General features: G+C 40.3%; 1 protein-coding gene across 1 annotated transcript; it reads left to right on the forward strand.

Moving 5' to 3' along the window:
- Nucleotides 1–890: 890 nt before the first annotated feature.
- On the forward strand, nucleotides 891–46951 carry snx19b (sorting nexin 19b). Its single transcript, XM_075474110.1, has 14 exons — nucleotides 891–953; nucleotides 2114–2392; nucleotides 2532–2726; nucleotides 4155–5363; nucleotides 6914–7112; nucleotides 7263–7363; nucleotides 7987–8106; nucleotides 8499–8623; nucleotides 10919–11012; nucleotides 11179–11338; nucleotides 15558–15693; nucleotides 41685–41869; nucleotides 42063–42150; nucleotides 42514–46951. Exons 2-14 carry the CDS (start codon nucleotides 2189–2191, stop codon nucleotides 42650–42652), a joined length of 2955 nt encoding a protein of 984 aa, XP_075330225.1. The 5' UTR covers nucleotides 891–953; nucleotides 2114–2188; the 3' UTR covers nucleotides 42653–46951.
- Nucleotides 46952–72089: the final 25138 nt, after the last annotated feature.

Here is a 72089-nt window from a genome sequence, read left to right on the forward strand (position 1 = left end):
GTTGTTTTTCATTGTTCAGTATTCTTCAGTGTTCTTTAAAGTTAAATGTTTAGGTCTTCTGCCTGAAATGGACCTATTTCTATAAAGTGTACTGAAGTACCAATATTTGAAAATGTGTTATACGTTTTATAATGAAAATGTTTAAAAGCCATATGTAAATGTTTATACATTTAGAGATAGTACAAGTTGTTGTATTATTTGCAGTATTATAATTTGGAAATGGTTCAAATATATTAAAGTATGTTTTTTCACCTGGAAGTGAAACGCAAATAAAACAGTGCATGTTATATTATTATATTTCTAACTTTCATATGGTAATTATCACAAGACATTATCAAAGTTCACATGACAAACAAATTTTCGCTCTCCAAAGCCACGAAGAGGTGTCTCCATAGACATAAAGAGACATTTTAGATATATAGATATATATAGATATTCATGGATATTATTGTTTCTTCATCTTATTAAAATAGCTGAGTTGTACACAATCTGCTTCTGCTTCTCCATCATATATTCGTGTTTTTAAATATATATATATACATACATATATCGTGTGTCTTTTGCAAAATAGCCTATTAATCATACTCGCATATCAGAATATTCTATTAAGCCTCCTATGAATATCAAAATACGCTGAATCATGTGTCCGGTATTTTGTATAACGTTTGCAGAAAATAAACCCCGTGAAAATCAGTTTTGTGTTCAGCGAGTTATGATTGATTAAATGTGCTGACACTTCATGGCGCCAGCTAGATAGATTACACTGAGTGGAGCAGGTGACCGGTCCAAGATGGCGGCCCCAAGGCTCGTTAGCAGGCAGTAGCGGTCAATGCAGCGTCTATTCTTTATATGTCTATGGGCGTCTCCATTAAAGCCTACGTCATAATTCAGGAAGTAAACTCAGGCGAAAACATTAACGTCAAGAGCGTACGAGTTCTGGTTACATCGCACAGGTTATATATATTTTCTCTTTTAATTAGGTTGCTAGGTAGAATGTAACTACGAAAAACGCTTCTTCACCTCTGAGGATGCAACTGAATTTCTAGCATATGAGCTCGAAAATGTTGGTTCTTAACGTAATGCCACGCAACTCTAGCCAATGTACCGTATTTTAGCTGTTAATAGATGTGATTTGACATAGGATCACATCATGCAGACAAATGAATATGATCTTGCCTTCATTTTGGCATGTTTGTAATACATCAAGAAACAATAATGTATTTACTTATATTTCCCCTTGGATTACCCCGCTCTCACATCAAATCATCTTCCAGTTATTAATGTTTGTGGAGGATGAAGGACTAACCCTTACTTACAGAATACATATTACGTGTAAATATAGTGTTCCCGGTCAAATCATTTACATGCCGAATGAAAAATTGTTGCTTAGCTCTAAAATCGTTGTTTGGTGGAGGTATAATCGTCATACAGCTAGTAAACTCATACAACTAAAACCCTTTTATGAGCGGTGTCTGAATTGGGGTGTTCATATTAGAATGGCTAACGGTGCTCCCTTATGTTAAAACTACAATTCTAGCTGTTGAATGGTATTAGAATGAATAAATGCAGAAAAAAAAAACAATTAACACTGAGATAAACACTACTTAAATAGGTTGTATGTTAACAGTCATCTGTTGCCGAAACTCCATGCAAGCAGCTAGCATAACTGTGCTTTGAAATGGACAAATCAAATTCAAACCCATCTATGCTAGCTGCATTTCACGAGCTAGCAGCTTATTTAAATTTGGGCTGCAGTCACAAAATAATTAATGAATACAACAATCCTGATGAAAATAAACAAACAAACAAAAACGCTTTTAATGTCTTATTAACTTGGTAGATATGTGTAGATATGTTGCATAACACACGAGCTGTGTAAGTCTTGTGTAACTGAGCTGCCATGTCTATATATGTAACTTGATTTTGCATAAAAGGGATCAGTAGAAGCCTTATAGATCCCATTTTGCACACAGATCACTTCTAAAACTAATTTGGCCACTAAATATTATCGTAACATAGTTTTGATAAAGTGTTGACACCACAAGGTCACTCAGTCTGTTCTGAATATTACTAAACTTGTTATCTTTAATGATTGTTTTTTTTTTCTCTTAAGGTGTGATGTTATCCTGAAAAGCCTGATCCCCTGTTCTCTCTTTGAGGGTGTTAAGATAGTGATCCCTGCAGGGCCATGGCTGAGGTGTTGGGACAGCGGAGCTTGTTGGGCTTTGGTGTGGTGTTGGTGTGGCTGGTTTTGTTCCACCTGCTGGTCAACATCTGGCTTTTGTGCATGTTCACCAGCCTGCTGGTTGTGCTTGGCGGCTGGCTTGGCTCACAGGCCATCTTGGAGTCCAACAGCGTGGTTCACTTGGAAAGGTTTATCACCCTGGAACAGGTAAGTGTACAATTAACTGTCATTAGTGTCATTAATTCCATGAATTAGTTTTTTACTGGAAAGAATAATCTCAGCTGTAAGATGCATGGGCGCATATCTCTTTTGATATCAACTCATTTCCCTGCAACTTCAATTTCAGGTTCCCCCATCTGAAGAGGATGAGCATCACTTGGACCAGGAGATCCACAACACAGTGAAGAAAATCATCAGGGACTTTGTCACCTTCTGGTACTCAACTGTGTCCTCTGAGAGTGATTTTGAAATGGATGTTCAAGAGGCTATGATATCTATGGCCATGGAGCTGAAACTACGTGCAAAACATGTTGACAGGAAGGTAAGAGGTTTTAAAAAACATCACAGAAGAGTGTGTGTGTACACATGAACTTTGTGTAACTGTGTTATGTTTTGATCTATGCAAAAATTAGATTTTGAAAATGTACATGTAAAGTGTTTTTCTTTATGTTCATTAACTTGTGCAGCATTGCTCTTTTACAGTCAGGTCCCAGCACAGAGCCAGCCTTCTTTATCAGTTTGTTCTGTTTCTTTGAGTTACTGGTTCTGTTGTTGTTGCCCAAACAGATGGCTGCAAAGTAGAAATCACTCTTCACTTGTAGAAAATATGCAACATCTTGGTGCAGACCTTGATCTTAAGAAACCAAAGAATGTTTTCTTTAGATAACAAGATAAATTAACTTGTTATGAAGTATATGCCAGATTTGTTCTACATAGCAGAATAATCACCTCGTGATTTTGAAATGATGGCATCAAAAGAAATAATTGGAGACAAGGCCGGTCTCAGCATCTGCACCAACTAAGTCATGTGGGGATAGTCTTTTAACTTTGAGTTGCTTTTGTCACTTAGATCTACAGTTGCTCATTTATTGAAAATCAACATTGCATTGCATAATATCCGAGACACTGACGTGTGCTGTTTTTTTCAAGATTACCAGCAGCATTTGTTAAAGGAGAACTGCAGTATTTTCAACATTAAGCCTCTTTTATGAGTCGTCTGCAATGTTTTAGAACCCCCCTTACCGCTTTTTTGAATTTTACTGCTGTCTCCGGTATTTGCCTAATTTTGATTCTTCTCAACCTGCTTCAGAATGGCAAGTCATGTGCATGTCCTAAAAGGTCTGTAAAAGCACCATAAACGTCCGTTTTCAAAATCATCAACTCACCGGAGTGGTTACTGGTGTGCACTGGTAATCCATATCAAATTTCGTAGCGAAAAGTTGCTTCTGTCGTGTTTTATTTGACATTGAGTTCTATTGAAGACTGGATGTTCGTTGATATTACTCCGCCACCGAAAAGAAAATAGTTTGAGCATGAACGAGCTGCCAAATAAAACACGACAGAAGCAACTTTTCGTAACGAAATTTGATATTACCAGTGCACACCAGTAACTACTCTGGTGAGTTGATTATTTTGAAAACGGACGTTTATGGTGCTTTTACGGACCTTTTAGGACATGCACCGTACTTGCCATTCTGAAGCAGGTTGAGAAGAATCAAAATTAGGCAAATACCGGAGACAGCAGTAAAATTAAAAAAAGCGGTGAGGGGGGTTCTAAAACATTGCAGACGACTCAGAAAAGAGGCTTAATGTTGAAAATACCGCAGTTCTCCTTTAACATTATTGGTTGACAGAAACTGTCATTAGTTATGCAGCATGACTCTTGTAGAAAAGCTAAATGTACATTTGTATATTTGAAAACCATACTAGGTTCTTAATGGGAAATGTGTAATCTTTTTAATTCCTGCAGGAACTGACACAGAAGATCTTAAATCTGTTTGGTGGCCACCTGCAGGACTACCTCAGAGCTAAAGAACTGGTGATAGAAAAAAAGTGCCATGAGAGCAAGCAGTTGTGGAAAGACTATTCCAGCTTTAGCACACCTCACCTCGCCATGAGTAGTGACATGGTGGAAGTCAATTACGTCAGAGGAGTTGTTGATTTGTTGCTTCACGTTTTGGTGCCGCCACCTTATTTAGAAACCCGCTCTGGACGGTTTGTTGTTGTAGAGCTCATCACCTGCAATGTCCTGCTCCCTCTCATTGCTAAACTGTCTGACCCTGACTGGTTAAATCTCCTCATCATTGAAATATTCGATAAGTCCAGCACTCAGAAGGAAACTATAGCAACAGAGGAACTGACGTCTTCCCCACCACCACTTTCTACTGAATCAGAGATTGTTCCACCTCAACAGACAGCAAAAACACCTCAAATGAATAGTGAAGTTCCTCCACAAAGAGCAGAAACCAAACCGAACATTGACATAGACTTGTCAATGCCTGAGCTTACTGCCTATGATGTGATTGACTCTGAAGAGGTGGAGTTTCCACACAATCTCACTGAAGAGTATGAAACTACTCAACCCTTTTTAAGGCATTGTATCAGAGGAAGCCAGTCAAACCCATTTTACCAGGAAATTGACTCTGACCTTGATTCTCCTTTCACCGACTACAAACCAAGTTCCATCGATTCCTTGGTCATGATGGGTCAAGAGGAGAGTATGTTTGATGTACAGAAAGAATGTGACACAATTACTGAGAACAGCAATGTGATGGACTTGGAGGAGGTTTGCCCCAGTTCAGTGGATGGCTCTTGCCCTAAAGTCTTCGTGAATTCAGAAATAGTTGAGCATCTTAATGGCATACCATCAGTTAAGACAGCAGAGGGGACTTACACTTTTAGCAGCACTCAGGACCTAGACACAGTGGGCAGTTCCCCTGCTGTGAACCAAAACAGAGAGCTCCTCTTGGGAGTAGAACAGACTTTGATGGGGAATCCTAATGAGCTGATTGTAGTCAGCCCATTGCAGGGCTGTTCCCCAATGCCAACATTTAGCTTTGAGCCCCTCAGAAGTCCTGAAGGACCAATCATCATCCAGAACCTCCGCATCACTGGCACAATAACAGCAAAGGAACATCGCGGCACTGGCTCACACCCCTACACACTTTACACCATCAAAGTAAGGAGATTTCATAATCTGCAGTTTTTCGATTTTTCTTTTCTCTACTGCTCATATCTTCACTTCAGCATTATTACTGTACAGTGTAATTTTCAGTTTGGTTTATTTATAAAGCACCAATTCACAAAAACAAATTTCAGACCACCTTACACAGAAAGAAAACTGGTTCAGTTCAGCCTGATTATTGTCCACTCACCCACCCAGCCATCTGTCCACCCACCCACTTACTCATCCATCCATCCATCCATCCATCCATTCATCTACCCATCCATCAGTCTATCCTTCCTTTCATTCATTGATCCATCCATCCACTCATCCATCCATTCATAATCCATCCATCCACCCACCCGTCCATCCATTCGTCCATCCATCCATCCATCCAGAAATACCAATGAACCTAACATTAATGTTTTTTGAAGGTGGGAGGAAGCCGGGGTACCTGGAGAGAACCCATGTGTAAATAAAACATGCAAACTCACAGGCCCCAGCGACAGTGCTAAACACAGAAATATACAGCACTGATTTTAATCCAGTTGAGTCCAGTGCGGTCCAATTTATTACAATCAAATGAAATCCAATTCAGTCTAATAATGTATATAAAACTGCTCCATTTATGTATGTATGCATTTAATAGTAATAGTAATAATATTGATGATAGTGATAAAAATAACAATGATAATAACGGCAATAACAGGATTTTCTTGAATAATTTGTATTTTTTTAAGGTTGTGTTGTTGAAATAACATGTTTTCCTAATACCTGCATTTCATTTTACGGTTGTAAGATTCAGCTTGTAGACACTAAAAATTTAAATTTTTCAAATAGATAGAAAAGGCCGCGATGCCAAAATTACTAAAGGGAAAGAGTATTCTTTTAGAAGCAAATTTTGAACCAATCTGTTCCACTGAAATATTTGTTTGAATTAGTTCACCATCCAAGTGTCAAGCAATACGCTAAGTATCACTAGTAAGTGAGATTTTGCTTATTGCCTCCAGTTCAGCTGTGGAGACACAACCAACCCTAAACACAGCTGTCAGTCACTGCAGAGTGTTCCTTCCACTTTCTCGCATTCAAACTTACTTGTTGCACTCTGGTTGTCTCAATAAATTCTCCATTTTTTTTGTTGGTGTACAAACTCACTTGATAAGACTTGCCTAAACTTGACCTAAAAGGGCAAATCTAAGCAGGAAGTGAATGTAAGTGTGTAGTTCCTGTAAGGGATTACTTAACTATCAGGGAAACTTTAGCAAACAGACTGTCTCTAATCGAAATTAAGACAAATTTTATTCAATTGAAATCTGTTTAATTTTTTTTAATTACAAATTTGAACATAATCATAACTCTTTAAATTGACTTGGAAATATTATTATGAGAACTTTCAGAATGCTGGTACGTTGGTTTTAACTGAATATTGGTGATACAGTATCCTTCCTGGCTGCAACTGATCCTGCTTGATAGCGTTTTACATACATGCCACAAGTTAATATTGTGAGTAATGACAGAAATCAGCAAAGTGTAAAAGCCTTACATATATTCTTTTATATTCACAGTATGAGACATTTATGAGTTGTGAGAACCCAGAAAATATCCAGAAAGGTTCTGAGGATGCAGAAACTGTACAGACAGGCTGTGAGAATGCATCACCGACTCAGTCTGTAGCCTATCACATGGTCAACAGGCGATACAGCGAGTTCCTCAACCTACAAACTCGGCTTGAAGAAAAAACTGAATTTCGGAAACTCATCAAAGGCATGTGAGACCGACTTTTGTCCAGCAGTCATTTGTTCTATTTAAGTCAATATTTATACACATGATTTTAACACAAAGGGTTATTTTGGAATTACAGATTTGAAGTGATTTGTGCTTGCCACTGAAGCTTTACTAATCTAACTGTTTCAGGTGTGAAAGGTCCAAAGAAAATATTTCCCGACATGCCTTTTGGAAACATGGACAGTGACAAAATAGAGGCCAGGAAAGGGCTCCTTGAGACCTTTCTAAAAGTTGGTTGATTCTTCTTTTTAAACACACTCAGTGGGTCTACATGATGAGATTAATTTGATAACAGCTATAGTTGGATTATTCCCCTTATTTAGGCAAAAGCAATTGTCCAAGTATATATGGCGGTGAATAAATGGAATCATTGGCACAAAGCATGTCATACCCCGGTACGATACTACATTTCGTTTGTGATGAGCATGGTTATTGCACAAACGCGATGCAACACAGTGCATTCTCCATCGCGTTGTTTGTTTCTTTACTGCGGCGGCGACAACAACAGTAATATCGTCTCCTTCGTCTTCCGGGTCACAACCCTGGGAAAAATCTCAAGCCACAGAACCCAAAGTCCAATTCACCACGTGCTTCATCGTCTACAAGCAAGTTTAGTGTGACTATCAACCGAGTTATATTGGGGTCCTAATCCGGCTGCGAGTAACCCGATCTGGTCCAATTTCTTGTCAAACTAAGGTCTATACATGAACTTAATAACTCAGTCTTATTGTAATTTAGCCATTAATCTGATCCTTTACAGTTCCATGTAACCCCACTGACTGTTTTTACATTTGTTGGCCCACTGTAACACGAACAAATATTGTAATTTGTCTCTTTGTTCTGGTGTTTTCAGCAATTGTGTGCCATCCCTGAAATAGCCAACAGTGAAGAGATGCAGGAGTTCCTTGCTCTCAATACAGATGCCAGGATTGCCTTCGTCAAGAAACCTTTCATTGTGTCACGCATAGACAAGGTTTAATTCTGAACATGTCATTATGATACAACCAGTGATCTGAGGAAAACTGAGGGGTTGATGCTATATACCCATTTACAGTGTAACCAGAATGCATCCTCTTGAGTTATGCTGCCATTCCACAATGTTATTTGGTTTTTGCTCACGGGTTATTAAGTTATTTCCCCTGTTAAAAAAAATAACTTTGACCTGCTGGATACATACAGCTGAATAGTACTTGACTTTATATCACATTGTTCTTGCGAGGTAGTTTTGTTAAACTGTGGTGTAACATAACAAATATCTACTACATTTTTGTTAGGTGTACTGGTTATGTTTATGTTTAAAACAAGTATACCCAGGCTCTCTCTTGGTTTATAATTGAGTATGTATGTGTGTATATGCTTATGTAGATTGTCGTGAATGCCATTGTAGACACTCTCAAGACAGCATTTCCTCGCTCAGAACCTCAGAGCCCAACAGAAGATAACGAGGGAGAAGGGGATGGAGGGAAACTATGTACAGACAAGAAAAGCAAGTATGTCCTTTGTCTCTTTCTCGGTATAATAGTTGGAAAGTAGGTTGTTTGACTAAATAAAACAAACTCAAAAAATGTATTTAGTTTAGTTTCACATTGATCTGTTCACAAAAGTTGATATTCTTACAGTCTGAAAAACCACCGCCCTAATTTGTATGATGAAGGAGAAATGCATATGGGAAAGTAAAAACAGAGACAAGGAAGTGTAAAATAATACATGGAAAAAATGGGCTTGGGAAAATGAAAGGGGGGAGAGGATGACAGAGAAGTAAATACATCCATGAATAGAATAAATAGATCAGACAATGTAAAGGTTAAAGAATTCATAAATAAATACAGGAATAACAAATTGATAGATAAAGAAATTAAATATATTCCAATGAAATAACAAATAAAATTAAAAACTGGGTGGCAAAGTAAATAGATAGCAGCATTTTTGTTATTTTGGACTATGACAGTTTCAGTTCTAAATACCAGAATGGCAAAAACAACCAAGATCAAATTTCTATTTGGTCATGACCAGAAAACCAAACTATGTATGACAAAGTATAAACACACACTAAAAGTGTACCATAGCCAGTAACTAATGCACCTTAAGAGCTTTGAAGAAATCCTTACAAACAACATTTCATGGTCCACTTTGTCGCCTCACCAGACCTACTTTAAATTCTAAATCAGCGGGTTCAGTTCAATTCACTTAAGTTTTATTTATATAGCGCCAAACAACAACAAATGTCATGTCAAGGTACATCAAAACTACAGTCCAATTCAAGCCAATTAGAGTCCAATTCATTGTAATCATAATCCAATCAAATCCAATTAATTACATAAAAAATTTGTCCAATTCACACATACAGAGCCAATTCAAAAACCAACAGATTGCACCAAAACTTCTTTTCGGTCCAATTTCTCGTCCTGAGCATGCATGAGGCGACTGTGGAGAGAAACGACTCCCTTTTAACAGGAAGAAACCTCCGGCAGAACCAGACTCAGGAAGGGTGGCCATCCGGCTCGACCAGCTGGGCGTTGATAGGACAGAAAAGTGTCACAACCAGAGAATGGAGTACGCAGGAGCAGGAGATGTTATATCCAAAGCTTTTATTGTAGGAGCAGATGTTAACAAGTCTCTCCAGAGAGAGAAACAAAACAGGCTATAGAATTATATATATATAATTGTCTGAGGTACATATCTTATCAACAAAGACAGATTGATCAAATCCAGTATGGAAGTGTCGATTAAGGGGAAAACCTCATTGAACAGTCTGGTTGGAATTGCTTCTAAAATACAAATTGATGGTTTGTTGCTGTTGTCAACGAGTTGGCCCCGTTGTCATTGAAATGCTCGTTGCTGAGAACCTACTTAGATTTCTTATCCATTTTTGTCATGATCATTGTTGGATGTGGTGTTTGTTTGATTTTTGGGTCTTAGGCAGGGTTGAGCAGGTTTTCCAGGAAGCCCGGGGTGAAGTTTGGTTCAGCTCCTGCGCTCTCACCTGTTTCTCATCTGCACTTGTCATAACATCCTTCTTAAAGATCAGCACGAGAAACCAGTCTTGGCCTGATTTTTCTCAGTGCTACAGTGGTAATCCAGCTGACTTCTGTGCTTTTAGTGAAAATTCTACGTGTAGTTACGTAGTCCTTCTATGTTCCTAGTGTTTGTTCCTCCATTACTCGTCACACTCTGGATTTCTAAGATAAAGGATTTAGTTCTCCTCTGTGGATTCCGAGACACCTGCCTGCTCACCACCGACCTGCTTACCCCACGGTTGACTCGGTACCTTCTACACCACAGCCAGCATCCTCCCCTCCACTCTGGAAACCCACCTAGATCCATACAGGAAAAACCCCTCAGCTTCAACCTGGATAAATTATTCTCTCCGATTCACTCTAACCATCTCCCTCTGCTCTCAGAGTCACCTGTTCCCCTGGATCCACTCACTGGCTCACCGCTCCAACTTACTTTACATAAACCTTGTTTTTTACTCAAATTTCTCTGTGTATGCGTTTGCTCTTGGGTCGAATTTGTGAGTCAGTCCAGCTTTCGCCATGACAGCTTTTGGTCTAGCATTGTAATTTTAAATCTCCATTATGAACTCTTAATCTGAAATGTTGGTCCTTTTTGTTGAAGATCCATGTGTTATATGCAGCATAGTCTTTGCTGCAGGGTGAATTGGCATGTTATCACAGTATGATGTCAGGTTTCTGATTTAGTTTAGGTTTAATTGTTTTAGATGTGCGGATTGCCATGGTTGATTTTTGTACATGTGCTTTTTTTATCTGTTTGTATAATCTCAGGTCTCGTCTCAAGCTCTCCGGTAAAAACATTCCCTTTATGAATGGCTCAGACATAAGACCATCAGTTTTGTTCAGGTTGGGCAAAACAAGCACAGTAAGTTTCTTGTTTATTACTGTTGAAGTTAGCCAGTTGTGTCATTTGATAAATGACACAACTGGCAAAACAAAAAAAAAAGAATGAAGATCTCTTTGTTTTATTTGCTAATTGAGTAATTTGTGTGGGAACGTTTCTTCTTTTTGTTTCATTCTCTTGCTGTTAGGTGTTGAATGGAATGTCTCTGGGAGATTTACAAGCCTTCATTGCCGATCTGGAAAATCTGACTGTTGGAGCCGTGGAACAAAGGGAGGGCAGTCCAATGTTAAAACAGTATGGAGCCTTTCTGGATGACAGTATGAGTGGAAAGCAGAGTCAGGAACATGGTAAGAAAGAGCTTTGTTGCTTAGATGGTATTCCTCTCAAAGCTGCTGTTTGTTTGAATAGATCAGTGCAAATTTTGCACCATATGCTGCAGAATTAATATAAATATATTATATATAGGGATGTCCCGATCCGATCACGTGATCGGAAATGGGGTTTGATCGCGTGGTTTCGGAATCAGACGTTACATCCGGGTCAGGGATCGGATATATAGCCTATATATATATGTATATTAATTCTCTTTTTTTTTTTTTTTTTATCTGAACTATAATATTTCAAAACAAATGGGAAAAAATAATAGCTTAGTATTTACTGTTATGTGGTGGTACAGTAGCCTAGAAATCTAGACGCCCCTAGCGGTCGCAAATGGAATTTGCTCCGGGGCTACAGCTTTTTGCTGTACGGGTCTGGCTTGCTAGGCTAGTGGTACAGAGTCAGATCGTCTCAACTCCACTCAGAAACAACGCATGGGGCATGACGTCACTTTGCTGCGTGCCGTAAAGCGAAATAGAACACAGCAGCAGCTTGAAGCTGGGGGCGCGAATGTCTGCGATGTGGAGGTATTTTAAAGTGGATGACAAAAACGTTGCATCTGTGCCCCCTGCAGCTCTGTGGACAGCGAGAGACTTTTTAGTGCTGTAGCTAACATCCTTGATGAGAACAGGAACAGGCTCAAACCTGACAAGGTAGAGATGTTGGTTTTCATCAAGAAAAACGTACATTTCCTTCTGTGGAGGAGAGTAAGAATTAGGAGTGCAGTTCCCAAAAGCACATTACTGGCCTTCCTTTATAACACTGTGACACTTTTATTTGCTTATTTGTCTACATGCCTACCAGGTATTTCAAGTTGAATTGCTGCTTGTTTTTATATTAGACATTGTTGCACTAAACTCCAATGTGAAGAATTTGTTTATTACTTGATTACATAATTGTTCAAGCTACCTCATAGAAGTGCTATGTTTTTAAGTGTTAAATGATAAAATAAGGTGAATAATATAAAAAAATCAGGGACATCCTGGATCTGTTTCTTCGCTGTTCTTCATTTTTTAAATGTACTGTAGAAGTATCGGATCGGAACTCGGTATCGGCAGATACTCAAAATGAAATGACTTCCCTCTTCTTTTTATTCAGAAGAGCCTTCAAGTCACTGGTAATCCAAGGTTTGTTGTTGGGGTAACAGCGCACAGTCCCGGTCGGAATAGTGGTATCCTCACAGAAGTTGATGTAGTCTGTGAAGTTGTTGATATTGTCCCCCATGTGGTTCACTGGTCGGGTCGGAATGGTTCGCTTATTTCAGTGTTTCCATTACCATGAAAGCGTACCGTACCGTTACCATTTTTGTAACCCTTCTGCTTGGGGTACCGAGCACACAGGACCGGTTCCAGGCTCTGCTCTCCGTTGTTGGTGAGGAGGCTGTGCAGCGGGAGCTCGATGGAGCTGGTGCCAAACCAAAAAGTTTTCCAGCTGATTGCGGCAAAAATGGTAGAGAGTGGTTTCAACCGGACCGCGAGCCAGTGTCGCATTAAGCTGAAGAAGCTTGGAGGTGGTTCGAAATTATGGACGTTATTTGTTATTTATTGTTATTGGCTATTTACGCTTCGGCACGCACTTCGCCCACCCCTGAGGGTCCCCTTTGTACAGTGGGAATGCAAGCTGACCCCAAAGCGACCCGTACCGTACCATTCCAAACCGACCCGTACCGGACTGCATAATGGAAACGAGGCTTTACTGAGGTGTTAACAGGTCTTAACTGATCTTCCAAGTGGGGGCAAGGCTGTGGCTCTGTACGCATCTGCAACATTAGCATACAAAAGGTCCAGTGTCCTGTTCTCCCGAGTGGGACAATCAACAAACTGGTGGAAAGTTGGGAGAGTTGAGTCCAATTTTATATATATATGTATATATATATATATATATATATATACATATACATACACACACACACACACACATATATATATGCATATAAATAGGGGAAAATATGATATTGTCACAGCAGATTTCGTCATTAATTGCAAACAGGCAAACATCATTGTGAAGTTTTTTGTATGAACAAGCGCCAAGGTCCTCAGAGGGCAGCTGTAGTTGAGGTGGAGGAGAGTCTCAGTTTGACATCATGTTGAAACAACTTTTTTTTTTCACCTCCATGTTTTCATCCATTCACTCTTTCTGTATCGCTGGTTGTGTGTGGTTGAGCTAAAACTACTACTCTGGGTAAGAAAATAACATGGTTGGGTTTTTGCTACACCACTCTGACAGTAAATGAGACAAGAAAAGTCACTGAGTAAAATGGAATTTGAGATATGATTTCCTGCTGCTTTGTGCATCTCTTAGGGCCACAATGTGCCATGCCAGAATGTTAATCTCTGTTTAGTAAATAGTTAACAACAGTTTGAGTCCTAATCTTTTTAGCTCTCTTTGAGTCTTAACTGAAAGATGTCACCATTACCATCATGTTTTTTACATTAGGGCTAGGTTTGGAGTATTTACTCAGTGGTCTCCCTCCGCCACTCGTTAGCTGCCGTGGAGTTTGGTGTAGAGACAAGGGGGGTGCACACTCGACTCGTAATCTGGCTGGTCATGCTGCGTGTATTAACTCTTTAGAAGTGACTCAGGAGGTCGTAGGAACACTTCATATAGTTTGCAATGTGCTGTGTGTTTGCATGTTGGTGTGGTGGACACAGGGTCCTTGTTTATGTATGATATGTCCTACAAGGGGGGGGTAGTTTATTTTTATGAGGTGTAATGTGCTGTGTGGGTACAGAGTAGGATGCCGAGGCTTCCTTTGGGGTGAGTGGTGCAGGTGAGTGGTATATGGCGTATGCAGTAGGACGAGGCCCTTGGTTTGTGTATGTTGGGTGGTATGGGGGGAGAGAGAGAGAGAGGAGGGGGCCGTCTAAGGTTATGATAATTAATTTTTAGGAGTGGTATGGGAATGGTTGACCTAGGGTTAGGGCTCTGGTCCTGTGACCTTAGGTCATGGTTTTTATATTAGGTTTGTGAGGGTTAGGGGTCGGTGAGTGGCAGCCTGTTGCAGGAGCTCCTGTGTTTAGATTCTTTATTTCTGTTATTTACACGTATGTGCCCTTTTCTTTCCTCTTTTTTTCGCTCAGACTGTCTGAGTAGTCATTGGAATGGTCCACGCTTACTTTTTCTTGGCCTTTTTGGTTCATTTCGTCTTTTTTTTTTTTTTCATACTCTCTGTGATTGGGAGAGGCGCTTAGTAGAGCGCCGTGATGACCCTAACCCTTTGCATTCATATTCTCCATGACGGGGAATCACAATAGAAAAAAATAAAAATCAATTTAAGATCATATAAAAACTGTCTTTCTGTGGGCTTTCTGAGAAACTCCCTATTTATTTGAATCCAATTTGCAATAATTCTGTGTCAGGTCTTTGTAGTTTTGAAGCATTTAACTTTTCTTTCCTGTCAGTCACTGTATATCTAGTTTTAAAAAGCTGATGTTTACAATTGATTTATTTCACTCCTTCAATGGGTAGAAAACACAGTACCTTGATGTTTTAGTGAGTCAAGAACACGTCGAACGTAGTACCTAGTTTTGAAATTTAGAAAATTGATATTAATCAGAGAGGTGTACAAATGAGAAGGGTTGACTTTAACAAGAACCAAAAACCAGACAACTGGGTAAGAACATCTCTGATTCAGGCTTTTTGTTATTTACCCCTAATAGAAGCCTGGTTGCCTGGGGGCCTTTAGTGCCCCTCCAACATTTTTGATGCCATCTGGATGTTTTCTGCTTCTGATTTTACTTGTAAAACACATTCACAGTAAATTGAGGGGGCTGGAGCCTATCCCAACTGTCAGATAATTAAGATAATAATCAAAAGATCTTTTTGATGAAAAATGTTACAAATGTACCTGCAAAAATGTTACAGAAATATACTGTATTTTAGATTGTAGATTTTACTCTGCAAAACAAGCATCTTCTGGGTGTAACCACACGAGGGCAGTGTTAACAAATATATGAAGTGGAGATCAACTGCTTATCATATCAGCACATTTAGCAGTTGCACAAATAGATTATAATGTTTGGTTTCAGTTTACATGTGTTTTTTTTTAACTCATCTGTCAGTCAGATGCTACATTATGTTCAGTCAACATACAGTACAAAACCGAATACCTGTTTTCCTGTGCCATAGTGGTTCTCATGTAGTATGTCATCTTGAGCTGTGCCTTCATGTGTGTTTTGCATGTTTTAGGTACAGCAGGTGAGATGGTGTTGGCAGAAGTGGCTCTGGACATCTTGTGCCTGCTAATGAAGGACCAGTGGAGCTGGCTGTGCTCTGAAAATGTTCAGAGGTCCATGAGGCTGCTGTTTGGAACTCTTATTAACAGGTGACATGCTTGGTTCTTTGAACATTGTTGTGAAACACCAACAGAGTACTCCAAGAAAAACATGATTTAATTAAATATTATCGAATTAAGAAAAAAAAAGAGAAATACAACATGTATTTAAAATGCATCCAAAAAAATGATAGTTCCAACAACAAAAAAACAACAACCAAAATCCTTTCAGCCTTACTATATCAGCATGCTTACATATGAGCATATCACATTCTCCGTTTCATGGTCATGGCAATATAGCACAAAACATTTGCAATCAAATCAGAGTATACGGTAAGAGCTACAAAGTAATATATCCTTAAAGACATCTACATAACCTGTGTCCATCAGCACTGTAACATTCTCTGCTAAGAGAGCTTCCAGTCCATCTTTGATCCCAAAGATTGAAAAGCAACAAAGTAATTAATTCCAATATCCCATCAGTTGTAACATTTCAAACACACAGGTATAACTTGCAGTACCCATTTGAAATTGTTTTGGAGTCTAACTTAAGCCTGTATTTAGCAAGACAGGCAGATTAGTGTTTGCTCACTGGTAGGCTGTCAGACTTAAAGGTAGGGTAGGATATCCTGGATTTTGAGTCCAGCGAAGCTGCATTTTGAAAATACACAGGTCAAAAGTCCCAACCCTTTTCTTCAGACTTTCCCCCCGAAGCCACGCCTCTAGAGTACATGAACGCGCAAAGCTTGTTCACGAGCACGAAGGTGCACGAGCGCTGTTCTGACAGCAAGCATCGATCGTTGCCGTATTTAGTATTTAGTATTTAGTATTTAGTTTATGCTAACTATACATTTAATAATGCTAGATGCTAGCCAAGCTGGCTCTAGTTTAGCTTCCTGCCAAGCTTCTGGACACGCATAATTCGTTCACGATGAAGGGTACGCGCACAGGGGGAAGGAGGGGGAGGGAGGAGCAGATTGCAGTTTGATAGACGCATCAGAATCCAATCATCGTTAACGGTCCGTTCAGTATGATTGGATAGTGTTTTTCCTAGATTGTACGTTCTAGAGGCCACTAAAACTTTTCATTTTTGTGTCAAAACTTTTAATTAATTGGTTGCAATGGGGGTGTGAAGAGTATTTCAAGCAATATGAAAAAAAATGCTCCAGAAAAAGAACCCCTACCCACCTTTAAGTACTGTGTATAAGTGACTGTATATGTGACATACTGTTGGAAAACTAAGATTCTTATTCAACTTACCCGAAACATTTCACAATGTGGCAATCACTGCAGGCACAATCAACACCTACAACAAGATAAGAATTACATTATTGAGAAAACTCACCTATAAAGCTTCCTGGCAATCCACTGATCAATATTTTCCTTCAATAAAAATTTAGTTCAATAAAACCTTTAGCCCCAAAGTTGTCTCTTCAATATATACAGATTGATGTGGGCAAGTCTTTAATGTTTTCTCTTTTTTAAGTGTGGTAGGCATAAATACATTTTGATGGGTGATTTCTAGATATAGCCAACATCCTCAGCTTTTGACAGATATTTCACTGAAAAAACATACAAGCCTTTTTTATCACATCACAGCTACAATAGCAGAGAGTCCACGTTGTAAAAATGTTCATGGCTGCCTTTCTGGTATGTAAACATTTAGACTGCCGTAAATAAACTTGTTGAGCACTGACACATCAAACAGACAACGAAGTTCTTAAAATGAGGATATTATATTTGGAATGACTTGGTGTGACATCAGCCTGTGGTCTGGTTTTGTTTTCCAGCAAATAGTTCACAGCTGTAGTCATCTACACAGATTTGTTCACAAAAAATACCTTGCCATTATTTTTACTTCACTTAGGGACTTGCTAGTGAAAATGTAGCGAATGATATTCCTACAGAATTTAAAGTGTATGTGTATAAATTAAACAAACCAGCATAACTAAAGCAAAGAACAAAACCTAAGGAGCTGCAAAATGTTCTGGTGCAGCAGGCATCTAGTGTTACTTATTGTTAGATTCCAGGTTTTTTATGGGTTTTTTTTGTGGTAAACAAGTTCACAAACTGGAGTGAATTGCGAGGAGTTAAGGGTTAGTAAATAATTCAAAGTGATATGTTTAAATACTCTCATCCCCCAATTTGGCATTCTGGAAGGGAACCCCTTTATGCCAAGGCTTTATCTTACCACTGTGCCTCATTAATTTATTATTTTTTCTTTATTTTGTGAGCTTAGGGCCTTGCAGTAAATGCTCAGTTTTCATTGTCTTCACCACCTTCAACATTTTGAAAACAACCTGATGTCAGTCTTTCCAAGTGAACGTAGATGATGCGACTGAAGCTTAACGTGTTTTTAACAAGGATTTCTGCTGCAAATAAAAGATGGAAACATCTACATTTTAGGGGGCCGCCGTGTCCTCATACTGAGCCAGGTCTGGACATGAAGACTGGATTTTCCAAGTAGGGATTCCACAGAGAGGGCTGTTTATGAGCTGTAGAGGGGACTTTGGCTCTTGTATGGTCATTAGTCAAAAGGAGTTGATATTTTAGACAAGAGTTGACTGTAAGCCTTTGCAGTGATCTGTATCTTTAAAAATCAGGGGCATTACTTACTATGCTGAACACTTGTAAAGAAATGCTCTGCCTTCTAATGATAGAAACTTGCACTATTAAAATACTTGTCATTTCTCTGTTACATTTGTTGAAAAGTATATTAGTCCGTGTACATACATGCATACCTGCACTGTTTGGCCCTGAAGAGAATCCCACCTGACGTCAACTTCCTGAACATTTGTCACAGATGGGTATAGCTTCTGCATCAAGTACCCTGAACATGCGGGCATATTCTCAGGTTCTACTTTGATGTGACCTAGTGCTGGGCGGTATACCGGTTCACACCGAATACCGGTTTATAATTTCACTATGATATGAATTTTTAATATACCGCCATACCGGTGTATTTGATTACACAACGGGGGGAACGCTGCGTCACGCGACATTGTTTGAGACGGGACCCTTTTCAGTGTTCCGCTTCTAAACATGCATGTTTACTGTCTACTTTTAACGCTATTTAAAAAATACTCGTTTTCGTTAAGCTGCATTTCATTTCCCTGCTCTCCCTCCGTCTCTGTCAGTCATGCGTCTCTCTCACATAGCCTACTCACTCACACACAGCCCCTCCCCTCCGTGCACACCGCGTGTGTCTCCATCAGCGAGATCATCCCTGGAAGCGTGGAAGCTTGCTAGCTTCAGCAGCGTCGCGTTAGATTAGCTCAACCGAAAGAAGACAGCTAACGAAATTCACAAAAGGTTGGTATCACGTGCAACTTTATAAAAATCACACATTAAAAAGTCCTATGAAAATATTTTATATTTTTAATACAATGTTGTCCCGTCCCGACCCGACCCGACCCATAGCAAACAAGCGATTACGCCTTCTTTATAAAGTTAACTAGTCGCAAGTTTGCCGTAAAAAATAAATGTAGTTGGGTTGTCGAGGTCAAAACACTAGCAGCTGTGAATCAAATAAAGTAGGTTTTTTAAACTCTTACACTGAATGTTTGCTGCTTCAATCCAGATGAGTATTGAAAAATATTTTCCGCGATTGAAAAAGAGACGTGTTGAGGATGAGGACCAGCCTGAACCGGAGGTATCAGTCTGAAACAGAGCTGAACAGTCCGACCAGTGTAATTAGCTATGTTATTAATTTGTTTACAATGAAGATGTGAATATTAATACAATAAAGTTCTGTGTGACCAATTATTAACGAAGGAATTATTTTGAAGAATTTTTATTTTAATTTTTAATTCTGTTCTCAATCTGTAGAAAATGCTGTGAACACCTAATTATGCATGAAAAAAAATACCGTGATATACCGTGAAACCGTGATACTGTGAAAAAATACCGTGATATGTATTTTTGGTCATACCGCCCAGCACTAATGTGACCTCACGTTCCCTTGGGTGTCAGTAAAAGAATAGCGTTTCTTCATATTGATACCGGGTCCTCTATTTTAAAAAGTTCCACAAACCAAGTATGAAAGGCCTTTTTGCTTTTGTTTGGCTCTGTCTAAATAAGTTTGTGTCAGCTTACACTGTGTCAGGTTTCTCCTCTCAGCAGCTAGTTTCTCTGTGCAGAGGAGACAAGAACTAAACTGTTGTTTATAGAAATTCATATGAAACTGAACAAACAGCAGTACAATTTTACTAAATAATTATATATACTATTATATAGTAATTCTTGGCTTGGATTTGACCATACTTAGAAATAAATAGCAAAATTAAAGCAGTAAAAATGATCATATAAGTACATCCACAAACTCATAGATAAGTCATTCTGCTATAATTCTGTTATGGTTGGAGAGAAAGTGATTTATCCCAAAGCTGATGAGAGTTTTTCCTTAAGGCCCTGTCACACTGTTGCGTATGAGAGAAGCGTATGAGTTGCGTATGAAAATTAATAATATCATTTTCATACGCACAAAAAGTCCTTGAAAATAAAAAATGACTAGCGTATGAGTAGCATATGAACTGCGCATGCCCAGCGTACATTTCAACGTGCCTATATCAGCAGCCTTTCCACATTGCTCCATTATTGCAGTAGACAACGCGCTATCAACATCTCTCGAGACATTCATCTCGATCATGCCTCCCAAGAAGCAATCGTCATTTGCCCGGGCCCTGGGCCGAGGAAAAGGCAAAAAAACACAAGAATCATTCTCACCCAAACCTGCTGAAATGCCTGATGCACCTGCGGCTGATGAGTTACATGCTTCTGAGCGATCAAGTTCCCCAACTCCTCCTCCTGACCGCTCCCGTGAATCGTCGGTTGCGGGCGGAGATGGAGGGGACAGACAGGCGGAGGCTATAAATACGCTAGCTGTACGGTACACCTTCATGCCAACATATGGCAATTTATGTCCAGCGTTCTCGACCTATCAGTAACGTACCTATATCGTACCTCTAGCGTATTCAGCGTATGCCTAGCGTATGCTTAGCGTATTAACCATACGCACAAAAGTTTTGAGCATGTTCAAAAATTTATTTCTGCCTCAGCGTATGCCAACGTATGCCAGCGTGCTTGAAACGTATACAACCTATGCCTAACGTTCCCCTGGCGTATGTCAGCGTATACCAGCGTATGAGTGATAATTTTCAAACGCAACTCATATGCTTCTCTCATACGCAACAGTGTGACAGGGCCTTTACTGAATCCAAGAGGTTTTCCAGAGTGGAGGGGAAGGTGCTGGCTGTGGTGAAGAAGACACTGAGTCAACGGTGGAGCGATCAGGCAGGTGTCTCGGAATCCTGAGGGGGTGTCACGCAGAAAGAAGTGCAGAAGTCAGCCGGGTTACTACTGTAGCAGTGAGAACAATCTGGCGAAAACTGGTTGCTCCTGCAGATCTTTATGAAGGTGTCTTGACGAGCCAGATGGAAAAAAGCTGCGAGTGCAGGAGCTGAACCAGAGTTCACCCCGGGCTTCCTGGAACACCTGCTCAACCCCGACTAAGACCCAGAAACCAAACAAACACCACGGTCAAGCAAGATCATGACAGTACCCCCCGCGGAGGCCGCGACCTCCAACACCTGTACCAATACCATGGATGCGGCAAACGGTGTGGGCTGGATGATCATCCATAACCCGGTTGGGTGCAGGGGGGATCGGCCGGAGAGCAAACTAGTCTGTAAGAAACAAGCTTGATTAATGAAATGTGGAATGTGAGATGGATGTGCATGGAGGCTGGGAGCTTGAGGCGCACAGCAGGGGGGTTTTTCTTTTTTTTTTCTTTAGCCATTATTTAACCAGGTCAGTCCCATTGAGACACACAAGGGAAGCCTGGCTAAGACAACAGCTTAAACATTACATTACATTACATTACGGTCATTTTGCAGACGCTGTTATCCAAAGCGACTTACAATAAGTGTTTTCCACATCGGTAGGCAAAAGAACTTCAGGTCACAAGAAATCAGTGCATTTCCTTCCAATACCAAACAGCTAAGAGCAAAACTAGTGCTGGAGTAAGTGCGATAAGTCAGGTACCTCAGCCTCTCACCAACTGCACACCAGTCACAGCGGGGTGGGGATGCAAACCCTGGTTCGGGTAGGGGAAGAAATAAAAGAGGTAAGAAAAGCAGGAATGGGATTCAAACCCTGGTTCGGGTAGGGGTTAATGAAAATATAGAGGGTGCCTTTTCCAACTTAGGATCAGAGCCTCAGACTTGGGGGCACACTTTTATTCCTGGCTGTTTCACACTTGGCAGCAGACAGTACATTACATTACATTACGGTCATTTTGCAGACGCTTTTAACCAAAGCGACTTACAATAAGTGCGTTCAACATCGGTAGGCAAAAGAACTTCAGGTCACAAGAAATCATAAGTGCATTTCCTTCCAAAACCAAACAGCTAAGAGCATAACTAGTGCAAGAGTAAGTGCAGTAAGTTAGGTACCTAGACAAATGGGAAGACAAATTAGAAAACAAAGACAATTTAGGAAACAAATAAGTGCATAAGGAGCTAGGACGAAACAGGTGATGTCCTAAGAGGGCGGATCAGGGTAGTGTTTCTTGAAGAGATGGGTTTTCAGCCTACGGCGAAAGATGGGCAGCGACTCAGCTGTCCTGACATCAGTCGGGGATCGTTCCACCATCGGGGTGCCAGAAAAGAGAAAAGCCGTGACCGTGTCGATCATGCGCAGGGACCGCTGAGTGACGGGGCAGCCAGGCGTCTGGAGGCCGCAGAGCGAAGTGGTCGGGCGGATGTGTAGGGCTTGACCATAGCCTGGAGGTATGAAGGAGCTGTTCCTTCCACTGCCCTGTAGGCTAGCACCAGAGTCTTAAACTGGATGTGAGCAGCTACAGGGAGCCAGTGTAGAGAGCGGAGAAGGGGAGTCGTGTGGGAGAACTTGGGGAGGTTGAACACCAGACGAGCAGCAACTTTCTGAACAAGCTCCAGAGGTCTGATGGCAGAAGCCGGGGCGCCAGCAAGGAGGGAGTTGCAGTAGTCCAGGCGGGAGATGACAAGAGCCTGGATGAGAACCTGCGCTGCCTTGTCGGTGAGGAAGGGGCAAATTACTCCAGATGTTGTAGAGGAGGAATCGTCAGGAACGGGTCACTGATACGATGTTTGCAGAGAGCGACAGTTGGTCGTCCAGGGTCACACCCAGATTCCTCGCATTCCGAGCTGACGTCACCACGGAGTCATCCATGGTGATGGCCAGGTCTCGGAAAGGGCAGCCCTTTCCCCGGAGAAACACCAGCTCAGTCTTGTCCAGGTTGAGCTTAAGGTGGTGCATCGACATCCACCCCGAGATCCACTTGGGTGTCAGAAGGGGGAAAAGACAGAATTAGCTGGGTGTCATCTGCATAGCAGTGGTAGCAAAAGTTAAGGGAGACATTAAAACATTAAGTTTTGAGGGTTAAAACAAACAAGGCAAGGGGCCACATAAAATACAAGTCAAACAACAGCAACAAAAAAAAACCAAATACAGTCAGATCAGAGCAATGAAGTTAAATAATGGGGTGCCAGTCCCATGCTAGAGGACATGAGAGAGTTGTGTGCATAATCAATCCAACACAACTGCTGGCTCCAGATGATAGCCAGAGCTCAGAGAGACCTTGGCTGCCAGTGCAGCGCAGAAAGACCGCCATACTTGTGAGGCGAATTGGGGACTCCGGTCGGACACTACTTCTGAGGGAATGGTGTGCAGGTGGAAGACATGGTACACCAGCAGGTCTGGTGTCTCGGAGGATGGCGGGAACTTGTCTAACGGGATGAAGTGGACAGCTTTAGAAAAACAGTTGATGATGGTGAGAATGGGGGTTTTATCTTGCGAGGGCGGTAAGCCCGTGGCAAAGTCCAAAGAGATGTGGGGCCAGGGCCGACCGGGGACCTCCAAAGGCTGAAGGAGACCTGATGGTGGTCGATTGCTGCTCCTGGCGCATGTGGAACAGGCAAAGAGATATTCCCTGGTGTCAGCCTCCAAAGATGGCCACCAAAAGTACCATTGAAGGAGAGTGATGGAGCGATAAATTACCGGGTGGCAAGCATATTTGGAGTTGAGCCCAGTGAAGGACAGCGGAGCGGGCTGCTGAAGGGAACCAAACAAACAACATAGCCAAGCATGATCATGACAGAGAGAGACAAAAACTATGCAGTTTTAGTGTCCATTCCCAACCGAGCCTTAAAGCTCAGCCAGATAATATCTTTTGCTAAAAGGAGATTATGAGTGTCAGGCTGTAAATGACGGTTGTTTCTCTCTATCGCTTATTTCAACACTGAAATATTGGTGGAAATACTTTGAAGTTTTGTACAGATACTTATGGCTTCCAGATGGCCTTGCTGCATCACACTTTTCCCCTAGTGTCGCCAGTGACAACTCTTGGTTGGATTGATATTACATTTTTTGCACTCAACAAGCATTTTATTAGGAACAGCGTTATAGTGGAGGCTCCATTTGCTCTCAAACAGCTTCACATTTTGGGTTCCAGAAGATGTTGACCTGATTGCATCTCGTCATTTCTGTAATTTCATGCTGTAAATCTGCCATATGACCACATAGCATTCAGCAGTATACCGATATCAATAGGACTTAGTCGTATGGTTATGGAATCAGTCTGAGACTACTTTTGCTGTATAATATGATTTGATATGCTTTGGAAAGGAGCCATTAGAAAGGGGTTCTCAGTGTGTCTGTGAGGTGTGCCATTTTAATCCAAAACGCTTATGTACTCGTTATAATTGGTGCGCACCTATCAATGCATTAGATATGAAAAGCCTGTCTGTGTTGTTGTAATAGTAAGTCACCCTCCCCGACTAAACTGTTGTAAAAGTCTAGGAGATGAACAACAAGAGCAGTCTCTGATGTACTTGAATCCATTTAACCTATAACATCAATAATGCCATTGCCAAAATCACTGTAAATTACTGATGTTAGCATTGATTAGAGCCCCTAAACTGCATCTATGGGATTTTATGCATCTCACTGCTACCTCATGGTTGGCTGAATGGAACATTTTTGTAAATAAATAGCTGTGCAAAATGTCCTCAAAAAGTCCTCAAAATTAACATGTGATCTACTAACTTTTTACCAGTGGCTGTAATGTTATATTTTGCATCTGATAAAAAACAATACTGATATTAAAGTACTACCGATATTATATGATATGTACTGATATTATACTACTGAAGCCAGTCTTGTTGAGCCAAGTTGAATTACCCCCACTTTTCTTCTTACTATCTATTATATGTACTTGATTAGAGTCATAAAAAAAAAAAACTAATGACCTCACCGATGGAACTATTTTCATTTCCATCTTGAAAACTGGCACCATACAAACATTCAAACAAAAGAAGGACATGTGCTGCACCAAAAAATAGGTCATGGTTTGCATTATGCAGGTTTCAACCAGTTGCTCTTTTATTCAATTCAATTCAATTCATTTTTATTTATATAGCGCCAAATACAACAAATGTCATCTCAAGGCACTTAGATAGTAAGTCCAATTCAAGCCAATTGGAATTCAATTAATTAATAATAATCATAATTCATAAAATAATCCAATTCGTTCATATAGAGCCAATTCAAAAACAATTTCCTAGCTAAGAAAACCAACAGATTGCACTGAAAACTTTTTGTTTTTCGGTCCAATCTCCCGGCCTGAGCGGCGTGCCTGAGGCGACTGTGGAGAGAAACGACTCCCTTTTAACAGGAAGAAACCTCTGGCAGAACCAGACTCAGGAAGGGTGGCCATCCGCCTCGACCAGCTGGGGTTTGAGAAGACAGAAAAAGGGGGGGGGAGGGGGGCAGGGGGCCACCGCGACGGCGGCACTGTAACACCATTCAAAGGATATCTGTTGGAACAGGGAAACACGAGTTAATGACCACAATAATATCACATATACATAAAGAGAGTAAAGTGAGGAAAGGTGTGTCAGATGAGGCCCCCCAGCAGTCTAGGCCTATAGCAGCTTAACTATGGGATGTTTCAGGATCACCTGAGCCATCCCTAACTATAAGCTTTATCAAAAAGGAAAGTTTTAAGCCTGGTCTTAAAAGTGGAAAGGGTGTCTGCTTCCCGGACATTTACTGGCAGCTTATTCCACAATTGAGGGGCCTGATAACTGAAGGCTCTGCCTCCCATTCTACTTTTAGAAACTCTGGGAACCTCAAGTAAACCTGCAGTTTGGGAACGAAGTGCTCTGTTAGGAAAATATCTTACAATGAGATCTTTAAGATATGATGGAGCTCGGTCATTAAGAGCTTTATATGTGAGGAGAAGAATCTTAAATTCTATTCTGAATTTAACAGGGAGCCAATGAAGAGAAGCTAAAACTGGAGAAATATGATCTCTGCTGTTAGTTCTCGTCAAAACTCTGGCTGCAGCATTTTGGATCAGCTGAAGGCTTTTCAGAGAATATGTAGGACAGCCCAATAATAAAGAATTACAGTAGTCCAATCTTGAAGTAACAAATGCATGAATTAGTTTTTCTGCATCACTCTGAGACAAGATGTTCCTGATTTTAACAATATTACGAAGGTGAAAGAAGGCAGTCCTAGAAACCTGTTTTATATGCGAGTCAAATGATAAGTTCTGGTCAAAAATAACTCCAAGGTTCCTCACTGTAGAACTAGAAGCCAAGGAAATACCATCTAGAGTAACTATATAGCTAGACAATTTCTCCCTGAAACGCTCAGGTCCAAAGATAACGACTTCAGTTTTGTCTGAATTTAGCAGCAGACAGTTCTGAGTCATCCAGGTCTTTATGTCTTTAAGACATGCTTGTAGTCTGACCAACCTATTGGTTTCATCTGGTTTTATAGATAAGTACAGCTGAGTATCATCAGCATAGCAATGGAAATTTATGCCATGCTGTCTAATAATGTTACCTAATGGAAGCATGTATAAAGTAAAAAGAATCGGTCCAAGCACAGAACCCTGGGGAACTCCATGACTTACTCTGGTGTGTGAGGAAGATTCTTCGTTTACAAGAACAAACTGAAATCTATCAGATAAATATGATTTAAACCAGCCTAATGCAGTTCCTTTAATCCCAATAACATGTTCAAGTCTGTGTAATAAGATACTGTGATCGACCGTATCAAATGCAGCACTGAGATCCAACAGGACAAGCACAGACACAAGTCCGCTATCAGAGGCTAAGAGGAGATCATTGGTAACTTTCAGCAGTGCTGTTTCTGTGCTATGATGCACTCTGAATCCTGACTGAAACTCTTCAAACAAATTATTTCTGTGTAAATGATCACAAAGCTGAGCTGCAACTATTTTTTCAAGAACTTTAGACATAAAAGGGAGATTGGATATAGGTCTATAATGAGCCAACACTTCTGAATCAAGAGTAGGTTTTTTAAGTAAAGGTTTAATTACAGCAACCTTAAAAGTCTGAGGTACATATCCTGTCAACAAAGACAGATTGATCAAATCCAATATGGAAGTGTCAATTAAGGGGAAAACCTCCTTGAACAGTCTGGTTGGGATTGGGTCTAAAACACAAGTTGATGGTTTAGAAGAGACTATTGCTGTTGTTAGTTCAGAGAGATCAACTGGGCAGAAGCCGTCTAAATACAAATCAGGTTCTAAAGATACTTCTAAAGCTGCTGTACTTGATGATACATCACTGATAATAGTGGGAAGGACTCCATCAATCTTCTCTCTGATAGAAACAATTTTATTAATAAAGAAGCTCATGAAATCATCACTGCTGAGAGTTAAAGGAATAACTGGCTCAGCAGAGCTCGGACTCTTAGTCAGACTGGCTACAGTGCTGAAAAGAAACCTGGGATTATTCTTATTCTCTTCTATCAATGATGAATAATAAGCAGTTCTAGCTTTACGAAGGGCTTTCTTATACATTGTTAAACTATCTTTCCAGACTAACTGAGACTCTTCTAAATTAGAGGAACGCCACTGTCTCTCCAGCTTTCTTGCAGTCTGCTTTAAAGCACGCAGCTGTGAATTATACCAAGGAGCCAACCTCTTCTGACTGATTACCTTCCTTTTCAGAGGGGCAACATTGTCCAGTGCTGTACGCATTGAAACTATAGTGCTGTCAACAAGAGAGTCAAATGCTGCTGGAGTAAAGTTTATGTAGTCGTCCTCTGTCATATCTGCACATGGCAGTGAAGAAAAGGATGATGGAATTAATTCTTTAAATCTGGTTACAGCATCCTCTGATAGACACCTTCTATATGTAAATTTCTTCTCAGAAACTGTATAGTCAAGTAATGTAAACTCAAAGGTTATCAGAAAATGGTCAGATAAGACAGGGTTATGAGGGAACACTGTTAACTGTTCACTCTCAATGCCATAAGTCAGAACAAGATCAAGGGTGTGATTAAGGCAGTGAGTCGGTCCGTGAACACTCTGAGAAAATCCAATAGAGTCCAATATAGAATTAAAGTTCATATTCAGGCAGTCATTTTCAACATCTACATGAATATTAAAGTCACCCACTACAATGACTTTATCTGTACTCAGCACTAACTGGGATAAAAACTCTGAGAATTCAGACAGAAACTCAGAATAAGGGCCAGGTGGACGATACACAACAACAAACACAAGAGGTTTCTGGGATTTCCACTTTGCGTGGGAAAAACTGAGAATCAGATATTCAAAAGAGCTCAAACTAATCTTGGGTCTGGGACTGATGAGTAACCCTGATCTGAAAATAGCTGCCACTCCTCCTCCTCTGCCTGTGGTTCGAGGAACGTGAACATTTAAACAGTCAGAGGGAGTTGCTTCATTAATGCTAACATGATCCTCCTGCTGCAGCCAGGTTTCTGTAAGACAAAATATATCAATATGATGATCACAGATCAACTCATTCACTGACAGAGACTTCGAAAGGAGAGATCTGATATTCAGCAAACCACATTTAATAGTTTGATGTTTTTGTTCAGTTAAAGTTTTTGTTTTAATAATTTCTTTTTGCACAAGAGGATTTGCTCCTTTTGTGTTAATTGATTGGGTGGGTAGCAGTAGGTGGGAAGCTGCAGAGAAGTGTGTAAGACTACAACTCTGCATCCTGGTCTGAACCCTGGGTTGTCATGTTTTAGGGTGGCAAATAAATTCATCCATATTTCTAGAAATGAGAGCTGCTCCTTCCAAAGTGGGATGGATGCCGTCTCTCCTCATCAGACCAGGTTTTCTCCAGAAAGATTGCCAATTATCTATGTAGCCCACGTTGTTTGCTGGACACCATCTAGACAACCAGCGATTTTATCCTTTTAATGATCAGTTTCTCTCAAAATATCACATACCTATTGCAAGTAGGATACTGGCTACTCATAAGTATTTTACAAACCTACCTAAAAAGAACAACAAAATGTTTCTTTAATTACTTGCCACAAAATACATTCAAGCCCTCAAATTAAGTCGTCAGTCTGTGTATGTAACTTGACATTTTTAACTTATCGACAAATCTCAAATCATTTTGTACTTTAACTGACAGGTTAAATCAAGTTCTCTGCAAGTTTTAATATCATCTGAGAGATAAATAGATATTGCAGGCAGAAGAAACCTTATCCATGCCAACCTAATGCTGCAGGGGATATATGTCTGTCAGAATTTAATTTGGAATTGAGTTGATAGTGAAAGTTTGTGTGAGAGATGAAGCCAAATGTGGGTCTGTGTGTGTGTGTGTGTGTGTGTGTGTGTGTGTGTGTGTGTGTGTGTGTGTGAGAGTGAGAGTGAGAGAAGTCTGCCTGGAAAAGCTAACAGCTCCAGTAAATAGGGTCCAAGGTGAAGCGCTGGTTTGGGGTTTGTCTGATTTTTATGGACTGGAAAGGGGGACATTTCAAGATGAATATAGTTTTTTTGTATTAGACAGCAGTCTGGATGGAAAATCCAGCTGGAGCCATATAGTGTCAGTCTCTAGATGGATTCTCTGTTTTGTTCTTTCTGTCAACAAAATGCTTCCCGTGTCAATTAAAATGGAACGAGGAAGGTAGTTGTCAATCCAAGTGCAAATTACTAAAATAGTCAGAAAGGCAAGTTCAGACTTGTTTCAACAGGTAAATGTATCTGTTTTATGAATATATACATTCGAATGTTGTATATGTTGAGATGGATTTACCCCACAGTAGACTGAAACATAACCTCTAAAACCTTTTTACTTAACTAACTGGACAATATACACAGCAATGATATGGTGGAGAAACTGGGTCAGTGGCGATGATTATATGCTAGTAAGAGAGTAATTAATCAAATTCTGTCAACTTGCTCTGATTTCCTTGGCAAGCAGTTTTTCCATTGAACTGTGGTCAGTATTAAACTGTAAGTGTGGAACATCTCCATCTGGGTCAAGAGGACACATTACAGCTGCTGATGGTCTGGCATTTCTAACACTGCACCTTCATGGTGTTCTTTGTCCATGCACCTGGAGAACCATGCTAATGCCCTTTCTGCTTGTCAGTGGGCCCCTTGTTGGTCTGAAGGATTTCCATATTAGTTTACAACATGTTTTACTTCACAAAGTCCATGTCACATCTTTCCTCGTCTAGTATTTTGCTTCACCTGTTATACAATGACATGATTCTTTATTTTACTTTCTAAAACAACATATTAATATTTCCATAAACCATTCAAATGGCACCAAGTGCAAGCTTGACGCTGAAGGTGTTGGACAATGGGAGTATGGGGGATTTAGGCCCCGTCAACAGTTGTCACAGAGTACAATCTGACTTGGTCTTTTTCTTGGTCAGGTTCTGCTTCTGTCACTCTGTTATTTAATACCCATGGATCTCAGTCCAAAATCCAGTGGCCTACTTGAGTTTCACCAGTGGTGAACAAGTTGTTTGGCTCTAGTGAAAGCAGTTTCTGTTTCACGGCTGCACTGTTTGGCTTACAACCACATTGTGGCATTTGGAGAGAATTCTTAAAATGTGGTCAGAACTCGAAAGTTAACCAAATGTTTAGTGCTAGCTTTTTCTAAGTGGCTTGTTTTATTCAATCTAAGGCCAATTGAATGCTATTTCATTATTTGTTTTTCAGTTTTAGGAGGTGGGAGCTAGCTTTACATTTGCAAATCAGAGCAGCATACAAGCAGGTGGATTGCTCCAGAGCAACTCGAGCAAAGTCATTACATACGTGAATCTATATTATGTCGAATCTTTAGTCTTCTAAATATGACTTCAGTAGCTGATTTCCCTAAAATCTGTTGTACTGAACATAATGTTTCCTTTGGCCCTTCTTCCTGGCTTTACAAGAGTCAGAGCAAATTTTTTACATTTTCTTTCATGTCAGAAGCTGGCATGCCTTGTTAATGCATTAAGACGTAGTAATTCTTTATGACAGCAATGTTAAACTTAAATCTTACTCTAAATCACTTCTACTATAACAAAGATCTGCCCCAAGTAAGTTGACATAGCTGGTTGTTTTCACAGAGGGGAGTTAGTAGTTAGCTGTTTATTTTGTATTTCTATTAGCTAGTTTACCCCTGAAGTTTATGGAGCATGCTTATCCCTCTCGACTCAATGTGCCATCAATTAAACCAGCTGAATCTGCGTCCATTTATCCTTGTTTGACATCAGAGGGTTGTAGCAACACTGAAAGCCTCACTTGGCACAACATGAAAAATGATACGGCTCATTATTGTACACACTCGTGATAAAGTTAGATGGGGGACAAGTGTTGCGTGCTGAAACACCATAGGGATGTTTAAACTTGATAAGTGATAAACACATGTCTTAAATAAGGACAGTTGCTGAATGAAGTCATGCAGTGACCATTGGCCTCCTCACATCCCTGGTGTCGGTTTTCACCACTCACCACTCACCTGAGGTATGGATCCAAAATCCCAGTTCATCTTCCACCTCCAGGGAGATACTTGTGCAGTGACAGCTTGTATGTCGAACTCTGTTTGCAGGGTTATTTTAGCTCTAAAGGGACCTGGTTGTACTAGTCTATGTTTACCTTAAATGGTAATTAAAGTGATAGTTGGGAGTAGATTCACCCTAGGGTCATTTGAACCATGACATCCAGCCAAGTAGCCCACCCGAAGTTTTTTCGATCTTGGCTGAACATCAGTTGAGTTACTGAGTTATCCCGAATAGCTTAGTACAAGCGCTAATGGAACCTGGCAGTATCTCCAAAATTACCTCACTAAAATCACATGCCATGACACCAAACTTCTACAGTAGTACAAATATGGTCTGTACTCACAAAACAATGCATTTGGAAGTTTGTACATGGTCCAGGAGTTTATTATTATCAACACAAACCTAATAGCTTCTCTGCTGCTAAAGCTGTGTCGACGTTTGTACTAAGCTATTCGGGATAACTCAGTAACTCAGCTGATGTTCAGCCAAGATCAAAAAAACTTCAGGTGGGCTACTTGGCTGGATGTCACGGTTCAAATGACCCTAGGGTGAATCTACTCCCAACTATCACTTAAAGATAAATCCAACTGTTGATCAGTGTAGCTGATGTTTTACAGATATTTGGATTCTGTTGCACCAGTCATTGATTTGCTGTCAAGAATACAAAGCATCTTGCTTTCATCTCAGTTGTTATTTATTAACTCATATGTCTCTTAATCAGTTGACCCTTGAGTTTCTGAGTGTAACAGTCCTTTGTCTCATAGTAAGTTTACTTTGTCAAGACGAAAAGTACACAGTGTATATGGTATAACTGAATACATTTTGGTAACAGATTTTTACATTTGGATGGAAAGCTGGATAATATCTGTACTGTTATTAGAGGCTAAACGAGGCTATTGTTGCTAATCTCTGCTTAGACCCACAAGTGATTTATACAGGGTGTATGTTGTACTTTTTCAGTGAAAGATGACAAATCGAACAGATGGCCTCATATTTGACCCTAGAAAACTTTGATATACAAAGGAGTTCATGGTGTACTCAACGACTGCAAGGTGCCCAGGTCCTGTGGCTGTAAAACAAGCCAAAATCATTGGCCCTCCACCGCCGTGCTTGATAGTTGGTATGAGGTATTTGTGCTAATATGCTGTGTTTGGTTTCCTCTCTTCACGGTGCTCTGTATTTTGACCAAACATCTCCACTTTGGATGTCTGTCCAAAGGACATTGTCCCAAATGTCTTTGGTTTGGTCAGATCCAACTTTGCAAACCTAAGCCGTGCTGCCATGTGCTTTTTAGAGAAAAGAGGCTTTCTCCTTCCAAACAAGCCATAGTTGTTGAATCTTAGAATGCTGCAGACCAGCAAACTGACAAAACTGACACAGAGATGCTCACATTGCAGTTGATGAGCAACATCTTGCCGATACCCTCTTAATGTTGATGGTAGCAATAAGAGTGTGCATTTTGGTTTAGTTTTTTAATTAAACAAATAATGACACAGTTGTAGCGTAACGTGGCAGAATATAAACGGTTTACAACTAGTGTTCTCACTATCTAAATAAACCTTAATTACCTCGTATATATGGGCACCATCTTCAAAAGAAGGAAAAAGACAGAATCTTACAATCTTTCAAGCATTCAAAAACGACTTGTTAAATATATAATATATATAACTATTTATTGAAAGATGTAACCAAAAACATGAACCTTAAAGGACAAACAGGAGAAATGCGTTGACTATGATTGACTGTAAAGGGAACACTTAGTGATTTGGAAAGGGGCAAGAGAATAGGGATGTCACAGAACCGATACTTTGGTACCATGTCGATGCGACAATTCTAAAAACGTGACGGTACTCGTTTTTCTACAGTACCGCAGGTACCGGGGATGCAATTCCTCAGGACGTGACATGGGCAGCATATACACCTACAAGTGTTCTAGTGTGCCATTAAATGCCAAAGGAACACGGAAGTTGCAGCGACAGCTCCCCCTTGACTTGTCGAAAAGAAGAGTCGTGTCTGGAAATACTTTGCGTTTGAGGCGTATAATCAGAGGTTGATAATAGATTTTCAAAAAACAATATGCAAACGGTGCCAACAAGCTTTTTAAACGAAAGGAGGAAACGCTTCCAATTTAGCGAAGTACCTCAAAGACAGATATCCAGATTTATTCTAAGAATTCAAGGTGAGTAAGTTTCAAAACTTTCAAGTCATGTTAACGTTCAGTTGGCAGGCAAATTCACACCCATTGTTCTCCGTTGAATTGCTCAGGAAGTATTCGTCACAGAGAGATAACAAGCATATCATTTGAAAGAGCAGGAGGGCGCCTATCCAAAGATAGTAACCGTTTTTCTATGCGACAAACTGTTATGATTAAAAATACAATCTGATCGCATAGATATGAAACGCATATCATAAGAAACAGTGGAAACAGAGCTTTGCGAAGAGTATCTTTACATACCGAAATAATCTCATTATAAAGACAACAAACAAACAGAACAAGTTTATGTCTTTGCAAAGTACGGCTGAATAAGTTGCAAAGTCCCCGTCACTACACAATGCACCGTATATCAAAATAAACAGCAGAACTTACCCTTTCCGAAAGTATTCCTTGTTTCTCTGTCACAAGAGTGTGTTTTTCTTTTTTACCGTGGTATCGAATTGGGTATCGAGAATTGTGGAATTTCACTTGTATTTGTATCGACTGCTAAATGTCTGGTATGACATCCCTACAAGAGAATGGAGAAATGTACCGGAATTGCTAAAATTGTTTTAATTTTAGTTATCATTTACGGTTAAAGGCTAAAACATTTGTACTCATTTATCATTTTAACAGTGAATTCTCTCGACACCACTGTACCATCTGAAAAGGAAGAAGAGGGCAGACCTTACTTTGGTTGGCACTTAGCTCAGTTAGTCAGCACCAGGTTGATGGCCAATGGTGTCCAAGTGGGTCTCTCTCGGTTCCGCTGTCTCATGGCATTTCTTGGTTGTGGATGACTTTCCGTGGATTTTCAAGTTGCTTTGGAAGGTATGCAGCAGCGGAGGTTAAAACGTGAGATGAAAAACAGACATGGAGATTGGATAAAGATGGACGAACGAAAAACATAAAAAACGTATATCTTTCTATTACTTCATTTTGTTTCTTTCTTCTCTCGGATCTTTTTCTTCTTTCTCATCTCTCTATCTGTCTTTGCTTCTTTCTTCTTCCGACTTCCATTCTGTCTATTATTCTGATAATCTTCTCATCTTCTCATTTTCTAACTTTCTTCTCGCGGGTGTCCCGAGTTTGATTTGCGAAGGCTGGGCATGACGCAGGCTTACACTCCACTTTCAGCCAATGATATGCCTGAAACCGTTATGACGTTCGCCTGGGCGTGTAAAGTAGAAGATTTAATTCTAGCGTTAAGAGTTTGATAAAACAAAGAAAACTCAATTTCTCCATTCTTTTTTGTTAACACACATTTGTTCAAAGGATTCTGAAAACACCACACCTGTCACGATCCATGTATTTTTTGTGTTTTTCTGGTTAGTCTGTTTAGTCTCCTATTAGTTTAGCCTTGCCATTTCTTCACCTTTCCTCAGTTCCCTCCTGCCAGTCATCAGCTCCACTCCCTTCACCTGTGTTAATTATCCTCAGCTGTACCCACTCACTATCACTCTCCCCACAGTATTTAGTCTCCCAGTTCTTTTCAGTCACTGTCGTTTTTTGTTTGTTGTTTTTCTAGTTTAGTTTTGTGGTTCTCCAGCATTAGCTGTGATTTTCATCTATATTACAATAAACCCTTTAAGTTTCTCCTGGCGCCTGTCCCGTGTCTGCATCTGGGTCCTCCTTCGTCTCCATTGCCAAATCGTGACAACAACTTGTTAAGATATGAAGGTGAAGACATGAAATAAACTTGTGAAAATAAAAAGACATCAAGTAACACCATAGAAAAAGTACATAACGGTTGTGGATCTTGAATGCCTCTCAAATTCAGATGAATATCTGTGAAGTTATGAAATATGAATAAAGAACCAAACAATGGTATTTTCCTGTGTTAACCATGGAATACAATAAGAAACAGCAAGAAACATAGGTTGCATTACTTCATATAAATGTCTCGTTACTGAATTAATTTAGATTTAGCTATTCAATACTACAGACCACTAGGGGGCAATGAGGCTCCATAGAAAAGTTAGTCATTTTCCTAAATATTTTTTTCTTCTTTAATATGCCAAGTACAATCGTGAAAAAGGTTTCAAAATGCCGCTTATGATATCAAGTCTGGCTGGATCAAAGCAGATAAACGCCCTTTTTTATTTACATTGTTTAGATAAGAAGGAAGCACCAGTTGGTCTAGTGGCTCTCCAATTGTCCTCTAAATTAAGTGATCTCTGTCTCTTCCTGATCCTGACTCCTGATGGGAATCCCCCATCTGCATCTTTGCACGAACATCACCACACAGGAATGTTGCTGGGGCCTCCCAAAGGTTTCATATTAAATCCACACTTGAGTTCTCTACACAGTGTTGTAGTGTAATTTGTTATTTATTGTTAATTTTTGTTTATCTAAGGTTGAATTTACTTAACTTTAAAGACTAGGTGATCCTTTTCTATGTCCTGACAAATAGACCTTGTAATTGAAAAAGGTGTACTTACTTCACTGCATAGTTGGAGAAAAAAAGAAAAGAACAACAATGTTTTACAGCAATTGCCATGTCGTGAAAATTGGGAAAATAAAAATAGGTATTTTATCTGTGAAAAAAGATAGAATCCTTTCCTAAGGGTAATGCTGGAAGGAATTGTCATCTTAGGATGGTTGTGTGTCACCTTCACTGTAATCTTCTCTTTCTTGGGAAGTTCCTCAGGGGAGCTAGAGTAATCAGTACTAGAGAGATAACTGGCTCTGTTTCTCTGCTTTCTCGAGTGAGCAGTGTGTTTTTAACCAGGCAGTTGGATCAGCTACAGCCACATATGCTTGTGTGCAGCTTAACTTAACCCATTTAGGCCTAAGACGCCTGGAAAAGAATGCCTGTAAAACCTATGGGCGATTTCAGACAGACCCCCTAAAACCTGAAGTTTTTCTGGAAATTCAGCAATTGTGTCAACGCCTACTAAATGATTGATTTCTCAGCCTCTGAAGCAGATAGAAACAAAATTCAAAAAGTATTTGAGAGCTTACACCTGTGGCTTTCTTTGGAAATTGAGTTTATTTACATACACCTTCACGAAAATAGAAAATGTAAAAAGTAAAGTGCAGGAACAGCACTATTTTCAATAAAAAAAACCAGTAATAAAATAAAAAGTAAAGTGCAGGAACAGCGCTATTTTCAATTAGAAAACAGTAATAAAATAAAATTTAATTTAATTATATATTTAAATTATTTATTTATCTATTTATTTTATCGCCAGTAATCTCTTCGTACTGGCAGCACAAGGAGTCCATACACATTCCAATAAACGTTTTCATCTCCGGCACAGTTACGTGTGACCACCTTGCCATCTTTGCTCGAGCTGGAGTCTGAAGTACCTGGTCACTGTATCTATTCGTCTCGGAAACGAGATGCGCCCAAAGCTCCTCAGTAAAAATATGACTAAATGCCTGCAACGGTGTGGCATCTGCAGGGAAATCGACTTTCACCCCCGGTGTGCAGTTGAAATCTCTCCGTCGATTACTGTGGTAATTGTCAGTCTTCCACTCACATTCAAACCCTTCAAAATCATCCTCACCGTTATCGTCATCCTCAAACATATGTGCTAGCCATAAATCTCCATCAATTGGGTCAGCACGTTCTTCAGCATCATCAAAGCCAAGAAACTCCTCACAATCGCTCCCGTCTGAAATGTCTTCCCACTGAAAGTCCTCCATGCTTGTTCGATGTAACTTAACTTCAAAACAATGACACGAGGAACATGACGACACTCTCACGTGTCTATTATAATGTCTTTAATTGGCGCATAGGTCAATAATTGGTGCAAAACAACCTTATACATGAAAAAAGACGTGTACGCTTTCCCGGCCTTAAAGGTAGAATAACGCAACAGCGCCCCCGGCTTTAAAGGTAGAAATGCGGCAACGCTTTCCCGGCCTCAATGGGTTAATTGTCTCTGTAATGTATTGCCTTTCATTTTCTTTGTGCTCAGTGCTGTGTTATATGTATGTTTTTAAAGTTCCAGTAAAAAGGGCAAAAGGGGGATAGAGGTCTGCGGTGACCTATACATATTATCTAAACTCCATGTGAGGTAATCCACACTTTTGCACGAGTTGGTTCCACATTAAGCTCACAGGTGGAGAAGAGAAAATTGCTTAGCAATATATTTTCCCAGCTTGAAAATGATCTCTGGGACTGAGTAGAGCTGGAAAAATAACTGTTGGTGGTTTATGGTAGCAGCAATACTGTATGGTGTAACTCTTCACCAGACCACAATCTCTCAAATGGAATTTCTTGGCACTTATCAGCCATAATTGGTTGAAAACACTCTGATGCTGTGTGTGTCTGTATGCCTGTTTTTATATTGTGATGGGAACCAAGCCTGACAGGACACCAACTTACGGGAGCCTTGTGTATGAGACCAAACTGTTCTACCGACAAGTCGAAAGGGATATTTGTGGTTGTAAGGTTATGGTTGTGTCAGTAGAATGTCCCCAAGAAGTCTAAATCTGTGTGTGGTTACTAGCACTGAAGAGAAAATACATTTTCTGGTGACTGCAAAGACTGCAGTGCTGATGACAGCAGAGACTTAAGTTCGACAGATGTTATTGTAGCATGGACAGAGACTTTGCCTTTCTGACAATTGACTGACCCTGATAAGTCTCGGATTCAGGAGGAGCAGTGTGGTTTTCGTCCTGGCCATGGAACAGTGGACCAGCTCTACACCCTCAGCAGGGTCCTAAAGGGTGCATGGGAGTTCGCCCAACCAGTCTACAGGTGCTGTTCGGTCTCCGTATGATAGGTGTCAAAGTCTGGTCTGAATTGCTGGCAGTATGTCAGATGTGTTTCCGGTGAGGGTTGGACTCCATCAGGGCTGTCCTTTGTCACCAATTCTGTTCATAATTTTTATGGACAGAATGCAACCAGGGCATTGAGGGGGTCCGATTTTGCGACCTGAGAATCGGTCCTTCCCCAAATGGAGGAGTTAAAGCCTTGTTCACGAGTGAGGTACGAATGGTCTGTCGTGGTAAAGAAGGAGCTGAGCCAGAAGGCGAAGCTATCGATTTATCTACATCAATCTACGTTCCTACCCTCACCTATGGTCACGAGCTGTGGGTAGTGACAGAAAGAACGAGATTGCGTATACAAGCGGCCAAAATGGGCTTCCTCCGCAGGGTGTCTGGGCTCTCCCTTAGAAATAGGGTGAGAAGTTCGGTCATCCGGGAGGGGCTCGGAGTAGAGCCGCTGCTCCTCCACATGTACAGGAGCCAGATAAGGTAGATCGGGCATCTGGTTAGGGTGCCTCCTGGACGCCTCCCTTGTGAGGTGTTCCGGGCACGTCCCACTGGGAGGAGACCCCAGGAAATACCCAGGACACATTGGACAGTTTATTCCATGGAGAAAGAGCTGGAGACGGTCCAGTGTCAGATAAAGCTGTTGAGTCCTTGCGTTGTCTTTGAGGGATGCTGATCACTTCTTTGTTGTTCTTGCAGGGTTAGCTCCTTAGTTAACTATGTGTCTCTTCTCTTGAAAGAACCCTCAGCTGTACACTCACCGCAGTACTTCTGAAGAGGAACTTGTGCAGGTTTTTAGTTTCTGCTGCGTAAGAGGTAGACACAGACCAAATGTAGTTGGCTTTTTAGAAGGTATTTTGTTTTCTTTGTGGTCAATTTCTACATTGTGCGTAGCTTTGCTAAACTTCATTTGTCTTTGAATCTCTGTGATCTTCATACAAGAAATATTAACAGTTTTGTGATACGATTATCTGTCCCAAAGTGGTCAGGGGTCCCGTGAGCTTATAACCACTCATGTACCCAAAATTGATTATTTTTAAACTAAGAATTATTGGTATATACATTTGCAGGAACTGATAAAAATGTGAAAAATACAGGTGCAAAGTAATGTATTTGGTAAGTAGTTGTTGGCTTTATTGTTTATTGCTATCATTCTTCATCCAGAAATTCTTTGACAAATGTATTGAATTCTGAAATTGATCATAAATTATAGATTGCTTCAACTATGAAATGTCAGAAACTTTTTCAGACTGCTGCACGGTGGTGTGGTGGTTAGCACCGTCGCCTCACAGCAAGAAGGTTCCAGATTCAACTCCCGGCTGGGGCCTATCTGTGTGAAGTTTGCATGTTCTCCCCGTGTATGCGTGGGTTCTCTCCGGGTACTCTGGCTTCCTCCCACTGTCCAAAAACATGCATGTTAGGTTTGTCTCTGTTTGGCCCTGTGATGGACTGGCGGCCTGTCCAGGGTGTACCCCGCCTCTCGCCCATTGGCCGTTGGGATAGGCTCCAGCCCCCCCTGCGACCCGACCGACGGATTCAGCGGTATAGAAAATGGATGGATGGATGGATGGATGTTTCAGACTGAAGACTAGTCTTCTTCTACTTTCGGGCTCTCCCTTTATCAGAGGTGGAAACAGCGATTCGATCTCACATCATTGATTTGGCACATGTTTTACGCCAGATGCCCTTCCTGATACAACCCTCACCATTTATCCGGGCTTGGGACCATCACTAGAAATACTTTGGCTTGTGCTCCCCAGTGGCTGGGCGCTCACACTCACACCTAGGGACAATTTAGAGTCACCAATTAACCTGGGAGGAAGCCGGAGTACCTGGAGAGAACCCGCGCATAAACGGGAAGAACATGCAAACTCCACACAGAAAGGCCCCAGCCAGGAATTGAACCTGGAAGCCTTTTGCTGTGAGGTGATGGTGCTAACCACCACATCACCGTGCCGACTGAAGACCAGTAATAAAATAAAATGATTGAAAGGTGAATTTTACTTTCCACTTTGCTAATTCAGTTTCAGGCAGATAATACAATTCAAGTTGGATCATTGTCACACTGATATGGCTTACTGAGATATTTCATTTTAAATAGCCATTAGAACCAATTCCAAAATACTTATTTCCTAAAGTGTAAGGAGGGATGTTCTCAGTTGGTTTGTTATGTCTGACTGTCCATGAGTGCATTAGGCTCTAATGGAGTGCACATAATTTAGATCGTCATCATCAGAGGTTGTGTAAGTAGCTATCTGAGAGACCATGTGCTTGGAATGTTGTGACGACCCAACAGCTAAGGACACAAACATGTCTCTTTGTTATCAATAGAAGCAAAGCTTCTAAAATCATATGATTCTCAAAAAATTTGCATTAAAAAAGAGTTAACTTCTGACTGGCCTCAACATATTTTTTTTTTCGCTGCTGCACTGTTTGGAAAAATCTAAAATGCAATCAGTAATTATTCAGTATAAGCAGCTCAGTAGTGCCTTAAGCCCTAAGGGTTTAAAAATGTCAAATTTCTGGAAAATCTCCAGTTATTAAATCTGAAATCATCTTAAAGTCTAAATTAATATTTTACACATAATTAATTAATTAATTGTGTAATTTAAACTACTGTCAACTTCAAGTATCACCTCCATGTTCACCTGCTCAACCCGAATGCCTTAGCTGCATTGAGATGTTGTTTTTAGCTTATACTTGGTGCTTTAAATAATCTCCTCTAGCCTGGGTGGTGACTGACTGTTTCCACCCTTCAGATGATAAATCATGGCATGAAAAAGGTTAGGAGGAACAAAAGGGGTCAGAGTCCCCGAGCGACATACACCCTATTGAATTTCCTCATCACGAGACCTTGAATGCAGGCATAATGTGGAGGGCTGTAGGGAAATGGGCTCAATTTGAGACCCCCTCCTGTGAGACTGTACCAGGCCAGACTCCTCTGGGGCTCTCTGAGCTAGCAATCTGTGTAGCAATGCAGTTCGGCATGGTTTACATTTAAAAAGATCAGCTGGTTGAAAGACAGGATCATGGTCAGGTGAGGTGTGATACAAAATCACAACACATTAAACTTATTAAATTGAAGGGTCAACCAAATGCTGCTACAATGACTGCAAAGTCATTGTAATTTGATATGAGGTGGAGCTTTACATATTTTGGGATTGTCTCAGTCTGTCCAACTCTTAAAATTGCAACACATTTTCATTTTTTTCATTTTTATTTGACTTTTTCAGACTGAAATACTGTGCTAACTTGAACTTCTTGTGTTTCTGAATTTCAGATGGCTGGATGTGAGCGTGGCCAACCTAACGTGTACCAGCTACTGGGTGTTGTACCTTCAGGTCATTCAGGAGGCTGTGTGGCCAGGAGGATCTCTTCCTATTGCCCTTCAACTTGAACGCAACCAGCAGCAGAAAGAGAGCACCAAGAAAAAAGCCTTAGACTGTCTGATGAGAGTTCTACCAGGTACACAAAGACTTATATCTCTAATATAATGTAATATAATATAGCTCTAATATTAATGTAAGAGTTTTAAAATTGTTCTTCAGTCAGTTGGTTAAGATAAAATTAGTTTCTTAGATTAAGAAGGTTACGTGCATTTGTAACCAACAGCCATTTACAGAGTATTATATCAATTTTCACGTCTTTGCTTCTGTAGATCTGGTCTCAGATTTGTTGGGCTCAGATAAGTATAAACTCACCTGGCAGATTGCTCTGGGCTCTTTTCAAGACCCTCACATTAACAGGTAACTACAACACCTTGTATTCAATCACAGTTTGAAATATACAGTTCAAATTAGATGTATCCATGTTCTGAGACTGGGAATTGAATGCCATGGCAATATTGGGCTTCCAGTGATTCCATATACAGTATGTCTCCTGCTAAAGAAGTCAGTGATCCTAAGTAGTCTATTATGACCTAACAAAATTAAACAGTACTTTAAAATTGTGAATTAAAGAAAGGCTTTGCTACTAATAAAATAAGATTCTCCCAATTTGTTTTTTTTTAAGGAGACCAAGAGAGACCTGTTTATATCATGTGCATAGTTTTGGTATATCCTCAGAGTCTTAAGATAAAAGATGATGACTGTTTGCTTGTGTTCCCATAGACACCTGGTCTACTGTTTGTTCGATCTTCTGTTGGACTTCCTGGTTCCTGAAATGGCAGAGGAGCACTTCCAGACAAGTCTTCTGCAGACCCTCTCTAAGAACACATCCAAATTCAGATGTGCTTTTCTGCCATCCTAACTTATCTCTGACTTCTGATGAATGGGTGAACAGGGTTCACTCTGTGCTCAAGTTCTGTTAATATTTTGCTGTAGACTGTAAGTGCATGTTTCTGCTCAGGCTTACTATCCTCTGTCCTCACTTTAAACCCCTGAGGTTTCTCAGATCTGTCAGATTTGTGCTTATGAACGTGATTTTCTGTACTCACACACAGACACAATCAAACACACACTGGATTTGACGTAGATGTGATTGTGTTTGATCTCAGAACATGTCTGGTGTATTGCTTAGATCTAAACATATGGCAAAGTCTCTTCCAATCTCCAAATCTAGGCTCTTCCTGCCTGCTAAACTCCTCAGCTTTAACTAAACTAACTTCAGATGGTCTTCACACTCTGTCTTCATACCCTCAAGACACTGGGAAGAAAAACCCATTCTTTGTGTTCTACTGTGGAGAAGCAGGATTAGCTCTTTCCCCTCAGGTTAAATCTCATAGCTCTCTTTTGGGATTTAGTATAACAGTCTTTATTTTCTGTTCACCCATTCTTCAACATCCCACCTGCTCTGTATAGAGCCACACATATGATTTTGACATAATGTAAGCTCTACTTCCTCAAACCTGAGAAGTTCCTTGGGATTTAACCTGTAAGTGTCCTATCCACGCTATTTTTGAAGTGTGTTACAGGGTTGTCTGGAAGATATTTTACAGGCGTTATACATCATACCTGTATGTACACAAACCCCTTGGAGAATAAATCACGCAGTTAAATTATAGAAGCAGGCTCCAAGGAAAAAAAAAAAAAAGAACTGAATATGAAGGTTGTAGGAGCAGGGCTTACATAGACCCATATAAAACATTACTGTGAAAGCAGTGAACATTGGGAATATCTAATTTTTTTTAAGTCCACTTCTGAAGCTTGTTAGCTGACTCATTAACAAACATTTTTGAAAATCGTACACTTTTGTTGCTATCTGTTCATGCTTAATGCACGGGATGTCCCCACTCCACTGGAGTCACATAATCTCGCCATTTTTCCTATTTTCCTCATTTGGACTTTTTCCACTTCTCAGTGTTCCAGTATATACAGCAAACATGTACAGGAACATATAACACACGATGTCTTGCAGCTTTTGCATTGTTCTTTAGTGTCAGAATTGTAGTGGTTAATTACCAGTTATCAGTGTTTTCTTTGTGGAATATATACCCAGTCATAAGGATGAGGCTTTTTTTCACGACTGTCGAAACTACAATAATCAGTTAAATGAGTTGGAAAAAATTTGAATAATCTATTTTTCCAGTTTTTCCCATATTTGTGCTAAACCCACTTCATCTTGCTGCGTTAATGCACGCTGATGCTTGATGTCTTGCTTATCCATCACCACATCCATGTTCAATGGACTACATCACTACATTCTGATATACTTGGAATGTTTTACGCTTGATTTGGCCACAAATTCTTTTAAGAAAAATGATGCAATCCCATGAAGTATTACTCTGCAAACTTCCATTCAAAACCTAAGGAGTTCACCTTTCTAATTTGTTTTCAGGAATGTTTAGGGTTTAGAGTTAAAAAAAGCATTGTTAAGGATAGAAGATTATACATTATTAGGGCTTACATATTTTACCTGGATGTTACACTGCTATGTTTTAGACAGGTAGACCTAATACATGTTTTCTGGAGAAACTGGACTGTGGAGCTAGTCTTTGTGTCTGTCTCCAGCTATTAGTCTGGTTCCTGGTCGTTCACACCATGGTAGGTTTCTTCCTTTACCTGATTTGAGAAAGGTTAAAAAATGTCTGTTTCCATCCACTACTTTATGCGAAAAATAGGAGTTGGTTCATTGAGATAAAAGACTAATTCTCCATATACCATAAAGCCACTGGAAAAGAAAACGATGTATCAAGATTATTTAAAAGACAGCATTGGTCAAAGTTGAAGAATGTATAAAATGTGATGTAAATGTTAGAATTATAAGGAACCTCCTCATTGGCCACACAGATGGGATGTTCTCATCTGATGCTATTTTTGTCACTTTAGTGGAAAAAAGTCTCAGTGGATGTCACATTCTGATGCTACACATTCATTGTATTTTCTCATTAATAATTTATTTGCATCATTTTGAGAGTTTTTCAATTTTCCTTGTCTGACAATTGAAAAGATGCATAAAGACTGGTAGATGGAAGCTTCTACACTGTGTTTAGTCAGTTTAAAATCCTGTATCACAAATGCATGGGGCTACTTGAGGACCACGTCAGCAAGTTACATTCTCTAAATAGAGCGGGGGTGGTGTCAACTCACAGTCTGCTGCCACTTAATGGGGATTTTTCCTCACTGTCTTCATAGTTGACAAAGAACTGAAAAAGTTGGCGTTTCCTAAAAAAGCACCAAAACGTCTGTTACAACATATATTATTCTTCATATTTCTGTCACAAAGAAGTGACAGAACAGAGACTATGTAAATTTTAATAAACATTATTTAAAACTGCTGTACAAGTACATGCAACTGTATTTACACATTCTCTGAGGTATCATGTGCTTCTAAAAAATGTTAAAAAGATTTAATTCCAAATTGAAAATGAAAATCATTCCAGTGTTCTGCACTCACTCTGATTAAGTTTTCTTATTCTTGTCTTAAATTCCAGTCATTCCGTTGTATTCTTATTCAGCATATTTATGAACCTATTTATTTGCTCGAAAACGTAATTATTATGAATTCTGTCTGAGAGATGTGCCAGTGCTGAGACAGAGGACTTTCCTCTTCTCTGATGTGTTATTTTTAGTTTGATTAGTTTGACTGCTAAATGTTGAAGATATTTTTGATGGGAAGCTTTTTCTTCTTTTGATTGCTTTTGTTGATGAAGGATTCTGTCTATGTGAAACGTAAACAGCTCAATTTTTAGTCTCCCCTCCTACTGTTTGCAGCTATCATGTAAAAAAAAAGTTGATCAGCATCATCAGTTATCATGTCATAGCAAGCAATCATTTAATCTTGATATATGATATAGCTTTATTATTATTTTACCAAATTAGTGCCTCGTCAGAACAATCCTTTCTTGTGTTATATAATCTGTTATAGAGGAAATTGCCCTTTTTCTCACATGATTTAGTACATTATTGATGAGTTTATGGTATCAGTAGTTAATTTCACAAACACATACATAAAATTATTTCTAATTTGGTTGATTATGGTCCACTAGTTGATTAGTTTGAAATGATATGCTTTACTAGTAAAGTGTACTTGTATTTCAAACAAACAAGGTGGTGAATGTCAAATGCAAAATTTGAGACTTTATAGCAGTCACAGTTCTCAGATAGTCTATGGTTGTGTTCTGCCAATCATCTTGTGGAAATCCTGAAATATTAAGGATCCATGGTAAGATTGTTGTCAATATTTGTTTCTATCTACCAAAGGATTCAGAGTTATGCCTAATCCCAGTCCCTCCAATTGGCCTCAACGCCTCTGATTGCAGGGGTAAAGTGTTCCTTCTGTTTTGGTGATCAAGAAGTAGTGGCCATCTATCTGTCCAGCTACCCCAACGCCTTGGTTGAAGGGCTTTATGATCACTACTACTTGGTCCAAAAAGGAAACGAGCACTTTATTCCTTCAAAACAGAGGCATAGGGATAAGTGGTTGAGTCGGGGGGGTCATTGCAGTTAGACATAATGGTAAATAAAAAAAAAGCAAAACAAATTACTTTTACTGTCCTTATCTGAACACATCTGGATATCGAGAAACAACTCATTCCCTTGACTGACTTGACCTTAGTTTTATTATGACAATATACCACAGTACCATGCTACATTGAGAAATGTAGCCTTTGCTATATTGTTTTATTTAGAAATACTGATATTGTGGAAAAATAAAAAGGTTTTCATCTAACAATATGCTCTTCAGTTTGTCATATTAACATGGAAAATGTCTTAACTTTCTTTATATCTGTAACATAAAAAGGCCTTGCTGAATTAAAAAATTACTATAATAAAAAAAACATCTTCATGTGGAAGCATCAACATACTTTATCTACTTCAGTCAATACTAGATGACAATGCCTTACTTAATTTTAACTATACCATATGATGAATAGAAAAGTCATATTTTCATCAGTGACAGAACAGACTTTGCATTTCATCTCTTTTACTGTGATATTATGTGACAGTGCACAGGTCCACCCGTCAGCTAAAATCCTACCTGATCATCTCTGCCACACTTTCCTTTCTGTCAGGTCATGTATTTGGTGTTTCTCTGCACTGTGATGTTATCGTCGTCTTGTAAATATTCTGAGAACATTTGCAAAAACAATAAACTTACCAAACATGACTTATTAAAGCTCCAACTGTTGTTCACACTCATTATTTTCTTTGCCCAAGGAGTGGGTGATAGATTTTAAAAGAGGCTGGTGAGCGTTAGATTTAATGAGAATTTACTTTACTGTCAACTTTGATGTTCAACAGAAACCTGCTTGTGTGTAGACATTGACCTTTAAGTAACTGTTAAGAATCAGAACCATTTCCTTAGAACAGTTTTTGTTAGGCTTAACAACTCTAACAACAAAGAGGGAGTTAAAGGATGCTGGAGCCTGGCTTTGCATTGCTAAGAAATCCTTTTAAATCAGATTTGCAGATAAAACTGCAAAAGATAAAACAGAGGATTAGTTGAGTACTAAGGCATGAATGAGGCAATGTGATTAAACGTTTGCACAGTTTGGACCTCTGATACAATATCCTCAAGTCCATGGTTCCAGCTTATACATTATGGAATATTGATGAGTCGTTGAAGTTGCAAGGACAGAGGACAAAACAGAGCATCAGTGCCAGGAAGAGTCTGTCTGTGGCTGATATACCTCAGTTCTTGGAAGTCTATTCAGAGAGCGGGTCAGGGCTCTGTGAGTGGATGGAAACCCAAAGAGGCCGCGTTTGGGTAGGAGTCCAGGCCGCTGCCATCACACCCAAATTAACTGATTGACTAATGTGACAATCACAAAATGTCATATTTTATGTTATATTGTTTGTTTTATTTTGAAAATATTATTTCTGTGAAAGAAATGTGCTAAAATGGCCAATTTCAGCCTCCCGGTAAGGGGAAAAGCATTCTTTGATGCACGTCAAGCTATTCAGTGTCACCAGTAGGAGGCAGTGTGGAGCTTTGCTTCTCCAGTGGGAGTCTCCTTGTGAAAGGACTATCTTTACTTCCTTATTCTGCTAAGTGAAGCTGCACTGAACAGTAGCAACAGTCACCTGTATCATTCTGTCTCCTGTTTATACAGGAACCTTATCTGTGTATGGGTTCTCCATCTGAGACCTGTTACACTAACAGTGTCGTTGTAGCTTTAATTTTTAAGTAATTGCTAAATGTTAAACACAATTTTTTTAAGATACACTTTACAACTGAATTAAATCTATATATTAAATGGGACCATGTGATAGAAAAACTCCAGAGTAGTCCCATAATGGACATTGAAGTGATGTTGTCCATGTTTCCATTAAATGTATAAATGGCAAGTTTGTAATGGTTTGTTCTCTGAGGCCGAGGAACAAACCAGGTGTCCTATAATGGAGAACCCCAGCTTTTCTTTTTTGCCACCAAGTTTGTTGGCTGTTGATTAAACTGCCCTCATAGGAGTGCAGTGTGGGAAAACAATAAGCAACAAGCCAACACCAATTGATAACTCTTGGAGTGTTGTATTCAGCTATCATAGTGCACATAGAAAATTTACACATTTATTTAAAAAAAAAAGGCAATCAAAGATGGATTTTAATTAGGGCTGGGCAACGATTAAAATTTTTAATCTAATTAATCGCATGATTTCCCTGATTAATCACGATTAATCGCATTTGTACACAAAATCAAAAAATGAATTCAAAATTAGTGTATAGCTTTTAGCATTTAGTTTTATTTTAAATGTGCTGCCATATGAATGAAAGTGCCATAACATTTGTTGTGCAAACACACTTTTAACATCAGCATCTTTCTGTAGTTTTTCTGTAGAAGCCTCGCTCCACTGTCTGTTTCCTTGAATGACTTGCTGCTATCAGTTGTGTGTTTTGCCTTTAAGTGATATTTTAGACTGGAACTACTACGCTGAGAAGACAATTCAACTTGGCAGTGTTTACAGATGACTTTGGTTCTGTCCACTCCGCCGTCTGGAAAAACTTTAAAATGAAAATGGCCGAGTAAAAGTTCCGTACCCTTCTCCATGTTTGGTGGATCCGCCGATTACTTTCTTTTCCGGTTCCACAGCAGACAGCAGCAGACTTTTACAAGATAAAATAAATAATAAAACCTGCGTTAATGCACGATAAAATATTGATCGGCGTTAAATAATTAACGAGTTAACGCGATAATAACGAGTTAACTCGCCCAGCCCTAATTTTAATACAGGGTTCTCGTTGAAGGCCATCAGCTCATTTTAACCAATGGAAAAAAGAATCATATAAAATTCATTAAATTCCAAGTCGATCCAATTCAAACCGAGCCAATTTAAAAAAAAAACAAAAAAAACCAGCAGATTTCTCCAAAACTTCACTTTGATCCAATCATCTGTCCTAAGCGTGCACAAGGCGCCTGTGGAAAGAAAAAAACTCCTTTTTAAAAGGAAGAAACCTCAGGCAGAACTAGATTCAGGGAGGGCGGTCATCTGCTTCAACCAGCTAGGGTTTTAGATGACAGGAAAGAGAGGACAACAAGCACCATGATATCTTAACACAAGGTAATGACAACAATAATATCATATGTACATGCAGAGTGAAGAGAGCTGAGTGAGGAGAGGGGCATTATGGGAGGTCCCCTATAGCAGCAGAACTATGAGATGTTTCAGGGTCACCTGAACCACCCTTAACTATAAGCTTTGTCGAAAAGGAAGGTTTTAAGCCTCATCTTAAAGGTAGAAAGGGTGTCTGCTTCCTGAACCCAAGCTGGCAGCTGGCTCCACAAGAGAAGGGCTTTTAGTTGAAGGCTCTGCCTCCCATTCTACTTTTAGAAACTCTGGGAACTGCATTAGACATTCCACACTTGCTCCCTGACTAACTCTTTTCTTTTCAGTATTTTGAAACAAGTAAAATAGACCAAATATCATCTCCAAAGCATCTGGCCTGCTTCATACATTAATCTGTTTATGAAAATGAAAATGGATGATAACAGCATGTCTACCAAAAAAGAAAAAGATCTTAAGAACTGTAGGTGTGTTTTGCACTGAAGATGGTCTGTAATGTGTTTAACTACCACTGTTATTGTACATATCAGGACACTCAAAACTATTGTTGGCTTATTTGGCAAGCTCATTTGATGCAAGAATCATATGTTTTGAACACATTGGAGTCATCAACTGATATCAGTCATCTCACCTACTTTAACAACATACAAATGTGGTGTTTAATGAGCTCAGAGGCAACAGAATGAAGGACTGTATTGACGGAGGCTACATTAGCGTCAGCTGTGCTGCACTGTGGGTCCCTCTAGTGGCCTGAAGCAAGGCAACTTGTTCTTATTCTTAAGTTGTATTTTCACAAGACCTATACTATTCTGTTTATTAAAACAATGTATTTAAAGCAAAGCAAGTATATGGAAAAGATAGCATTGTGTGTGAAGGTTAGGACATTGGATATATCAGGATATTATATGTGTTATATAATAGCACCTTCAAATACAGATGCAAGTTAGCATACATCATATAAACTAAAACAAAATGAGTTAAACACAAAAGAAAATCATTTCTAATAAGAAGCTGAACAGGTTAAAGATGATAGAGAAAAAAATTGATCAAAAGAGACTGAATCCAACTCACCTCTATATATTTCACTGATTGAACAGTCTACAGCACAAGTAAGTTAACATAGAAGCCACATGTTCTTTGTTCTCGACAGGTTATGCAATCTTCTCACATCACCCCCCCACCATATATAAACACACACACACACACATACGCAGCACTGTTGTCTCTGGTCATATTCTGGAGAGACATTCCACACTTGCTCCCTGCCTAACTCTTGTTTTCTTTTCTCTATCTTTCATAATAAAATGTAATAACCCCCCCCCAAAAAAAACACCGCTTTTCAAAAATTAGGATAAGAAAAAAATATTTAAATCTGCAAGGTATTAGCATTCATAATATAAGTCAGATTTAATGGATTTTCTCTGATGAAAACAAACCAGTCAGTTTGCATTTCCCGCAAGATGTATCCAAGAGCTCTAGATGGCGACATAAGCAAACTCGTGACTTTATCCCCACTTTATTAGAGACCACAGGGAAGTGCTTCTTTGTAAACCTAAAGGAATCCACCTGTCATTGCCGTGAAAAGAAAAATGGGGAAGCAAGGATTTGGCAGATGTTAAAATGTGATCAAAGTCAGACTTGCTGTGTATGTTCCTGTTAATGTGTTATGTACTAAACATACTACAATAGACCATTTGTGGAGGTGTTCATTTTTATTCACACCTATGGTCATAAATACTGTAAAAAAAAAAAAAATTATCATAAAAGATTATATCTCTTGATGAAAATTATTCAGATTATACTGTGGAGTAACAGAAGAGGAACAGCAGCGAGAGAGGAGGTAACTTCTTATCCATTTTGTTGTTCACTGATAACTAGATCTACACTTTGCTGTCACAATTTGTCCAAACCACAAAGAAGTCAAAACAACATCCACATATGTATTATTTACCAGAATTCTCCTCAGCCTTATTAATTCTCCCTGTCTTTGTAATTGACTCATAGTGCATTTGTTGGTGTTGTACCACTGAGCTGTGTGGAGCTTGATGATCCTGGGGAAATCAGCCTGCATTAGTCAAACCACACTAAACTTCTTCAAAAACTAAGTGGTGCTGCTTCTGCCGGATTTACTCTTCAAATTTTTTTGTTGCAGACAGTGAGGTCACACTGAAAAGGCAATTACCTACTCTGAATTTACACCATTAGGTCATTGTGGTAGAAAAATCTTCCTTGATGAGCCATCTATGTGTTTCAGGGATGTTTGTCACTTCAAAAGTACAGTCCAGAAGATACCTGGGTTCTTTTGTGCTAGTGTGTAATTTGTAAGATTCTAGATATTGTTTTGTTTTAATTTTTAAATTTTTTTGTGTAGACTTGATTTTATTGTTAATCACCTACAAATGAAAAGCTTAGTAATTTTATGGGACTACAGTACTTGATTATTTAATCTGTTCTGCTTTTGATTAAAAGTGGTGCCTGAACATAAAGGTACTATTTACTGTCTGCCTGTTGATTCTACAATCAGTTTATTAAACTACAAGCATGTCTTACAAACATAAAGACCTGAATGGATCTGTATGTTCTGCTTCTAAATTAAAACAAAACTGAGTTGTTTTCTTTGCACCCAAGTGCTTCAGGAAGACGCTGTCAATATAGTTATTCTATATGGTATTACCCTGGCTTCCAGTATTACCACAAGGAAACCCTGAAGTTATTTTTTTTTACTCATTTACTCACATATAAAACAGGTTTATAGAACTGCCTTCTTTCACCTTTGTAATGTTGCCCAAATAAGGAACACCCTGTCTCAGAGTGATGCAGAAAAACTGGTCGATGCATTTATTACTTCAAGATTTGACTACTGTCATTCATTATTATTGGGCTATCCCATAAATTCCAAGCCAATCCAAATGCTTTTGCCAGAGTTCTGATGAGAACCGGCAGGAGATATTACATTTCTCCAATTTTAGCTTTACTACATTGGCTCCCTATTGAATAAGAATAAAATTTTAAATTCCATCATATATCAAAGATTTCATAAATTGGCCTGTTGTTATAGTGCTTGTTGAATTTCAATTCAATTCAATTCATTTTTATTTTTATAGCGCCAAATACAACAAATGTCATCTCAAGGCACTTAAATAATAAAGTCCAATTGAAGCCAATTGGAATTCAATTAATTGTAATCATGATTATTTATAAAATAATCCAATTCGTTCATATAGAGCCAATTCAAAAACAATTTCCTAGCTAAGGAAACCAGCAGATTGCACCGAAACTTGTCTTCAGTCCAATCTCCCGTCCTGAGCGTGCCTGAGGCGACTGTGGAGAGAAACGACTGGCAGAACCAGACTCAGGAAGGGTGGCCATCCGCCTCGACCAGCTGGGGTTTGAGAAGACAGAAAAGAGGGGACAACAAACACTGTAACACCATTCAAAGGATACATGTTGGAACGGGGAAACACGAGTTAATGACCACAATAATGTCACATGTATATTGTGTCATTTGAGAAATTAAACAGATAGATAGATAGATAGATAGATAGATAGATAGATAGATACTTTATTGATAGGAAATTCAAGCATCCAGTAGCAAGACATAATAAGCAATACAATACAAATGTTTATACAATTATAAACACTTTAAAACAATCTAAGAATTTAAAAAACAATTTAAAAATCAGTTTAAAAATATAAAGTGATCAGTGAAATAAGACCAAAGTGAAATATAAAGTGACCAGTGAAATTCAGAAGTGCCATCACTGAGGGCTGTACAACAGCTCTCAGGGGAAATAGGGGGGCAAACAGTGGAAAAAGAGAGTAAAGTGAGGAAAGGTGTGACAAATGAGCTCCCCCAGCAGTCTAGGCCTATAGCAGCTTAACTATGGGATGTTTCAGGATCACCTGAGCCATCCCTAACTATAAGCTTTATCAAAAAGGAAAGTTTTAAGTCTGATCTTAAAAGTGGAAAGGGTGTCTGCTTCCCAATTTACTGGCAGCTTATTCCACAGGAGAGGGGCCTGATAACTGAAGGCTCTGCCTCCCATTCTACTTTTAGAAACTCTGGGAACCTTAAGTAAACCTGCAGTTTGGGAGCGAAGTGCTCTGTTAGGAAAATATCTTACAATGAGATCTTTAAGATATGATGGAGCTCGGTCATTAAGAGCTTTATATGTGAGAAGAAGAATCTTAAATTCTATTCTGAATTTAACAGGGAGCCAATGAAGAGAAACTAAAACTGGAGAAATATGATATCTCAAGTTAGTTCTCAACAGAACTCTGGCTCTGGTTTGGATCAGCTGAAGGCTTTTCAGAGAATATGTGGGACAGCCCAATAATAAAGAATTGCAGTAGTCCAATCTTGAAGTAACAAATGCATGGACTAGTTTTTCTGCATCACTCTGAGACAAGATGTTCCTGATTTTAACAATATTACGAAGGTGAAAGAAGGCAGTCCTAGAAACCTATTTAATATGCGAGTCAAATGATTAATTCTGGTCAAAAATAACTTCAAGGTTCCTCACTGTAGTACGAGAAGCCAAGGAAATACCATCGACACTAACAATATATCGAGACAATTTCTACCTAGAGTGCTCAGGTCCAAAGATAACGACTTCAGTTTTGTCTGAATTTAGAAGCAGACAGTTCTGTCACCCAGGTCTTTATGTCTTTAAGACATGCTTGTAGTCTGACCAACCTATTGGGTTCATCTGGTTTTATAGATAAGTACATTTGAGTATCATCAGCATTGCAATGGAAATTTATGCCATGCTGTCTTATTAGACAGATTCTTTTCACTGAATCTGGTAACATTATTTACATATTATTTACATTTACATAATTAGGTAACATTATTATGTTACCTAATGGAAGCATGTATAAAGTGAAAAGAATCGGTCCAAGCACAGAACCCTGAGGAACTCCATGACTTACTCTGGTGTGTGAGGAAGATTCTTCATTTACAAGAACAAACTGAAATCTTTCAGATAGATATGACTTAAACCAGCCTAATGCAGTTCCTTTAATCCCAATAACATGTTCAAGTCTCTTTAATGAAATACTGTGATCGACCATATCAAATACAGCACTGAGATCCAACAGGACAAGCACAGACACAAATCCGCTATCAGAAGCTAAGAGGAAATCATTGGTAACTTTCACCAGTGCTGTTTCTGTGCTATGATGCACTCTGAATCCTTACTGTAATTGTTCAAACAGATTATTTCTATGTAAATTATTAAAAAGTTGAGCTGCAACTATTTTTTCAAGAACTTTAGAAATAAAAGGGAGATTGGATATAGGTCTATAATTAGCAAACACTTCTGAATCAAGAGTAGGTTTTTTAAGTAAAGGTTTAATTACAGCAACCTTAAAAGTCTGAGGTACATATCCCGTCAACAACTGCTTCTTCGGTCACACCAGATAGAATTTTGTGGTGTACTCGCCCTACACAGCTTGGTTAGCACTGTCCTTGACGACTCCCTGCCTGCACACCAGCTCGTGAGGAATAGAGGCTAAAACCCCTCACACCTGAGGGCACGGAGACTCCGGGGCCCATCCCTGTCGCTGTGGGAACAAGATATCGAGCAAATATGCACACCAGGTCTGTTCGAGCTGCCTGGGGCTGGAACATCGACGTTCCCCGCTCGTGTCAACACTGTGCGGTTGTCAACTGGTTGAGCGGTCCGGAGGCAAAAGACAAGGAATGATCCTTTAAGTGTCAATGAAGGTGTGTTTAATGAAACACGAACAAAATCCAAACTCTTTACAATAACAACACTCTCAACCCAGATACCAAACGGTCTCCGGACCGGATCCATTCCAGATTTAGGTTAGGCTCAGGAAAGGATCCGCAAAATGGACCCGGATTGGAGTCCACTTGCACACCGGAACGGATCCGGAACAGATCCAGATCACGGATCCACTCATTAAGTGCCACATCCGGCCCGGATCCGTTTTGGATCCGTTCATAGAACACATCATCCATCATAATCACAATTTGAAATGTGACAGGATACACATAGTGATGCACTCCAAAATAGAATAATCTGTCACATCAGACATAGAATTTCTAAATATAGGAATGCAGTTTAAGAGTAACAAAAATAACCTGTGTATACTGTAGTCAACTTAGATGGATGAGTGATGAGTGAATGATATAGTGACCAAAACTACCAGGGTTAACTCAAATCTACATTACCTACCGGCAATATGCTGGTAGTGAGCTAGCTAACCACGCTCGCTATGCTATATATGCTATATCGCTATGCTATATTACAAAGTTAAAAGTTAAATCATAGAGAGAGATTCACCTGCTTTCCATCTGCATAAACAAGCACATATTAACAGTTTTAACAGTTTACTTACAGTGTAGGAAGTTTACTTTACAATGTACGATCTGCCGAAGGAGACGTTTCGCTGTTGCTTTCCAACTTCTAACTTCGAATGACGCTATAACAAAGAATGGTGCGGATCCGCCTAGAGTGTGCAGCGCTTCCGCTGTTTCACAGAACATTGTTTGGAGGCGGGGCGTGTCGCTGCCCAACTCCGAATGCAGCTGAAGCCGAGGTTTGAAAAGAGCGCGTACAATGTGCGGATCTGCCCAGAGTCTGCAACGGGTCCGCTGATGAGTGATAACACTGTCTGGAGGCGGGGCGAGCGGTTGATCAGGACGGCGGATCCGCCCCGGAGTCCACTGCTATCTGGGAATACTCTCCAATCTCAATCCAAATCTCCAACACTCTCAATACTCTCCAATCTCTTCATCAAATCTCCAACACTCTCCCCCAACAAACCATTTTGCCTTCCTTTTAAAACCCTACCCTAAGTCACATGACAAATTAGACTAAACTATTAACAGGTAGGTTAAAATATTTACATAATTATCAATAAATCATAAATATGTACATACATCCATAATTGCAATATATGCACAATATAATCACCTATTTACAAACCCCTATACCATTACTAAACACCCAAAACACATTTACATGAATAAACATCTACACATTTACACACACTCTCCTACTCCCCCCTCCTACTTGCTACTGTCCTCTGGAACCATTTTTAAGGGGTCATGTCCCCGGGGACCTCTTTTGATGTGACACCCCGGGAGGACAGAGCAGCCGGTTGGGGGTAAGTTTAAACTTTGCTTTCTTCTGTTGTATGCATGTTCATTTTAATCCGCGCTTGAATACGAAGGTAACGGCAAGCCTGTCGTTACATTTCTCCTCCCCTCTCCAAAGAGTCCATTACTCAGTCCTCATGGACTCTTGAGAGACAGTCCGCTACCAGGTTGTCTTTCCTTGCCCGGTACTGCACTGTAAAGTTGTAGGGCTGCAGGGAGAGGTACCACCTGGTGAGGAGTGTATTTATGTCCTTCATCCTATTCAGCCATTGCAAGGCCCAATGATCTGTTTCCAGGCAGAACTGGCGCCCCAGCATGTAGAAGCAGAGCGAGTCGATAGACCACTTCATGGCCAGACACTCCTTTTCCACCGTGGAGTACCTTGTCTCCCGGTCCAGGAGCTTGCGACTAAGAAACTGCAGTGGCCGTCTCTCTCCTCCTGTCTCCTGCAGTAACACTGCTCTGAGGCCAACCCCAGAGGCATCAGTCTGCAGGATAAATGGTTTCGTAAAGTTTGGGCTGTGGAGCATCGAGTCCTTTGTGATGGCCATCTTCAGGTCCATGAATGCTCTGTCACACTCCTCAGTCCATCTGATCTTATTTGGTGCAGCGGCCTTAGTGAGGTCTGTGAGGACTGCTGCCTACTCAGAAAAGTGTGGGATAAACTTGCTATACCATTCCACCAGACCCAAAAAGGCCCGTACCTTCTTCTTGGTGGCAGGAACAAGATACGCCTGGATGGCTTCCACTTTGCTCACCTGTGGTTTCACCACCCCCTGACCGACAATATAGCCCAGGTACTGGACCTGCTGCTGTGCGAACGCACATTTGCCAGGGTTTATCGTCAGGCCAGCTTGTTTGATTAGGCGGAGAACTTGATGGAGGTGGCTCAAATGTTCCTCCCAGGTCTGGCTGAAGATCACCACGTCGTCCAGGTACGCCGCTGCAAATGCTGGCACGTCCCTCAGCACTTGGTTCATCAGTCGCTGGAATGTTGCTGGTGCCCCCTGGAGACCAAATGGCATCACACGGAACTGAAACAGTCCATATGGCATCTTGAATGCCATCAGTTCTTTCGTCTCAAGAGCCAGCGCCAGCTGCCAGTACCCTTTGCTTTGGTCCAAAGTGGTGATCACAGTGGACTGCCCCACTCTCTCCAACAGTTCGTCAATGCGAGGCATCGGGTATGACTCGAACTTGGAGACTGCATTCAGGTACCTGAAATCAATACAGAATCGGAGCGAACAATCCTTCTTTGGGACCAGCTGGATAACCCAGTCTTTCTTCGGCCAATGGCAGATGGTGGCCATTCTCTCGAACGTGGTGAGGTAATGCTCGATGTCATCCTCAGGAGCGAGGGGTATCAGCTTTGGGTCCCTGCGGCTGTGCGGCGACCTCTGTGGTGGTGTTTCAGCCTGCCGGCTGGCTTGACTGGCCCCAGGCCCCGGATGTTCCTCACGCTCATCTCTCAGGTCTCTCACTTGTGCTTGGATTTGGGTGAACTGGTGCTGCAGGCTTCTCCATCTCTGCTCCTGACGTGTCATCTCTTTGTCCATCCTGTCATCTCTGGATGCCTGTGAGACGACCAGAGACTTCACCAGACTGGTCAGCTCCTCCAGCTTATCAGGGTTGCTGGTTGCCGTGGCTCCTCGCTGGTCAGCTGCTGCACCTGGTGCACCATCGTCAGGCTCCTCATGGTGCTCCGTCTTCTTACCACCTCTCGTCATGATGTGTCCTGCCTTATCAGACTGTGTCTTCTGACAGGCCTCCAGGGTCAGAATCCCACTTCTGACACCACTTGTCAACTAGTCGAGCGGTCCGGAGGGAAAAAACCAAGGAATGATTAAGTGTCAATGAAGGTGTGTTTAATGAAACACGTACAAAATCCAAACTCTTTACAATAACAACACTCTCAATACTGTCCAATCTCTTCATCAAATCTCCAACACTGCCACAACAAACCATTTTGCCTCCCTTTTAACGGACATGTTCGACGTGTGCAAATGCTGGCCATCCCCTGGCCTGCTGTCGTAGCTGAGACCACCAGATGCCGCTACGAGGGGAAGAAATTGCCCTCGGCTAAGAGCGTGACAAAGCAACTTCTCCCCGTCTTCCCAGAGCTAATGGATGAGGTGGCACGCTCATGGAGAAACCACCCTTAAAGCAGTCTCACAGTCGAAGGACGAGGCCACATGCCTCCGATGGAACCACTCGTTGCAGTGCACCTGCAAGGTCAGCCTTCCGTCCAAGTCTGACCGTTTTCAGTCAGCCCTGACTGAAAATGCGTACAAAGCTGCGGCGCTAGGGCGTACATCAACCGTGGGGGGGGGGGGGTTACGCTCCCGTCAGTTGCACATGCTGGCACGCAAACTGATCCTGTGGAGCTGCGACATCTTTTCTCCCTGAGAGCAACGACCTGTTGTCCAGGGGTGTGCCAGTATACAGGGAGTGGACTCTGCATCCGGAGATTGTGGAACAGATATGAACCTGGGCTACCTGTGTTGGAGGGTCTCAGCGTCTGTGCAAGTGATGCCTGCTCAAACAGTTGAGCTACTCCATGCTCCAACTTCGTCACTCTTAATTTCATCTGACCCAACACTCTGAGTTGAGGCTGACTTTGAATTAAGTTCTTTCGTGTCTTTGCAAAGTTGTCATGACTTTTTCTTTCACTCACTGATAAAGAGTGAGATGCGGCAGAGAGCTCAGAATAAATCTTATAAATTAATGATAAATTAAGCTTTTCTTTTCAATGCCACATGGAAGAATTTGTCCTGAACTCTGCAGTATTCCATTTTGTCTGGCATGAGATCTCTTCACTCCAGCACAAATTTATGCAAATGCTGTCAGAAGTGTATTTATGTGATGTACTGTTCTGCCTCACGGAACAAATATTCGACAAATGAGCAAATAAAACAAATGAGTTCCACCCAAAGCCTTTTTGGTGTCTCTTCAATTCTTGTATATCAATGATATTGTTAGCCAAGTAAGACTTTAGAGACAGGTAGGGATCATTTTATTATTTAGAGTTTTACTATTGTCTTCAGCATTATTCTTTTTATTATTCTGTCCAGGGTTTTACAGGACAAGGTTATACTGTTTTGGGGCTGTGATTTGTTTTAATAATCTTAGCATCCAGTTGCATTGTTAGTAAAGCCTTCTAAAATACTGTCTGGGAAGACTGTAATGCTGCAGTTTTTTAGAACGCTTTGATGTGATAACCACATTTAAATTACTGAACAATTTTGGCTTTAAATCTGGAGTTCTGCAGGTTGGTAGATGAAGACTGTGTACCCCGAGAGCAGCTGTGATCTCTCTAGTCTATCTGGAGGAAGGCCAAATGGACAAAAAGAAAATGTTCCCAAAGGGAGAGGAGTGGAATAGAGACTTTCCTTTTACAAAATTCCTCTTAGAGTGAGGGGGATTAGTTATTCAGCTGCACCTGCTGCAGACTGCTTGATGGGAACACACACACACACACACACACACACACACACACACACACACACATACAGAGAGACTTGTATCTCCACATTACCACATGCATAAACAATAGCACGCACAGATCAGTTGTTTGGAACATGCCTATGTGATTGGTCAGACTCTCTGGAGGTAGCAAGGGGTAGCGGCCAATGTTGTAATCATTGCTTTTACATCTCACCAGAAACAGAGGGACTTTCCATCGGCCTGAGCTCCAGCACAAAATAGTTTATGCATTCATGATGTAATTTTTCAGTGCGTCGCACCACATTTGGAAGACGTTAACATTTATATCATGCTGCAGCCCATTTTCAACACATGCATGACATGGCTCAAGTGGATATTTCAGTCTACTATTTGTTGCTTTTGAAAAACATTACAAGAGATAACAAACAAGCTCATTTGAAAAACTCCCACTTTGGGCCATATTGTTGCTTTATTTAATTATTTTCTTAGCATCCAGAGGAGGGACAGAAGCGACATATGATTTTGATGATAACATCTACAAACAGTAGTGTGTTTGTTCATGCTCAGACCGAGGGGCTAATGTGAGGTGTAGTTTCCTACCCCCTATTAATCCAATTATCTGATTGCTAATTGTGGTATTTCTCTCATGAGATTAACATTCCTCTTCTGTTTGACTTGATTGTCACAATTGATTCTGGTCAATAAATTGGGCAAAGTCTAGAGAAATTTCTCACAATGAAATGGCCAAGCTGGGAGCGGTTCTGTTGTCACTGTCACTGTCACAATGAGGCCAACTATTTCAGGAATACTTGTGGCAGTTGTATAAATATGAGCATTATGTAACATTTGTATAGGAATAATGAGCCTGAAGCTAGATGGATGCTCATGATATGCAACACTGATTACTTCAACTGTAATTCAGTTAGATATCAAATGTATCTGTTTTCTTATGTATAACAGAGCAAAGGGTGACACTCTGGAATATAGAATACATCTTTTAAATGTGCTGTGAAGCAACAAAAAATTCTTGTGTTTCTTAAGAATGTATACAGCTCCGCAGCCTTCAATAGCAGAGTCCTTCCTCTGGGAGTGCTGGCTAGCATACATGCTAATGGAAAACATCTGGCCCTGCACTGAGGCCCAAATACATTGGAAGCAACATTATAATGATGTCACTGACCTCACTAAGGAGAAGCATTTAAATTTGTGGTGAGTACTGCATCTTAATGTAAAGAGCCTAGACCTGTCAGGGAAATTTAGGGTGGTGCACTTAACATGTGTCTTGCTAGGCCAACTTTTACCTGCAGTTTTGGAAAGTGAGGGGATTTTTGGGCTGTACTGTATTTGGATATGGTGGTTGGGTGAAGGCGTCTGACTGAGCATTACTCTCATCGAGGCATTTCAGCTGTTAATGTTGGCTGACATGCTGTGTGCTTGCCAACTAATGTGCTGGGTTTGGCCTCACTTGGAGCTTTTTCTCTCTCCATGTCTCTCACTCATTTGCACACCCTCCAAACCCCAACCACGCACGATACACAAATGGTGACAACACACACAAACACATACACACACTAAAACACCCACTTTGAAGTCTAAATAAAGCAGTTGAAAACAGTTCATCCTTAAAGACTGACAAGCAGCACTCATTTTGAGAAGTGTTCTATATCTATACCATAAATATTATGCTATGGACACTTTTGACATTCTATGTTATACATTTTAGTTATTTGATATTTACTAACTTTTTTATTGTTCAATGTTGTGTATATGTTTCACAAATAAGCCTAACTATGAAAAACCAGTGGTCATTTGTTATGAATGCAGTCAAGAGCTGTAGTCATTAAAACAAATTATCAATAGAATTTCTGTCATTTTTGTATGCCAAGCAGAGTTTTCTGTCATCATAGCTCTATCTCTTTTTTGTTTCTTGGTTTATTTTGTGGTCCTCAGAGGTAGTTCAACAAATAAAAACAGCAAAAGGTGACTCAAGATACCATTCAATTGGATTCAATTAGATGATCTGCAGAATCTTAGTTTTATAGTTATTCTTCTTTAGATCAGGTATGAACCTTATCAACTCCTCAGAAAGACGTCTGCACTTATTCGGGGTGTTTTCCCATATATTGCAACTATCAAAAACAATGACATGAAAGGTTAAGTTTTCTGGAAGTCTTGCATCTCTCTGCTCAGAACCAAATAGATTATGGATTCAGGCCAATTTAATTTAATCTAAATAGAAAACATCTGTTTATTTAGCTACATCAAATAAAAACAAACCAACCTTAAATTAGAAAAGCACTCTATATATATATATACATATACATATATATATATATATATATATATACATATATATATACATATATATATATATATATATATATACATATACATATATATATACACACATATATATATATATATATATATATATATATATATATATATATATACTATATTGCCAGAAGTATTCGCTCATTTGCCTTCACACGCATATGAACTTAAGTGACATCCCATTCTTAATCCATAGGGTTTAATATGACGTTGGCCCACCCATTGCAGCTATAACAGCTTCAACTCTTCTAGGCAAACTTTCCACAAGGTTTAGGAGTGTGTTTATGGGAATTTTTGACCATTCTTCCCATTAGTGGTTAGCTGAACTGGTTATGCTTTATTCATGTTACGGGTTTCAGCCCACCCATATGTATATAAATAGGGTTGCTGCAACACACCTGTGTTTTACCACATTCAGCTTGGAAGCAGGTTATTTTGAGCAAGAAGAGCAAAGAAGCACAAGTAATTGTTGAGGGAGCTGGGTGTAAGTGGACAAAGTGTGAGGAAAATAGTGAAGGAAGTGTCAGATGAGTCAGTAAAGTCCAGTCAATGGATTTGGATTAGAAGAAGCAATAGTAGCTGGGGGCCCAGCAGAGGGAGCACTTAGAGTAAACAGACTCTTGGAAGAAGCAAAGAAGAAATTCAGGATATTTAAGTGGAGGATGTGGCCCATGTGAGCCTTTTGAAACCAGGCGGCCATTTTAGGTGAGTTGGCTTGTATGGCTTTGTTTTGGCTGGCATTTTTAGTGATTGGAGGACTATTTATGTGAGTTTGTTTGCTGAATCTGCTAGTGTGTCTTGTCATGCCTCCACCTCTGGCACCCTCTATACTTTCATTACCCCCTACCCGAATCAAGGTTTGAATCCCATTCCTACTTATTTTAACCTCTTCTATTTCTACCCCCTACCCGAACCAGGGTTTGTATCCCCACCCCGCTGTGACTGGTGTGCAGTTGGTGAGGGGCTGGGGTAGCTTGTGGTTGTGGGAAAAAAAAAGTAAAAAAGATTGTTGTTGTGGTGTGAGGAGCAGGTGTGACTCTGGGACGCCAGTGATCATTGTCTAGCATCCTGGAGGTGTCGTGGGCCCAACTGGACGAAACACTGATGAAAGAAGGTTCCCACCTGATGACCCCAATGACATGTTGGTCAGCACTGCTCACTGATCTATGTAGATATTACAGGGAATTATTCACTGCTTCTGGTCCATTCTTTCTTTAGCCCAAGTTTCTTGTGTTTATCTTAAATGTGATCTCCTCTAATGGTCATGAGACCAACTGCATGTGACTTGTTAAAAAAAAAAAAAAAAAGTACACCGTATACTGAATTTAACTTGGTAAGAGAAAAAAAAATTATACATTTTTCTTGAACATGTGAAATGTAAGTTCCTCTATTTTTTTTGCCATAAGTTCTGCACATGGCTCTTTCAGCGAACGATCTGTGACCCAAGCAGAATGGTAAGAAACAGCTTGAATCTTGATTTTTTTTTTTCTTTTTTTCCTTTGCCAGGTTGAAAAATAGGATCACCGTATGGAAACAGAAGCCACTTAAATCAGTGGTGAGTATTTGTCACTTTGGTAGGCTCGGTTTGGGTCCTTGACATCACAGCGGAGGAACAGGTGAATCGTATTGTCTCGGCTGAAGCTTGAGAGAGATCAGTTAATGCTTCATGGCAGCATGTAAAAAGGCAGAGATCTCTTGTGATGTAACGCAGGTGCGACAGGAACTCTACATCAACATGGAGAGAGACTTAGGCCCAATCCCATTTCACCCCTTGGCCCTACGCCTTACCCCTTCCCCTCCGTTTTGCGCGTTCACGTGTAGGGGTAGGGGTGTCCCAATTCTCGTCTGCGGAGGGGTAGGGCTAATTTGTAGCCCTTCAAACGGAGGGGTTCGGCCAGGCAGACTCCGTTTGAAGGGGTATGATATATTTCCCAGAGCACAACGCGACTACCGGGAGATCGCAAGTCTTTTTAAAAATGGCAGAAGCAAGAGCACCACACAAATGTAAGTTCCTCTATTTTTTTTGCCATAATTTAACTGTTTTAACCGTTTTAGGTTGTGATAACTGGTGTATTGTGTGAGTTTAACATGGTGGCAATGTGTAGTTATTTTCTGTTATAAACGCACATGGGAAAAGTCGCTATTACTATGGAGTAATCGGTCAATGCATGTGCTGCGACAGTCGCAAAACAACAAACTTGTCATTTTTGAAATTGTAACTCGAGTATTTACAAGCAATGTAGTTAGTTAACCATAGAGAAGTTCCTTTTGAGCGTCATTTGAGCGTCATTTCGCTACCTATTATCACAAGTATTCATATACATGACTGATTCACAGGGACTCAAGCTGAAACAAAGGCCCTTATACAGTTTCGCGCCGAGAACGAAACCCGTTTTCTGAAGTCGAAAGCCTCGGCCAAACAACAGTGGGAGTGAGTAATTTATTTTAGGTCATAGGTCGCTCACAATGTTTGTTTTAGTGCATTTAAGGCGTTAACTGACGTTATCCCTCGTATTTACAACACAGGAAGCTGATAAAGGAGCTGGGGTTGCAGGGGAAGGTGTCCTCCCAGCAGGTCTCCAAAAAGTGGGAGAACCTCAAGAAGAAGTACAAGGTAAACAGGAAGTAATGTCCTTTAAGTAGATGAATACTATGTGCTCTTGAAATATCGTCAGTGAGCAAGGAAATGCATTTATAATTGCCATTGAGTTTTAATTGTTTTGCTTCCTGCAGCAGCTGAGAACTCCCTCCACTGGGGGTGGAACAGATGATGGCCAGGAGACCGCCACGACGTGGCAATATTACGAAGACATGCACGCGGTGCTGGGAGCAAGAGCAGCGATGGACCCTCCGCTCTTGGTGGAAGCATGTGCAGAGGAGGATGTATGTTTGTATGCTTTGGTAAACATACAGCCATGTATTATTTATGTATCTATTGGTCTTTAAGAATGAATGTGCATGGTATGTTTTTTAAAAATACATACATGTATTGTACACACAGCCACCACTACCTAATTCTGTAATACCTTTTTTGTCAATGGATGAAAGTGCATGCTATAATGTCATGTTGTGTCTTGTTCCCCCAGAACGATGCTGAGCCCAGCACCTCCGATGCGCCATGCACCTTTGCCATGCCTGCTGCGGTCACCTCACCATGCTGTCGTTCTCCACCATCCCCATCCCCATCCCCATCCCCAAAAAGGAGCAGGAAGTCCAATCCTGTAATGGACTTCCTGCTTCAGGAGAGCCTAAAAGAGCAGAAGCGCCATGAAGAAACAGAGCAGAAGACGGAGCGCTTTTTATCTCTGTTTGAGCGCATGATAGAGAAACTTTAAGGTGAGTTGATGCGCCATGCACCTATTGTACACACAGCCACCACTACCGCATTCTGAAACACCTTTTTTTATTTTTTACAATGGATGAAAGTGCATGCTATAATGTCATGTCGTGTCTTGTTCCCCCAGAACATCACTGAGCCCATGCAGCACCTCCGATGTGCCATGCACCTTCGCTGTTCCTGCTCCGGTCACCCCACCATCATCTCATTCTCCCCACCATCTTCCATGATTGCACTGTTGCCCGTTTATATTGTTATTTAATTGCACTGTTGTCTTTTTATGTTATTTTCATTTCTGTTTTTATTCCATATTTGCACAACCAGACACTTTAATCTGTTATTTGCACTATACCTAATAAAATAAATTAAAGACAAAAGGTTTGTGAGCATGATTATCAAATCAACATCATATGAACGACTGGAACGGATATTGGTATGAAGAGATTTATTACAAAAGGGATAAAAAAAAAATTGGGGTACATTCTCAAACAAAAAAATAACATCTTAACAGTTCAGCATTTAAGTCACAAAAAAAATATACATCGCACAGCTCTACAGTGAGATCTGGGCTGCTAATCGGTCCCGTGTTGCATTTCCAGGCCCAGCATAAAAAATATATTTAAAAAAAAAAAAAAAGCCAGTATTAAAAAAGCCACCAAAACCTATATGCATTGCAGATCAATACAGTGACACCAGGGCTGCCAATCTGTCCCGCATTGCATTTCCACTCGCCTCATTAACTCCTAGGGCCTCTCGGGGAGGTTGGGGATCCAGGTTGTCCTCTGCCACATCCTCATCTGGCTCAAGCAGGTCCCCATTGTCCAGACACACATTGTGGAGAAATGCACAGGATGCAATAACCTGAGGAGCAAACACTGGCCTCACTTCCAGTGCCTTGAAAAGGGTACACCGCCACCTGGTCTTCATTACCCCAAAGGCTCGCTCAATTAAACTACGACCCTTGGCATGGTAGTAGTTGTAGCGCCCCTGTATTGGTCCATTGACTGGTTCCTTGTACGGAGGCATGAGGCTGGGTGTGTCTAAATATGGGTAGCCACCATCCCCAAGGAGAACGTAGCCTGGTGGAGGGTACCGCCTCGCCTTGTAGCAGGTGCTGTTTTTCATGACCCTCGTGTCACAACCTTAGAACAGGCATGTTGTGGTCCAATCGGCAATAATTTGTAGGATGACCCGTCTGCTGGAAAGAAAAACATGGAAAGATCAGGCTTTCATCCTCCCAAACCAACACATTAGCCCCTTTCACACTGCGACCCGCAACCTTAGCGGGTCCAAATTGCACTTTCGACCCGTGTCGAGCAATGTGAACACTTGGCGTGTTGGTGACCCGTGTCGCCTGAAGCCGAGTTCAGGGGGCGTTGCCTAGTGGCAGAGCGTCACACGAAACACATAAAATGCTGGGCGTGTACAATGACGTAGGCACAAGCCATGCGTCGGAGGTAGGGTTAAATACACCTGTCTGCATCAAATTTTTCAAACAAACGATGGCGGGACACTTTGAAAACTCGTTTTTGCAATTGTATATGCAGTTCATGGAGATGTTACTTTACGGTGCGTCTTGCTGCGTGGGAAACCGCGCTCTCCCATCTTTCTCACCAGCCCTTCCAGCAGAGGTCCATCTTTCATTGTCCCCGAAATGTAGCGGTAAATAACGTCCTCTGCTCGGAGGCTGAGGAGCTCGCGGACCTCCTTGTCTCCCCAGTTGGCCATCTTCAAAAATGTCTTGAACTTGATGTAGGCTAAAACAGAGTAAAACTTGTCCTCACCTGTCGCTGTTGTTCTGAATCAGCTGTCCATTCTGTCTTTTAAACTCCACATGTCACGCCACACCCACGTCCAACCCGCGTTGATTGCATTCACACCAAACTCGGCTCGGCAAAAAGACTAGGGTCCGACGCGGGTCGAAAGGCGAGTCGAGTTGACGCGGCAGCCCGGGTCGGCAGTGTGAACGCAACAGCGGACACTAAATTCGCGGATTAAACGCGGGTTATTCGGCAGTGTGAAAGGGGCTACTGATAGCACACACAATGCAGTGCATTTATTTATGTCATCAAATCTGAACCTGGTACTATGGTCTAGGTGGGGTATCAAGTCCTTAAAGGATCTGTATATAGATGGGATATTTGCATCATTTCAACAGCTATCTGGAAAATATTCATTACCCACATCACATTTCTTTAGATATCTACAGATACGCAGCTTTGTTAAATCCTTATATCCCAATTTCCCTAATGTGCCTTCTGCTAACCCCCTTGACTCCCTCTTAATGCCTCTTCCTAACGCTAAAAGAATGATATCCTCTATTTATAATAGAATGTATGCCTTAAGACCAGTAAATCTCAATTCAATTAAGACTCAATGGGAGGAGGACCTAGGAATTGATATTCTAGATGTTGTATGGGACTCAATCTTACAACGTGTGCATTCATCGTCAATTTGCGCTAAACATGGCGTCATTCAGTGTAAGATTGTTCACTGGACTAGGGTCAAATTAAGCCGTTTTTTCCCTGACATTGACCCTTCATGTGAGAGGTGTCACTCAGCACCTGCGACACTGGGACATACACTTTGGTTTTGCCCAAAACTATTTGAATACTGGTCCAAGGTCTTTGATATCCTGTCCTATGTATTAGAGCAAACAATTTCTCCTTCTCCCTTACAGGAAATGGATTACTGTGGTAACAGATTTTTTTTTTCTAAGGTTGCAGGCTTTGTGTATTGTGTAGGTATGTTTTTATTTTGTAATTTAAGTTTTGGTATTATTGTTGTTGTTATTATTACTTTTATAATTTATTTGTTTATGTTATGTTTCTGTTTAGTTTGTGTTAAATGGTGTACTGTATATGGTTGGGGGGTGGGGGGGTCTGGTTTGTTGTTTGTTGTTTTTATAACCAATGTGTGGTATCATTCCTAATGTCAGCCACTCAAATTGCCTTACTTGTTGGGCTCTGGACATACACCACATGAAAAGATCCTAAACCTTTGTATTTACCTTTGAAAATCCAATAAAGAAATCTTTGAAAAAAAATAAATAAAATAAATAAATAAATCTGAACCTGTTACAGAGAAAACCGCTTCAAAAACGCATGAGCTGCATGTTTATCCCAAATGGAACGAGGCAAGTAACAAAGGCTAAACGTTAGCTTATGCTTTCAGCTAGGTTAGCCAGGTTAGGATACTACTCCAATCAATAAATCAGCAAATCCAACGAGACAAGCAAATTGTTTCTATATTACACGATATCACAAATGTACAGTTAGAAGCACTTTCAAACACACACACACACATTATCATATTCACACGCCGGCTCTGGAAGTTACCAAAAAGACACCATTTATGCGGGCTGGACGTGAAAAAGTGCTCACTTACACGCATTATTTGAATTAATTTTTCATTCTACATACCGTAACAAGATCCAGCAATGCTCCCAGATGTCGAAGACGCCTTCGCCTGATGGCACTCCGTCGATTCCACGCAGATATTTCTAAAAATATACGAATATCCCAGGAGAGCGCGAAAACCACAGCAGCAGGCATGTTTGTTTATTTCTGGCTAAAGCTGTCGCTTTTGGTTACGTAACAACTGATGGCGCGGACTTATGACGTACGTGAGTGTGAAGGGCTTTCCCAATTCATAGAGGTTACGTTTCAAGCCCTACGCCTTACAGCTTCGTTTGAAGGGGCGAGGGGTAGGGGTAGGGGTAGAAAAATAGAAATGGGATTGGACCTTACTTGGCTGACGTGGAAGAAGCAGTGAGACTTGGTCATAACAGGCAATAATTGTCAATGAGAAATCCTTAACAAATCCGACAAGGGCGAGGCAAATAGGCAAAAACTGGTGACAAGGCAGGGTCATGAACACTGTGGTTAAACGTGGCTTGGAAAGAAACCGCTGGATTGCTGGGAACTTCAGACAATCTGGCAAGGACTGAAAGGAAATGGTGAGTATAAATACACAAATGCAAAGGTGAAAGACATGAGCTTGATGATGCTTGAAGGTTTGGATGATTAAAGGCTATGGTTAGCAGACATGGCATGGAACAGATTCAGATCATGACACTGCGCTGAAGCAAAAATGCTCGTAAAAGTTGTACATCCAACCATAAGGTCATTTGGAAGACTTGTGGTGATTCATAAAAAAACTGATCATAAAGCATTTGTTGCCTCAAACAAAGCTTCCACGTGTCAGATTTAAAGATTTAGATGATTCTCAACTATTTAGATGAGAAACTTGGGCTTATGTGGCTGTTCTCAAAACAGGTTGGCAGTTTGATGAGTCCATATATGATTGAGTGAATGAGAAACCCATTGTAAAGCACTTTGCTGTAAAAGAAAAGCGATATGAAGTGCAAACTATTTACCATTTGACTTAAAACAATCAGCAGCATGTTCATCTCCCATGAGTTCTCAGGCTGAGACTTTTCCTTGAGCAGGACTTCAGCATAGATTTTAGGCACTGAGAAAAACAGTGAGCCTGTCAGTTGCATAATAAAAGCACTCTTACTTTTTAGCACATGATTGCCTCGTATTATAATATTTCAGCTGTTTAGAGGTTGCTGTTCACGGCATTCTTGCTTAATATTACACCCACATTCAGGGGAAGATCGGGCCTATGTTGAAAACTACCAGAGTTGTTTTTTAATAAACTGCTTTGAGCAGCCTCGACACATTAAAACCATGCTTTTATTGCCTCAGACAGAAAAAAATAGAAATGTCAGTTATATCTGCTGTTCCAGGATAGTTCACTTTCAGGAGCCTGAGTTGTTTCTGGAGAATATGTGTCTGTTGGCTCTCTTATTGAACTAAGCACAGCCCTGAGCTTGTGTCATCTCCAAAATATGTTCTTCCGTTTGCTGTGGCTCATGCCTCTGGAATCCTATTCAGACAGAGAAAAAGGCCATAACTCAAAGAACATGCCTTGAGGCAAAAAACAACCCCCCCCAAAAAAATTAAACAATAATTACTCTCTTTCCTGGTGCATGTTTAGATACGGCTCTAACTATGAATTCTTCTTAGAAAAATATAAGCTTTGCTCTTGATGTATTGCACCTACCTGCCAAAAAAGGTTTAGACCAAGAAGAAAAACTGTTCAAGATTCTAAAAAAATTGACATTTTGACTTACACTAGCAAGATAACACTGACAAAAGTTTGGTTTTATCTAATCTGAGTAAAACTTGTTCATACATGCTGGTATACATTCTGTCTGTTGAAATTTCTCAGTAAATTTAACACATCAACAAGCCCACACTACTTTAATGTAAACAACCTCAACAAAACTGCGGTTCTATAGGTATAGATCTTGGCAATCAATGTCACAGTGCAGTGCATTATGAAGCATTTCTATCATACATGTGATTTAGTCACACACCAAAAAAGGCAACATAGCAATGCTCCTCTTCATACTGTACACATCACTTGTATCGTGAATTTTTAAAGTAGCAAGCTTACAGGAAGCAATAAATTAAGAAAAAATCCAAATCAGAGTTATAACTGATAATTCATTTCTGGGAGAAAAATTTGATATTTGCCCAAGATGTCATACCTTCACTCATGCTTTCTCATAACTATAACAGCATTTTGTCTTGTGTAAATGCTTGTATTGCTGCATAACATCAGAAAAAAACAGAAATCCTTCAATACAGATAGCAGCTGAAGTTTGCTTTAACACAATGCCAAGATGATGGATAGTTAACAGAATGAAAATGTCAGGAACAGACTTTTGATGATATTGCAATGTTAAAATAAATTAACTGTGGATAGTATTCACTGCACCTTTCACCTGAGTGGGTCCAACTTTGCGGTAAAGCAGTAAAGAATTTGACTATTTTATGGCTCCTCCTACAGTTGTGGGATGTAACGCCACTGTCGTTAAAAACAAACCTCTGTCTGAACCCTGGTGCACTGCTATACACATGAATTTCTGTTCATGCTTTAGAGGCTGATAAAAAACATTTCCAGAGGTCATCAAATATGTCAAGAGATGTCAAAGCTCCTAAAACTACGGTGGCCCTGAAGTGCAAATCACAATTCAATTCAATTCAATTCATTTTTATTTATATAGCGCCAAATACAACAAATGTCATCTCATGGCACTTAGATAGTAAGTCCAATTCAAGCCAATTGGAATTCAATTCATTGTAATCATAATTATTCATAAAATAATCCAATTCGTTCATATAGAGCCAATTCAAAAACAATTTCCTAGCTAAGGAAACCAACAGATTGCACTGAAAACTTTTTCTTTTTCGGTCCAATCTCCCATCCTGAGCGTGCCTGAGGCGACTGTGGAGAGAAACGACCCCCTTTTAACAGGAAGAAACCTCTGGCAGAACCAGACACAGGAAGGGTGGCCATCCGCCTCGACCAGCTGGGGTTTGAGAAGACAGAAAGGGGGGGAGGGGGCCGCGGCGGCACTGTAACACCATTCAAAGGATATCTGTTGGAACAGGGAAACATGAGTTAATGACCACAATAATGTCACATA

The sequence above is a fragment of the Odontesthes bonariensis genome, chromosome 9 (assembly GCF_027942865.1).
Source record: "Odontesthes bonariensis isolate fOdoBon6 chromosome 9, fOdoBon6.hap1, whole genome shotgun sequence".
NCBI lineage: Eukaryota > Metazoa > Chordata > Actinopteri > Atheriniformes > Atherinopsidae > Odontesthes > Odontesthes bonariensis.

Excerpts from the sequence above, each read along its gene's own strand:
- snx19b (XM_075474110.1), top strand. The coding sequence starts at position 2,189 with ATGGCTGAGGTGTTGGGACAGCGGAGCTTGTTGGGCTTTGGTGTGGTG. Across the intron at positions 7,364-7,986 it reads TCCTTGAGACCTTTCTAAAA|CAATTGTGTGCCATCCCTGA; the intron begins GTTGGTTGATTC and ends TGGTGTTTTCAG. Across the intron at positions 11,013-11,178 it reads GGTTGGGCAAAACAAGCACA|GTGTTGAATGGAATGTCTCT; the intron begins GTAAGTTTCTTG and ends TCTTGCTGTTAG.